At 43.4% G+C, this 72,089-nt stretch overlaps 1 long non-coding RNA gene across 1 annotated transcript; it reads left to right on the forward strand.

Annotated features, from left to right (window-relative positions):
* The first annotated feature begins 7,848 nt into the window (after positions 1-7,848).
* On the forward strand, positions 7,849-39,985 carry LOC124521889 (uncharacterized). Its single transcript, XR_006964618.1, has 4 exons — positions 7,849-8,774; positions 11,216-11,309; positions 13,674-13,768; positions 38,820-39,985. It is a non-coding gene; the product is annotated as an uncharacterized LOC124521889 (long non-coding RNA).
* Positions 39,986-72,089: the final 32,104 nt, after the last annotated feature.

Raw genomic sequence — 72,089 nt, forward strand, 5'->3', positions numbered from 1 at the left:
GATTTCTTTCTCCTTACGAATTCTGCAAAGTCACAATTTAACTTTGCATTGGCCACCTCAGTGGATGCCTTTGTACACTGGGGAACATGATATCTTCCTACTACCAGTATCCCTAAAAGTACAACACGTAGTTTTTCCTTTTTCTTCCCTTTTCAGTAGTGAAAAACAATTGTTTTCTCCTCACAAGTTTTTGGAAATGACGATTTAACTTGGTTGCTATTTTTCACCTCAGTGAAAGTCGTTGTGCAGCGGTGAACATATCTTTCTGTGAGCACTGTCCCAAAGACTACCACGTGGAGTGGTCCTTTTTCTTCACTTTCTAGATGTTGGTGAACAGGGAGGAGAAATATTTTGTGTTCCTAGTCGCTCTAGGAAATCACGATTTAATTTTGTTCACATTTGCCACCTGTATAGTGGTGAACACGGTATCTTCCTACTACCTGTATCTTTAAAAGTATGACATAGATGTGTTCTTTTTTTCCTTTTTCACTTTTCAGAAGTGGGTGTACAATAGGGAAATATTATAACTATGTCTTTCTTGTCACAAGTTTTGCAAAATCATGATTTGAGAGTTTGTCCTTGCATAGCAGTGAACAAGATATCTTTCTGCTAGCGATATCAGCATAAGCTTCTGACTCTTGATTTTGGCTCAGGTCCTGATATCACGGTTCATGAGATGGAGACCTATGGGCTGCATACAGACAGCAGGAGTCTGCTTGGAATTCTCTCTGTCTCTCTCTCTGCTCCTCCCTGCCTTCTCAAAATAATTGGGTCGGCTTTAGCTCCAGTGGTTACTTCGTGTGTGGTTGTCAAAATAAATAAATAAAGTTAAGAGAATAAAATTTTTAAATCAAATGTATTAAAGCCATAACTGCAACAATATGTTATTGGATATGCAATATAACATATGCAAACTATAATATCAATAACCTAAATGTGAGGGAAAGTAAACTGTAAAGTTAAAAATGCTATCAATATTAATTTGTTATCAGTTCAAAATAGGGTGTTACACGCACATAGTAGAATACGATTTGGCCATAAGGAAAGAATAAAATCTTACCATTTGCAACCAGATGGATGGCCCTAGAGGCCATTATGCTAAGTGAAATAAATTAGACAAATAAGGACAAATACCACATAGTATCCCTTGTATGTAGAATCTAAAATATGTATGTATTTTATATAGCAAATATATATTTTTAATATTGAAATAAATATAACTGAAACTAAGCTCGTACATACAGAGAACAGATGGATGGTTGCCAGAGGTGGGGGATTAGAGGTGGGAGAAATGGGTATTGTTTTTAGTTTAAATAAATTGAAAAATAATTTTTAAAAAATAGGGTGTTACACATTTAAACTGATAAGCACATGGTAACCACAAGGAGAAAATTTGTAGTGAATATACTAAAGAATATTATTACAATAGTATAATGTAGTCTTTAATCCATGTTGAATTAATTTTTGTGAGTGGTATAAGGTAGAGGTCTAATTTCATTGTTCTGTACTTGTTTACCCAGTTTTCCCAACACCATTTGTAGAAGAGACTATCCTTTACCAATTGGGTGCTCTTGGCTCCCTTGTCTAATATTAGTTGACTGTACATGTGGGGGGTTTAAATCTGAGCTCTCTGTTCTGTTCCATTGGTCTATGTGTCTGCACGTGTACTAGTATTATGTTATTTTTATTAATTTATTATTTTTTTTATTTTTATAGCTTCATACCACAGTTAGAATGAGGAAGTATGATGCTTCCAGCTTTGTTCTTTTTCCTCACAATGACTTGGATATTTGGTGTCTTTGTGGTTCATACACATTTAAATGGAGACCAGGGTTGAAAAACCCCTGGAGCAGATAAAACCATTTAAGCCACATAAGCAAAACTCAATCTAGCCTATTTCATGAACATAGCAAGTCTTAAGTTATTTCTTTAAATGCCTTTGATAATCATAAATGAAATTTATCATCTTTCCAAAATAGTGTAATATAATCACTTGTACCCAATCCCCTGCCATCAGGAAACTCCCCTTGTAATATTCAATCACTGTAAAGGTTAAACAAGTTTCTCCTTTTCACTTTATAAGCCACCCTGTAAGGTCATGCTTCTGAACTTCAGACTACTTCCAGGTCTATCCATGATCTCCAAAGTTCTAGGGGAAGGTATCAGATTATCCAAGGATCTCTCCTGGGATGCCTCCCCCTAGTGGCTATTCTGACGTAAGTCTACCCATTTCTGCCGAACAGGTAGCATTTTGTGGTTAGGTATTGTTCCTGAGTCTGTGTTCAGATATGACTGCAGAGTGGTTTTGTTTTTGTCTTAATCCACCCATGGCAGCGAGTAGTTTTCTCTGATTTGGTGTCCTGTGAAACTTTATATTAAAGAGGAGAACACCAGTGCCTACCCGGGAGTCCCAGGCCAGCTCCTGGCAACACTAAGGCATAGTACAGAGCACCACCTCACACTTTGTAATTTAAATTAAAAAAAGTTTATTTATTTTTTTTGAGAGAGAGAGAGAAACAGAGCGGAAGCGGGAGAGGTGCAGAGAGAGAGGGAGACAGAATCTGAAACAGGCTCCAAGCTCTGAGCTGTCCGCACAGATCCTGATGCGGGGCTCGAACTCACGAACCATGCCCGCTCTTTGATTTTGGAATTGATTTTACCTCTCTCAGGTAGTATATTCTCAGCCATAGCTATCAAATGGTAAGCCTATGTACAAATATGAGGAGGAATTCATTTTGAACTGAAATAGCAAAAATATCACCCTGTGGTCAGACTGTGGAATAAAGTAACACCTTTTCACTCTGCCTTGAACATTGAGGGCTTTAACTCTAAGAAAGGGCTGCAGCATATCAAGTGGGGGTGCTTCTTGCAGGTCAGGACCTCTCTACCACCTGCATTCTACTGGATCTGCTCAGATGTTCAGGCTCACTTTTTGAGGTAAGGTGGGGCAGCAACTTTTGTTAGTGGCCCTAAACCTGCTCCTCCAGAGGGAACGTTCAAAAAGTCAGGCAAGAGTCAGATGTCAAAGGTCTCAACACCTAGGGAAGCCAGGCCCTCAGTTTATCAGGGGACCCTTGCTTCCTCCTTACACTCTCCACACTGCCACCTTCAGCCAGCAGGGTGGTACTACAAGTCAAGCAGAAAAATAAACCAAAAACAGGCACCTAAATGCCTCCCCGCCTTTGATATTTCTCTGTAATTATACTAAGAAAGACAGGCAGCATTTTGCAAAGAAACATGAAGGCAAACTTTTTTTTTTTTGGAAACGAAGAGATGTTACTGTAAATAATATTCATTTTGGAGAGGAAAATGCAATAGAAGCCGTGAGCAGAAATCTCAAGGCTCCTAGACCTGGACCCCCGTGGACAATGCTGCGGTGAGAGCAGAGCTCTCACTGCTCTCCAGGTGGGAGGAGAAAGCCCCCTGCAGCATCCGAGGTCTGCCAAAGGTCCAACCTGCCAGGGTATCGCTGGGCACTGGTCTGCACATTTTGCCCAAGGGCCAGGCCGAGGAAAGCAGTGTGTGTGGGTGATCTGTCCCTCAGCTCTGAGACCCACATATAACGTGAAGGCATCATAGCGGTACTGGAACCCAGGAAGCCCAGCTACACTGGGCTAGTAAGAGCCTTAGGGCAAAGTGCAGATTCCACCTCCCAGCGTGTGGCTGGCAAGACCCAGTGGGCTTGGAGGAAAGGTACTGTTGTGACCGAGAAGCCAGTCCCAGGAATGAGCAGTGCTCACACCCAAAACACTGGGCAAGGCAGCGTGATGGTGCTGCTCCAGAGAAAAGGCCAACTCGGTGCCAAGAGGCCCAGTGACAGGAAAAATGGTGACCCTGCGCCACTAGGGAAAGTGCTAACAAACACTGGCACTGTGCAGACGCAGGGCTGCCGTTAGGAACCAGAAGGTGCCCTGGGACAGAGATGCCACCGAAGGAAGCACCAACCATCCCAGAGAGCTTGAAAACCAGGGCTCTGACTTGAGGGAGGAAGCCTCCTGAGCTGCTGGCGAAAGTGCTGCAGGAAACTCGGGCCTGTAGGGGAGGAGCACAGGGACTCTCCGGGTCTTTCTCGAGGAGGAAGGAGACCCAGCAGGGCGCTCCAGTTGCGCAGCCAACCCGGGTTAGAGCGCAGAGGGGTGAAAACTGAAATGCTCAAGCCCATCAAAAAGTGAAATAAGAAGAGGTAAAATAATAAATGAAACAAACACGTATTCACACAAGAAACCGCTATCCCCAGTATATCTGACAGTGTCCCTGGGGTTAACAAACATCAACAAACCCAAGTCCCAGTTGCACAAAACTGGCCTGGAGGAGGAGTTTCCCCGGTGAACACGGACTTCTAGGAAGACAGGAAACACAAACGTTAAGTCCTATGTTTTTTTAGACCTGGCGAGGAGGAAGATACTGTTTTCACCAGCAAACAATGACTTCCCCGGGTTAGCGAGCAAACAAAGTTGAATCCTGTTTTTCAAGAATTTGCTAGGATGAAGAAATTGTTTACAACAGTATATATTAACCTGAAAAAAGGAGGTGAGGAAACAGAGTTGCTGGCATTCCTCATCAGGGTCCATTTCTCCTGCAGATGCCTCTGGGTTCTTCTGTGTCCCTGGCCAAAGGCCCACAGTGGCTCTTGGCTCCGGGGTGCGCTGGGCTCTGGGCAAGACTTCCTTTTGCGGGTAGACCCAGCGAAGCCGCCAACAAGGACAGGAAAGCAGTTCTGAAACCGAACCACCACCATGGCCTGAGGATTCTCCCAGCACAGGATAGAAAGGGAGTGGGCAAAGCCCAGAATCTTCTGCGTACAGCAAAGATGGGGCCTGGGACTCTGGCATCACTGCTGTGAAATCCTAACCCCTTTCACACATCCAGAAAAACCCCGCTCCATCACGTGGGTCTCTGACCTGGATGATTGAAAATTTGCACAGATGAAGCTGGCAACGCCCTCAGCTGTACGGCAGCCTGGGTACTTATGCTGTCTCTGGGTGTGGGCAGAGGCAAGGCAGAAGTCTGGAGAAAGTCACGTGACTGAGTGGTAACAAATCAGTGGAGACTACAGGATAAAGGAGAACCTGGCAGAGAACGCATAAGCCAAAGCAACAGGCCCATTACTAAAACCAACCAACAGGCGCAAAGCAAACGGACAGGCGGAAAACAAACCGAAAGGAGGAAAACAAACCGAAATGAAACCGAAACAAAAGCAAACCATACGGAAACTAACCCAACAAATAAAACATTCACTATTATGGGCAAGAAGAGGATGCCTTTGGAGCACAATTTCTACACCGGCTGGCCTCACATGTCCATGCCCAACAAAGATCAGGCCAGCCCAGGGGAACCAGCTGTGCTGGGGTTGAGAAGGAGATGGCACAGAGAACCCTGGGGTCCTGAGTGGGAGAAACTATGTACTAGGAACGGTTCCCAGACCAAGAACTGTCCTTGGCGCTCCAGGCCATAAAGCAGGCAGTGTGTGCCTCCCGTCTGGCAGAAGGACTGGTGCAGCCTGCAGGAAACAGGGAGACCCAGCATCTGTGGGGCTGAGACTGAGCTTGCTCTCAGTAGGGGAAGGCAAGTCAGAGAGCATGCAGCTGAGTGGTGAAACACGCAAGGAAATAAGTAGGATACATAACAAAGTTAAATTCAGGAAATAACAAATAAAATGATCATAAACTGCCTAAATCTAAATAGAAATCAAAACACATGGATCCTGACCCTTGTGAACACAAAAGGAAACCAAAACACATCGATTTCCAAGGAAAATACACTGCAGGAGAATAGGAGACTAAGGGAGCAAATGCATTCATAGAACCCCTCCCCCTCAGAGAAAGAAAGAAATTGCAAACATGCTAAATGCTGCTTTCCCAGATGTTCCCATCAGCGTAATCGTGTGTTCCATAAACACAAACCCAGAGGAAGCAGGAGTAAGAAATAGCTGCCACTGCTAAGCAAATATTTATTACACCTAAAAAAAAAATCTCATTAGCCAGTCTGCAGGGACTCCACGGGATTTAAAGAGAAGGGGCCGACTTCAGTTGCAAATACAGCATTGTTGCAATTAAGAAATTGACTTCTACAGTGTCCTTAAAGTAAACCATAGCTAAATCAGAATTTCCTTGAACTCTCTGCAAACAAGAAATCTTTTCAGCTGGTGGACACTGACCTCTAGGGAACTTCATGATAAAAACCAATTAAGTTTGAACTTCCTATTGCAAAAACATACTTTGGAAGGACTAGGAAATCGACAAAATGAACAGCTAAGGCAGACTGTCACTTGCACAACCAAACCTGCCTACAGTGAAGAAATCGTTTTCAGCAGTATATACTGATTTTCACAGATTTCCTATTAACAAATGATTGGCAGACCTTGTGTTTCCAACCGCTAACTTCCAATTTTAAGAAACTGCTTTTGTCTCTATACGCACTGACTTTCACAGCATAATAAACAGGAACACAGCTAAATCTTGATTTACAGAAGTTGCTGGGATGAAGAAATTATTTTCCCCAATTTATATCAACACTGAGAGGACTTAGTAAATGGGGGGAAGGTACTTCCGGTGTGGAATCTAGCATTGCTGTGATTAAAAAATCGCTTTGCCAGTACACATCGGCTTCTAAGGGTTTAATGATGCAAACATAGTTAAAGTAGAACACCCCAGAACTGACTCCAAGTCAGAAATCTCTTTAGCAAATATACACCCACTTCTAGGAGACTAATAATCAAAAACAGTTAAGTCTGAATTTCCTAAAACTTCCACAAATAAGAAATTTTTGTATTCTGTTGATATTGACTTCTCCCAGATTTAGTAATAAAAAGCATAGCTAAGGTGGACTTCCTATTGCAAACAAAACAAAACAAAACAAAAAAACAACTAACGTAATAAGCACAAAGAAGAAATTGGTTTTGCCAATCTATTCCTACTTCTGTGGGACCTAATAACAAACATAAGTATGACAGGTCATGGCATTTCCAAACCACAACTTGCTACTATTAAGAAATGGCAGGCTGGGGTGCCTGGGTGGCTCAGTCAGTTAAGGTCTGACTTTGGCTCAGGTCATGATCTTGCAGTTTGTGAGTTTGAGCCCCTGGTCAGGATCTGTGCTGACAGCTCAGAGCCTGGAGCCTGCTTCAGATTCTGTGTCTCCCTCTCTATCTGCCCCTCCCCCATTCATGCTCTCTCCCACGTGCTCTCTCTCTCTCAAAAATAAACGTTAAATAAATTATTAAAGAAAGAAAAAAGAAATGGCAGGCCTGATGAACAGGTACAGATTCCTTGCAAATCTGGACACATTCGGTCTGACATTGAGCTCACCTGATCTCAGATATACCAGAGACATGGGTTTATTCAGACTTATTACAACCGGTAATCTTAGGCTGAACTGAAGCGCCCACCTCATGCTACGCTGGTAGGTCGCTAAACCGGGATCCGGTCAGACATAGAAATCTGCAAGGCAGGATCAAATACTCATTTGCCAGAATCAACATGGACTTCCTTTGACTAAGAAGTTCCAGGCCTGGCTAAACCCTTGATTCGCCTAAAGCGGGATCTGCTCCGCGGAGAAATCTCATTGGCCGCTGTTCTCGGACTCGGCCAAGACTGGAAATCGCAGGCGCGACTACACGGGACCTGCTACAACAAGGAAATCCCACGCACCGCTAATTCCAGGTGTGCTAGAAGGAAGACATGCATGATGACGGTGAAACCTGGAGAGTTGGAGACCGAGACCCGACCAGCACAGGCAGTGATTGTTCCAGTGTCCGGATGGAGGCGTTCTGACGTCGTTGTCGTCTCTGCGAAAGAGCGAGCGAGCCCGGGCGCATCTCCACTAGCAAAGGGCCAAAGAGCAGCGGCGGTCTGGACGCTAGCCGCCGAGCAGCCACCAAGACACAGAATGAATGCTCCGGGGAACTAGGGGAGCTGCACCTGTCAAATGGCCAGATCGGGACAATTAGAGAAATGCAAACTGGGGGAGACGAGCGGTGCTGCCTACGACAAACACCCGCACCGCGAAGTCACTGAGAAACAGTACAGGCCGGGTCGTGGGCGGTGCTGCCACAGAGCCTGTGCACAATCCGGGCTGTGACAGACAAACCGCCGGCTCCAAGCTACTGGCCAAAGTGCCAAGGGGACGGCCGGGAAGGGCGACCACCGGAAGGCCGACACAGGCCTTCCTGGGCAGAGGAAGGGACGGCACCCAACGACCCTGAACTTTGGGCGGAGTTCAAGTAGTGGCGCGGAAATCCCAGAGTTATCTGGTGGGCGCTGCTCTCGAAAGTGGTGATGAGAAACAGGCTGCTGGGTACCGGCGCGGAGCTGCCCCCCGAGGAACACCTGGCTGGGCTCATGCACAGGTGCTGCCCCTTGACCCCCCCCCACCCCGGTTTCCCGGCTGCCAGTGGGGCCGGGAACGGAACACCCCGCAAAGCGAAAGGATGGGCGACACCGGCGAAACACACCCAGCTCCATGCCAAGCAGAGCCGCCTCCACCAGGAAAGCGCCAGCCCGGCTCTGCCAGAAACTGTGACCGCACATCATGGGTCATGCACCTAGTGGAGGGGAGGCTGACACCTGCCAACGCCGGGCGCCCGACGATGCTGGAAGGAGCAAGAGCCAGCAGAGAGCACTGACTGGTGAATGTAGGGGCCGGAGAGCTGGTCTCAGGGAAGGGAGCTGTGCCTCCCCGATTCCACCGCTAGGCTCTGAGCTCCCACGGGAAGCGAAAAGTAATCCAGGGCTAAAATTTACTGAAGAATATCTCAATCATGTATACCTGAACAGGTATGTTTTTGTATACAAAAACGTCAAGGTTTGTTCCATATTTCTTAGACTTTAAGACATAATTCATACAAGCACATATTTTTCTTTATGCTAGTTAATCACAGGTCTTTGTTTGTTTGTTTGTTAAACATCACACTTATCCTGCCTGGGTGGCTCAGAGCATTGAGTGCCTGACTCTAGGTTTTGGCTCATGTCTTGGTCCCAGGGTGTGGGGATCAAGCCTTCGTGGGGCTCCGGGCTGGGCGGGGAGCCTGCTTAAGATCCTCTCTCTTACTCCCTCTGCCCTCCTCCTCCTTCTCTCCCTCTCTCTCAAAGAATATCACATATACATATTGTCAACTGAAAGAAAGCCAATATCAATCTTGGCTAGCAAATGCTTTATTCATTGTCTCACTGAGGACTATAGCCCAGGAAGCAGATATTCAGATTGCTCTGAAGAACTGTTCCGAAGCTTGTTAGCTACAATACATTTGATGTACAAAGTGGATAAAGGGGTTAGTACTTGCAAGCAGTTTTCCAAATATTTGCACATCACAAAGTATAATTTGTTTGGTTGTAAAAATTAAAGTTTACTGATTTCCACATAGACACGTGAAAGACCCGTAGATCATTTTAATACATTATGTGTCTTTCATCTCTGATTTTTCAAAAAGATTGATTGCATACCTCCACTTAACTGTCTTTCCAGTTTTTTCTGTTTTTGTTTTTTCTTTTTCTTCCCCCTGCCCACACCACCCTGCCCCAGTTCTTCCTGTTTCTGAGATCTCCTTGAGGTTGCTTGAAATGGCCCACTGAGGGCTAACATCAGTTCTCTACTGCAGTTTAGTGCATGATAATATATATCCCTGCATAGTTTTGCATAACTATACAGATATACATAAACACACAATTGCAAAAATTATAGCAATCGTTTAAAAATCTTAGCCATGTGTCAGGTACAATAACTCAAAAGAATAGTTGGGTCTAAACTGGTTTTGGCAGGTGGTATAAGTTAAGGTTACCTGCTTGGATGGGTACAGCTTTTCAGTAAAGCCTTTAATTTACTACTATAAGATTTTTTTGTTTTTGTTTTTTAAATTTATTTTCGAGAGCACGCAAGCAGGTGGGGGCAGAGAGAGGGGAAGAGGATCAGAAGCCTGCTCTGCACTGCACTGAGAGCAGCGAGCCCAATGTGGGGTTTGAACTCAGGAACCCTGAGATCATAACCTGAACAGAAGTCCAACCTACTCAGCCACCCAGGTGCCCTTAGCATAAGAATTTTTTTAGAGAACCTATTTTTGGAGTCATTTTGCTTTTTTAGAAACTTCTACATCCTAATAAAAGAATGCATTCCAGGGGCGTCTGGGTGGCGCAGTCGGTTAAGCGTCCGACTTCAGCCAGGTCACGATCTCGCGGTCCGGGAGTTCGAGCCCCGCGTCAGGCTCTGGGCTGATGGCTCAGAGCCTGGAGCCTGTTTCCGATTCTGTGTCTCCCTCTCTCTCTGCCCCTCCCCCGTTCATGCTCTGTCTCTCTCTGTCCCAAAAATAAATAAAAACATTGAAAAAAAAAAAAAAAGAATGCATTCCATTGTCTTAGAGAGGTTTGGGATTCTCTTTTTTTAAGGGCATCCTCCCTGAAATAGGCTTTCTTATGTAAGTTAAAGCTTCCCTAAAGTGGCCACTGCAAACTGTTTACCAGTTTTCCAAAAAGGAACAAGATCCAGCTCCCAGTATGGGACCAGGTGGAACCCATCTCTGCCTTTAGATTCCCGAAGACAAAAAATCTGCCCGGAACTCACTAATTTACCACTGCCCCCAAACCCGAGAAGCATGGGTATTCTGGCCTTACAGATGAGAGTGTGACTTACCAAAAAGCTTTAACGAAGTTGCTCAATTAATTGGAAAGGTCAACATAAAGGGAGTGGAGCTTGGATTTGGGAGACAGTACCTGGAACTCCATGATCAGCAAGAAAGCAGTGACCGCAGGGGACTCCGTGGGTGCAGCACTCATTACTCACTGGACTCAGGGTTCTTCAGGGGTCTTTTTCAAGTCTCACTTCTGATGCTAGTCACTGTACAAAAAAATTATACCATAAAATCAATATAAGTACTTCTGTGAGTGAGAAGCAAACTGTTCACAAAGAGGGAAAACTGAAATGCAAAAGTGGTCTGAACTTCGGGGCCTTAATGTTATAGGGTGGCTTATAAAATGAAAGAGAGGAATCTGATCTTTACAATGATTGGTTATCACAATTGTGGTTTCCAGATGGCTGGCGATTGGTTAAGTGATTTTTATACATCTTGGGAAGGTATGCATCATCTATGAAAACCAGAGGCATTTACAAGAAATAACCTACCTTTCGCTTATGTTCATGATATCAGTTGACTTACATTGTTTATGTGACTAACCCTATGTCTGCTTGGAAGATTTTTGAGACTAGTCTCTATTTTATTATATTTTAGCACCTAAAAGGAAACAGGAGTCCTGACATCCAAGAGTTGGATGGTGCTATGTACTGTGACTTACTATTTCCATGAGCTAGCCTGGCACTCACAGGTAGGCATTGATGTTCTTCAGTTGAATATAAACAGTTTCATATGACAATACCATCACATGTGGCCACCCAGTGCCAATATATGGATCAGGACAAAAAACAAGACCACCCTATAATCGTACCTGATCAGAGGCAAAATCATGAACTTTTTCCTAACCACAAAAATAAGCAAACACACCTGTCCTCGACGATATTAGTGGATTGCTGCATCTTTACCAATTTTAGCTGTCCTCTCTGTCCGAACTTCCATCCTTCCAGAGAGATAGTGAATCATAGAATTACCCCTGTCTGCTCACAGTATGTAATGCAGAGCAAAAGCTGCTTGCTGAGATCCTCCACAGGGTCAGCAAACAAGCCCACTCACATCCTCTAAGTCTCACCCTTCCTCTTGAGATGCCTCATGGTTCCTCCCAGGCATAAGTTGATCTTGTACGAAGAGTAATAAACTTATTCAACTGCAAGTGTATTCCTGGTGTTCTTTGCTCAGAGCACATTGACACACCTAAGAAATGAAAGAAATCAATAGATACTAAGGACATTAGTGGTTCTTTAAGTACTGTGATCTTTCCGATTGGCCTTTATTTCAAATGAATGCCTGTAAGAAAGGTAAGGCACAAAGCTGAAGTGGAAGAGTTGCTAGGAATTTATTTTCATCTTTTCCCTTAGATTTAAGAATAAGACGCATTTCACGGGCTGCATCGGTCTTCCCAAATTCCTATGTTGAAGGCCTGTTGCCCATACCTCAGAATGTGAGTGTATTTGGATATAAAAATCATTAAGTGGTGATTAAGTTAAAATGAGTCCATTAGGGTGGGCCCTACTCCAATCAGACTGCTGTCCTACAGGGAGAGGAAATGTGGTCAAACACAAAGACAGCAGGCATGGGGACACCCAGAGGAAAGAGTGCACGAGGACCATGCAGAAGGTAGCCATCTGCCAGCCAAGGAGAGAGGTCTCAGGAGAAAACACCTGCAGATACCTTGATCTTGGATTTCTACTCTCCATAACTGTGAGATCATAAACTTCTGTTGTTTAAGTCACCTCGTCTGTGGTGTTGTGTTATAGCAGCCCCAGCAAAGGGTACCAACTTCATCACTGGGGGGAATGACGTGAGGTGAGGGGATGCCAAATATTCCCGTATGGACTTAAAACTGAAGTCTGACAGAGTATGCAGTATAGGTCTGCATTCCCTTATTAGCTCTTGACAATCCCTCATTTTTTAAAGCTTCTGGTTTTGCTTTTGTTCTTTGGGGAGTATACACAATGTATTTAGACTCTTTGGTAAAGAAATCCTGGCCTGATTTGTGATGAGGGTAAGTATGGTGTTTATCAATTTTTAAAATTGCTTGATATTCCCCACTCTATATTATCGCTGTTCTCAACATGTTGGAATACTTTTGTAGGAGAGAGTTCTAGAAGATTTAATTCATAAGACTCTTCATGTTACTTGACTAACATAATGTTGATTGGCATTTCTATGTTGTTCTTCAAAATGTTGTACTAAAGTAAACAATCACTTGCTCAACATGACAGATGAGTCTCTCCACTCCCAAGTGCCCTCCTTGCTGCCTGCCTTTCGCCTGGCTGTGCCACAGTGCTCCCTGGTGCCTCAAAATCTAATTTATCAGATCTACCACCATATCTGTGATTATCACTGTAGATTTTAATATGGGTTTGAATCATATGATCTACCGGAACCTCAAATGTACACACATAATGATAATATACACGTGATAATGGTGTATCGGGTCCAGTGCCTGGGAAAATTAGCCATTATGCTGGCAATGTGCTGAGCCTAACACTTGAAACACAGCTGAGTTCTCTAATGGATCAAATTCCTTAGAACTACCCAGAATGGTCTCTCGTGCAGTCCTTCCACTTCTCCATCCACGCACTACTTTAAACTATTCAATTAGAAAGCATCATATTCCTGTCAATTTTCACTCTTAGCCATTTCAAATTCCATTTTGGTCCAAACTAGGTCAGCCATATTTCAGTGTGCCTGAGATAGTCCCGGTTTCTTGTCCTGGTAAAATCATTAATATTCCCCCTCTCCCTTGATTCTCAAGTGTCCTGGTCCGGATGACACATTATATGCTTTTCCTGGCTTTTGCACTCCTACCTTTCCTTGTCTCTTTAAAAATTTCATAGCAAACATTATCTTTAACAAGTTACTATTCCCTCTGCTCAAGTTCCTGACATAGTTAAGTCCTAGGAGAGTTTACATCCCATGGAATTAATTTTTCTTATTATGACAGAAGCTCTCAAAATGAAATCAATGTGTAACAGGCACTATAGATTCGAGAAACATCCCCACAGAATTAACAGGAAGTAACTCAAAATACTGTGATCCTTTTCCTCTACAGACGATATACATAAACTCAACAAATTGAAGAGTCACAGAGGGAATTCCTAGGAGTAGAGAAATTTGTGGCATTCACATCAATATCCCATCCAACAGGTAACCAAGATGTATCTCTCAGAAGGCAAATGATGTTGTATAGTCCTAGGAATAATGTTCAGAACACTTAGGAGGCACTTGTAAGAAAGTAAGACATTTTGCTGCTTGACTGGATGCTGCCTGATTGGCAGAAAAGGACAGAATTACCTCAGAATGGCCACTGTTGTGAGGCACTTTCAGAGAGACTGTAGACCTCTTGCCTGCTCTTTGCCCAGATAAGCAAAGACTAAAAGGTCAAGGCTAAAAGATGGCTGAAACAAACTGTCAACAGGGCTGACAGTGCAGCACTGTGGTCAAAGTAAATTTCCACCACAGAAGGAGCTTCCCTTTCACACTGTGTCTGATGTAGAGGAAGAATAAAGAAGGTTAGCTGTAGGTGGTGAATTTCAAAGAAAGTTTTTCTTTAAAGGTGTTCTGTTTAAGACCAAACCCTCTTTGTATTACATCTCCTTTCCCCAACTTAAAGGGAAAATATACCCCCTGTCCTTTATCAAGAATTTCTCCTTAACTATGCATTTATTCCCCTTGGGACATAAACACACATGTATGGAACACATTTTTTAAAAAGCTAGAAAATCCTCACTTTTCTTCAGCTACTTTATTTCTCCATTTCACCACAAAAGCACTTAAGAATTTGAAGATGAAAATAGGAAGAGAATGGGTTATACTTAAGATAGAAATCCATTAGTCTCTACTAATTTTTTTAAAAAAAATTTTTTAACGTTTATTTATTTTTGAGACAGAGAGAGACAGAGCATGAACAGGGGAGGGGCAGAGAGAGAGGGAGACACAAAATCTGAAACAGGCTCCAGGCTCTGAGCTGTCAGCACAGAGCCCAACGCGGGGCTCCAACTCACGGACGTGAGGTCATGACCTGAGCCAAAGTCGGACGCTTAACCGACCAAGCCACCCAGGCGCCCCTCTACTAATTTTAAAATAGGCAAGAATGAAGGATTCTTTCTTACGGCAGAATTCCAGTAGACAAATGTGCAGAGAGTGTTAGCACTGGAAAATCATTTGCAACCAATATATTAAAAGTTTACTTGGGCAGCAGTTGCCAATGGATGCTTAATATGCAAAGGGGACTTTAATGAGATGCAGAATATTTGCATTATCTCAACTTCTCTTCCTTTAGATTGCTTATTAGCTCTGGGGTGGGGGTGTCACATACGACCTACTGGCATTATCAAAGTTAACATCACCAGTGGGGAGCACGACATTATATACTTCCAAGGGTGATGCCTTGAAATTACACAACATCACTTATGCAGCATTCCAGCCAGAGGCACATAATCTCAATCAAATCATGAGGAAACATCAAACAAACCCAAATTGAGGACTGTTCAGTAGAATGATTGGCCCCTATTGTTTAAAATGTCAAGGCCGGAGAGAGTGAGGAACTCTTCCATCTTAAGCAAGACTGAAGAGGCAGGGTAACTAAATTTAACATTTGATTCTGGACCGGATCATGAACTGGAGGAGTGAAAGTGCTGTTAACATGAGTAGGGAAATTGGCCAAGTGGAACTATAGAGTTTAGATTCCATAGAAGTATAGTGTACAGGTTAAATGTCCTCAGTCCAATAACTGTACTGTGCTTAATTAGGTAAGAGCCTTAGGTGAGAATACACACTGAAATGTTTAGCTATAGGTGGAGATAATATATGCAATCTAGTTTCAAGTTGTGTGGATGTGTGTCTGAGAGACTGAGAAAGAGACAGAGATAGAGAGAGAGACGAAACGTGGCATCCTGAACCTTGAGCCATATGGGTAAAAGGTCTGCTGGATTTCTATAGGCTATTCCTGCATCTTTCCTGTGAAGTTCAACTTATTTCCAAGTGAAAACCACTTATTTATTTATTTATTTATTTATTTATTTATTTATTTATTTTAGAGAAAGAAAGAGAGTTCAAGTTGGGGAGGGGGGAGAGAAGGAGGGAGGGAGAGAGAGAGAGAGAGAGAGAGAGAGAGAGAGAGAGAATCTTAAGCAGGCTGCACACTCAGGGCAGAGCCTCATGCAGGGCCTTGATCCCACCACCTGGGATCATGACCTGAGCCAAAATTAAGAGTCCCATACTCAACCCAGGAAGCCACCCAGGCCCCCCTCCCCCCCAAGTGAAAATCTTTAAAAAGTCACCCTAAGGGCACACATTCACCATCTCCATCTTTCCCTTCCCAGCCTCTCCTAACCTCTACAAGAACACTGTCATTTCCACAAGGGGACTCTTATCCTCGCCATCCTCATAGTCCTTGGCTGCCTCGATGTCCCAGTCTCCTTGTTTCTATTGTACTTCAGGCGGCGCTCCTTCTCAGCTGGGTCGATGGGCGTCTCTTCCGTGCCCGGCTTCTGCAATGCCCCCAGGACTAAATATTTTGGTTTCCTAAATATCTTGGAGTGATTGTGCAGTTGGAAAAGAGGCCTGTAGGCATCAACGTTGCCACAAAACAAATGCACACTCCACAGGGATAACTGAGAAGCCTTTGACAGAGTGACTCCCCGCAAAGGGCGGGTGGGGGCAGGTTAAAGGAAATGGACGGGGAAGCACTCCAGGCCAGGGCTGGCACCAGAAGGAAACAGTCGCCCCCTAGGTCACGGGAGAAAGGAGAACGAGTGGTGTGGTACCAAGGAAGTGCCGGAAGGGATGGCCACCTCACAACAGTTTTGGCCTTCGGTTAAGTAACTTACCCCCCTGAGGCGTAGCTGGGAGACGCCAGGGGAAGAAGCCACCCACCTCCTGCTTCCACAGGGAACGCCCAGACCCGCTGCTCACGCACGCGGTCGGCGAGGTGGAGAAAAGGGCTCACCGGTGCCACGGAAGGAGACGGAAGGTCGGCTGTGATGCCGTCCAAGAGCAGGGACTGTGACCTTACAGGGCCTTAAAAAACAAAAAACAACGAGAAAACAAACCCAAACCACACAACCACCCCCCCAGCCCCCGCCCCGGGACTCTCAAAGTCTGGGGAAGGCGAAGGGGGCGGAGCGGGTCCGGGAGCGCATGCGGGGCGCCCCACTCGGGTACTTTGGGGGCGCAAAGGGCGCGCAAGCTGGGCAATTTCGCCCGAATCAGATCACCTGTTTTTTGTTTTTTTCTTTTTCTTTTTTTCTCCCTGTTAAAATTCTAGACCATCATGGGGTCATTTATGGTTCCCACCCCTGCCAGATCCCTCTTCAGCCCCGCTGGGCGCTGCGCCTCAGCCCAGTCCCGCCGTCGCTTCCCCCCCCCGGGCGGCAGAGACGCCTAGGGAACCCCTCCCCTGGCGGCTCCGGGTCCCTCAGGCCCAGGGAGACCCCTTTCATCCCGAGCTCAGTGGCCTTTCCCGCGCTTCCCCGCCTTCCGCGTCTCCCGCAGTGGGGAAGCGCCCCCGCCCCCCCCCGTCCACCCCCCCCCCCCGTCCCCCGCACCTTTGCGGGCAAATGCGCTTTTACGTTGGGAAGAATAATTTTTAAAGTTTGATATTTTGCAAAAGGAACAGAAACAGTTCCCCAGTTCCCTGAATGTCCATTCACTGTAAAGGTGAAGCCTGTAAAATTCTCTTCGCGCAAACGAAGGTGATTTCGCGTGGAAACACAAAAACCTAACATGGATCCAGAATGCACGCCGGTTTGAGCTCCCTCAGTGTCCCTGACGACTCAAGGCCCGGGAGGACCCCCCCTCCAAGGTCCCGCTGGGCTGGCTCTGGCGACGCAGGGTCCGCCCGCGCCACGCTCTTTGGACACAGCCGGGGCCGCCGGGCCGCGCGGGGCGTACGCGGGGTGGGCTCTGCGGCTCCCACCCGCCCGCGGGCCAAACCCGCCCTCTCCTGGTGCCGCCTCCGGCTCCAGCCCCGGGTGGACTCGAATCCGGGCGGGTCCGGGCAGGGGGCGCGGCTCCTTCCCGCCCGGGCTCACTCCCGGGGCCCCAGCGCGCGGGGACTTTGTGTCGCGTCCGGCCGGGCTCCAGGCGTGGGTTCCCCCCCACCCGCCGCAGGTCAGGGAGCAGAGCGCACGCCCGCCCCCGACCCATCCTACTCAGTGCAGATCGCTCTGGGCCTTCACTCCGACCCGCAGAACTACAAGTCCCCGAGGCCACCGGCACCGTGGGGAGCTCTTGTGGGGAGTGTGATAGGGCAAAGGGTTCGGTTATCGCGCAGCCTTCAGTTTTCCTCTCCCTGTCCTATTCCACCCCAAAGGGTGCAGGTTGTGAAGTTTTCACGCTAAAAAATTTTCTTCTGAATGAAACAGATGGACAGCATCCAGTAAACAATTCTTCCTAAGCATTTTTGTGCAAGCTGGGATTAGCAAAAGAATAAACTCGTGCAGGTTGGGTCTGATGCCAAACGAGTTCCGCAGTCCTGCCTCTATCTTGCACTGTAGGCTGGCAGAACAGTTTGGATTTGGGCATTGCTAATAAAGAACTGTGGAACTCTCCTCCGAATCCCCTCAGTTACGGACAAGAGGGTTTTTAAGGGCCTGTCATTCTCTCAGTGAATTGAAAGCATGTTTCATTTATTACCTCCTTCCTCTTAAGTGTTACTATTGAAATCACTCCCCAGAAAAGCTGAGGATGAAATAAAGAAACAATTCAATTCTGGACAATAATTTATCTCCCATCCTCACTCATCTTCTCTCTTAAACAAACCTCCCAAGGGGTGGGGGTGGGGGGAGGCCAAAAAAGAAAATGAGAGATGGTCAAGTAATTAATGTCACCAAAACACATCTATGATAACAGTTCCTAGGGTGGTAGGCTAGCTCATATGGAAAAAAAATCCCTCCCTTAGATACTTTTGTTTTGTTTTGTCTTTTTGAGACTGCAAAGGGAAAATCCCCTTGTGGTCCAAGACATGGAGGAACAAGTACTTTGCAATTCACCGAGGACATGGTGTTCACAGTGGTCCAGCAACAGCATCCACACCAGCAGAGGTGGCCCAGAAAATCCTGAAGGAGAGGAGGGAGAGAGTGGGGCATGGGTGGGATCTTGGAACAGAAGAGGTGAGGATATATATTTTACCTGTAATCGGTATTTTAAGTTGATGATACCCAATGTTATTAAGAGCATTAAGAGTGTAGGGCAGTGCCATATATTCTAAGTCAAATTTGTTGCTGCTGAATTTTGATTAGCAGTAAAACTATAATATTTAAATTTATAAAATGTATAACACAAGAACTTTATACAACATATAAACTTAATTTCCAGCAATGTATTCCACCATTCCATAGGATTAAGATAATTTAAGCCAAAAGGGAGAAACTGGGAAATGTCTAAAAATACGAAATTGGAAATAAAAATTTCTGGCACCCCTCAAAATGACATATACAGTTGGTAAAAGAAAGAGAGCAGTTTCACTAGTAGGCATAATAAAAGTTGGCTGGGTATTAAACATGTTAAGAGGTAAAAGAGTGTCACAATGGTGTCTATATCATGATTACATATTTATATATAACTAGAACACATACAGGACATGATAGCTTTTAAGAATTACTTAGGGCACGTTTGGTTTAAAATTCAGAAGGTAGAAAATTCTAGACAGGCAAGAGAGTGCCCATCCTGATAGAACATAACCCTGAGTATCTTGACCTGTGGTTGGTACCACTCTGTTACATGATGTCTCCATTGTGGAAAGTATCACTATCTCTGTTACCTGGGAGAAACAAAGAGTGTGATATACCTTCTCTTCACTTCAGATCTGCTTTGATGCAAAAGAGTTTTGGAGCCAATTGTGTGTGTGGAGAGAGTCCAGGCTTTAAGAAGTTTGGGACTGTAGAATCTCTAGTAAGACATTCTAGAACTGTATTCCACACTCTACCAGTGGTTATTGGCAAGCAGGATTGTAGAATCCTTTCTTTTCTTGTCTACACAGGAGCAATTTATCCCTTCTCCCTAACCCCCATTGATTAGTTATTGCTTTGGAAACAAGAAAAGGAAAGGTAGAGAAAAAAGAAACAGTGTAATTTCTGGTCAATTTTATCTTCAATGATTGTGTCTTTTCTTACATACACTCACTCAGAACCAACAAATTACTGTGTTTAAATAAAGGCACACTAGCATCTATAACATACGTCAATGTCTTCAATTCTTCAGGGGGTAGAATGTATGTTCACAAGCCAACTATGACCGGAGAAATCAGCATTGAGTTTGAAACAGCAGGAATATCATCCTGTTGCCAAACAGGTGGACTAGACAATGGTTTTCAATTCTCCAAGAAAGGCCAACACTTGTTTACTGGATAAGCTCCATACAGCCTCAGACCAGTGAGGGTGATAACTCAGAAAATAAAGTGGGGTGAAGGGAGTTTAGGAAATAGCTTTTGGGGATGAAAGCCTAGGGCATTCAAGTACCACAAATTGGTGAAATTTGTCCTCCCAAAGTTGCTGGAAAAGAGCAAATGGCATAAAATCCCAGTTAATATTTATCGACATTACGTGGTGCTGGATGTGTGCTTAAGGGAGTACACCGTCTAAACACATTGATGTGGCGGCATGTATAATTGAACGTTGTTTTCCTGAATGAGGAAAATGAAGCAGAAGGGATAAACTAACGTTTGAACGTCAAGAGGTGAGAGATTTGAATAACAGAATGACCACAGCAGAATCCTAACACTGAAACCTTCAGCCTACATGGGCCAGGTGTCTAATTTCACCATGTCTGGGCCACCATTCTCAGTGGACTCCCTCCTATCTCCCATCCCCTCACCGGGAACCCCAGACGACAGAGGCCTCTCTTCCTTGGACTTCCTCTGAGTTCCCAGGGTGACACCGAACAAGCGAACAAGTGTATGTGTTTCTGGCGGGAGAAGGGAAGTTCAAGAAACACTGGTGCAATCCAAAGGTACTAGGAGGCACCTCAAGATAGACTCTAATGGACAATGTCCTAGGCCTCCCAGGGGAACACTGGTCTCTTAATTGTATTTTTTTACCCACCTGTTCTCCCCCCCGACGCTGTCCTATCTCTTAGATTTTGGTGAGAAGGTCTTGCTGAGTGACTGCCTTCTTACAGCTAATCTTTTGGTTTTTGAGAAAGAAATCAGATAAAAAGCAGGTTTCATCCCAGGAAAACCACAGTGGTGTTTCTCACTCTGGTAATGCAAGTAGGTGGCATCTGTGGCCCACGACTTACAGGAAGGCTGTGATGTGGAGCTTATGGGAAATAATCTGGTGAGCACTGGTTATTGCACAGAACCAGTAGTATTCTGATTCTGATTTGAACCATTATTGTGCCCTATAAGTAGAGTAATTCCAAAGAGGTGTATTTTCTCTAGATAAGTTTACATCTAAGAACTTATGTTAGAGGGTAGTCTATAAATTGGATTACCATGCTGCTTTAAGTAGAAGACACTATTTTTGAGTAAAAAAGGAAAGATGTCCAAAATATGAATAAGTGACAAGTTGTTGATTCCTGTACGTAATGAGATTTCCTTGGAGGGAAATACAATTTGTATGTTTGCATTTGTATAACGTTATAGAAATACTCCAAAATATATCAATAGTGGTTACTTAACCTTTGGGAGGTAGGAAAAAGGAAGGTATAACTTCTGTTTTTACTTTGTATCTTACTGTTTTATTTCACTTGGAAAGAAATATGTATCATTTTGGTGGTAAAATGTTTAGGGATAACTCAAAAGTAATAAAATAATTCTATTCACTTTCCTTTAAAAAATTATCCTGAGGGACACCTCAGTGGCTCAGTCAGTTAAGTGTCTAACTTCAGCTCAGGTCATGATCTCACAGTTTGTGAGTTGGAGCCCATGTCAGGCTCTGTGCTGACAACTTAGAGCTTGGAGTCTGCTTTGATTTTGTGTCTCCCTCTCTCTCTCCCCCTCCCCAACTCATATTCTGTCTCTCTCTATCTCAAAAATAAATAAACATTAGAAAAAAATTATGCTGATATTTTTGAAGAACTTACTATATATTATGTACTATTCTATATGTTTTATTTTTATTGTGTTATTTATTTAACATTTATTTAGATGTTATTATGTCTATTCTATTCTATAGGTAAGGAAATGCAGCTTTCCAGAATCTAAGTATTTGTTGGCATGAGGGGCTGCTTAGCAAGTGGTTAGTCTGGTAATGTGGCTCTCCATTGGGAGACCCCACACCTCTGTTATAGTCAGCAGGGCCCCCATCTAAAGCCATCACCTTTGTTTTCCTACCTGGAGAGACATTATCTAAAGTCATGTGGCTGCTGAATGGCTATAGAACCTATTCAATTTGCTTTTAAGGAAGATAAAAATGATGTACGTTCCTTGTAAGATGGGGGGGGGGAAATAATGTGGCTTCCAAAGAGTCCCCCCTGCTCCAATGCGAAATCCAGAGAAATGAGCCCCCACTCCACTGCTGTGTCAAGTCTAGAGAAAGAAGAGGCAAATAATATTTACGTTATTAACAAATATGAATCCTTCTTTATTTTTATTTATTTATTTTTTTTGGAGAGAGAGACAGAGAGAGAGAGAGCACAAAGTGGGGAGGGGCAGAGAGAGAGGGAGAGAATCTTAAGCAGGCTCCATGCTCAGGACAGGGAATGGGGGGCCAATTGCAGGGCTTGATCTTAGGACTGAACTGTGAGATCATGACCTAAATCAAGACTCTAAATCAAGAGTCAGACACTTAACTGACTGAGCCACACAAGCACCCTGTGAAGCCTTCTTTAAAAACAAGAATGGGAACTCTCTTGAGAAATGTGAATTCCTGGAGGTGGACTCCAGCTGTCTGGAGGATGGACCCTGAAAGCAAGAGCAGGCCCAACTGGCAAGTGGTTGTTGGGGATTGTAGTGGTGACCCCAGGAAGGTGGCTTCAGCATTTCCTGGGCTAAGGAGCAGGGATATGTCTCCCGAGGGTGAAGAGCCAGTAGACATTTGCATTGTAGAGAGTGGATGGGATGGGGCAGTAACACACAGAGGAGAGGGTCTCCCAGTGGGAACCTACATTACCCAGGCGGAGACCTGCTGAGCAGCCTTAGTTCCATGTCAGTCGCGTGGAAACAGAAACCACCCACTGCAGCAGGAGATGCTCTATTAGGGAATCTTGATTTACACAATCTAAAAGTACACTCTTCTTTTTAAATCAAATGGTACTGGTTTCCTGGTCTCCAGTGACCATGAAAGTTTCCTTGAAGGATCACTTAATAATGTTTTATTCTTACACATTTTTTATTTTCTATTCTATTCTGGAAAATGTCTGTGTGTCTTAATGTAGAAACTAAACAGCTCAAATGAAATGGGGTAATATAATCTGACACACTTAGGAAGAAAATGTAACAACACATCTCCAAAGACATTTGGTTGGATCTCCCTTGCCAATCTCTTGGGTACATGTCTGGTCAATCTTATAATTGATTGGGTCACTGTCATATATTTGAGTGGTCTTATTGTCAGCAATCAATTGAAAGTGAACCAAAACTTCCATCTTTCATCTAAATCATTTCTTAGGTCTGCCTGGAGGCCAGCAGGCCCTCTTTGGACAGGATCATTCCAGTCCAGATACCTCCCACCTGGGCCACCATTTGCCTTCTGTCTGTCCGTGATTGTATGAAACTTGTTCTAGACTCAGAGCCTTTGCAGTTTAATGTTCTCTCTTGATGATAACTCCTCTCTCAGGCTCTGCATGGTTCCCTCTATCGCATTATTCATATATAAGTTGAAAGGATACTGGCACATCTCTGACAATTCTATCCTGACTACCCTAGCTAAGACAGCACCCTCCCAGCTACATTCCTTTCTAATTAACTTGCATAACATTTTTGATAGCACTGTCACTCACACATAGTCTTCTTTCTTTAATTTGTGAGCATGTGTCTTGCTTGTTTCCTTCCATGCAAGTGTCAGATACTTTACAGCAGAACTCATGTCTGCCTTGTCAGTCGCTGTATTTCCAGGGCCTTGATTACCATGTAGCCCAATATAGGCACTTAGAAGGTATTCATGAATGAAGAAGGAATGAATGCATACAAAATACTCTCCAGCCCTTGGCTCAACAGAGGAAGGGCAGATGTAAATATCTTCCTTGGAAGCTTTGTTTGTTTGTTTCATTTGGCTTCTGGGAAGATGCAAGTAAGCTTGTCACCACCATCTAATGCTGGCGTGACCCAATCAATTAGACTTGCAAAGCTATGCTGAACTTCCTTTGATTAAAATCATGCAGAAAGAGCATGTTTATGTGCTTCATCTCACCAGCCCAGGCTTTCTGAAGCAAATTGCACTGAAGGTTAACATCAACATCCAGTTTTCAGCACTTTGTGTCTGACAACTATTAGTCCTAGGCTGGAAGCCTGCTGCTTCTTTCTCCTCTCTCTTGGCCCAGACATATGATTAACCATCTAGGAGCCTGAAGGATTGGAGCTTCATCTCTCTTGCTCAGTGGGTTTGATTGTTGCCTGCAAAAGTTGAGAGCCCGGGTTATTACCCCCTCACACGTGATACCAGCCTGGGTCTGGGACGGATCCAGGTACTGAGAGGAAGCTCAGTTGAATGCCCCAGACTACTGGGAATAAGGAGAATGTGGAGGCTGTGTCTCTGTCCCCAACTCTTTAAAAAACTGCCTAGATGGGCTTACCTGGGTACTGATACTGAGGTTCTGACTGGGCCATAGTAGACCCAGGGGAGGTGAGTCCTATAGACCATATGGCTGAGTGGGACCCAGAAAAGCTGGGCCATGCCATTGCTGGTGGAAGCTGAGAGATCTGAGACCTGGTGTCCATGCAGGCAGAGGTCCTGGGACTCTGCCACCTCTAACCCTAACCTGGTGGTTTAGCCATAGCGCTTTCCTCTCTAACTTGGGTTTGTCCACTCCTTCCAAGCCTTGGTGTGGCCACCGCTAGTCCACGCAGTGCTGGGTTTGTGGTTCTGTAGGACAGCCTTTCAAAATAATTTATTTCATTTTACTTCTAAGGACTGCATGGTTTTTGATTTTCAGATGTACCATTGCTTCCCCCAACTCTTTCCTGAAAAACACATTTATTTGTTTGTTCTAATAGACTTTCTCTTCTAGAGCAGTTGTAGGGCACAGCAAAACTGAGCAGTAAAGAGGGAGAGTTCCATGTATCCCTTCCTCTACACTGGCATCGCTTCCTCCACAATCAGTCAACATCCTTCACCAGGGTGGTAGAGTTATTCCAATCTATGAACCTGCAGTGAAATTGTTACAGTTTCATGCTTGTAGAAGCAGAGCAATTTCTAGATAAAAAGAGTATTCACCTTTAAATACTTAATGCATATTGCCCTATTGAATTTACAAAAATCCTCTCAAATTTATTCCTACTGGTGTGTATTAATCACGTTTTCTGTTTTCTGTGTCTTGTGACGTTTTGACATCTTAGAAAACCTCTCTGTCTGTGGACAGACCGCCCCTCCCAGAGCAAGCCCATTTAGAAGTAGCAAAGGACCTAGCCAGGAGCCTGCCGTTGCTGGGCAAACAAACCAATCCACAGCCATACTTCCTATGGCTCAGCCAGTACATTCCTGGAGGCAATATTCCTGTGTCTAATCATTGCAGGGCCAGGTGCCAGGCAACTGGGGACCACCCCTGTAGCCCAAAGCTGGCCCTAAATATTCGAACTCGCCAATCCTAAACTATTTACTCCGCATGCCTGGTCTTCTCCAAGGAAACTCCAATAAAGGCTCTGGCCTAACTGACTGTTTACTCCTGCTTCTGCTTCCTGACTACAACCGGGTAGAATCCACTGGCCCTGAGTGGTGAACTGCGCCTCTCACTTCTAGAGGCACTGGGAGTAACAGTACACTTCTCTTTCAATGGTGTTGACCTCTCCTTGGTGTTAATCAGTCACTTTTAGCAATTAAGACATGGGGACAGAACACAGCGGTGTTTGGGAGTTACTAATTTCCAAGCTGTCACCAATATGGGGTATAATAACAAAAGTGTAATATGTACTAATGCCCTAGGCAAAATTATAGTCATTGTTTTAAATTGCATTTCTTTGATTTTAGTGAGATTAAACTTACCTTTGGAGGTAAGGTTTGAAGGACGCTTTTCTGAAAATTAAGTTTATGGAAATTAAATTTTTGTCAGCAATTATTTTCTCCAATTTTTCTTTGGCTTTCCAAAAATTTTTTTTTAAAGTTTATTTATTTATTTTGAGAAAGGGAGCGAGCACAGGTGGGGGAGGGCAGAGAGCAGGAGAGAGAGAGAGTCCCAAGCAGGCTCCACAATGTCAGCCTAGAGCCTGACATGGGGCTCGAACCCACAAACCGTGACCATGACCTGAGCCAAAACCAAGAGTCGGACGCTTAACTGACCGAGCCACCCAGGTGCCCCTTGAAAAATTTTTTAAGAGGAGAGAACAAAGAATATTTAGCATTTATATATTCAATTGTGTCAGTCTCTTTCTTTTTAGTTCTGAGTCTACACTCATTTTTTTCCATTAAATTTTTTTTAACGTGGTGAGGGCGCACATGTAGACTTTACCATTGACATGTTTTCAAATGTGTGGTCAGTGGCATTAACTACATGCACGTTGCTGTGCAACCAGCAACACTGAATTCCATGCTCAAAAAAAGTATTTCCACATTGGCCCCTCCCCCAGCCCTTGGCAATCCACATTCCTCCTTGTGTCTCTGTAACTTTGACAATTCCAGGTGCCTCATAGAGGTGGAATCACACAGAATTTGCCTTTTTTGTATTTATTATTTTTTTTTTAATGTTTATTTTTGAGACAGAGAGAGACAGAGCGTGAATGGGGGAGGGTCAGAGAGAGGGAGACACAGAATCTGAAGCAGGCTCCAGCCTCTGAGCTATCAGCACAGAGCCTGATGCGGGGCTCGAACTCTCAGAGTGTGAGATCTGACCTGAGCCGAAGTCGGATGCTTAACCGAGGAGCCACCCAGGCGCCCCAAGAATTTGCCTTTTTTGAATGGCTTATTTCACTTAGCATAGTGTCCTCTTCCTTCATCAGTATTGTAGCAGGTGTCAGAATTTCCTTTTAAGGCCAAATAATACTTCATTGTATGCATATTCCTTATTTTACTTATCCATTCATCTACTGATGGGTGCTGGGTTGCTTCCACTTTTTTTTTTTTTTTGAGAGGCTGAGACAGAGAGAGAGAGAGAGAGAGAGAGAGAGAGAGAACAAGAGGGGGAGGGGGCAGAGGGGCAGAGGGAGACAAAGAGAATCCACCACCAGAGTAGCTTGGTGACGGTTCAATCCCATGATCCTGGGATCACGACCTCAGCCAAAATCAAGAGTCGCTTAGAGGACTGAGCCACCCAGATGCCCCTGCCTCCACCTTCTGACTGCTGTGAACAGTGCTGCTGTGAACATGGCGGTAAAGATACCTGTTTGAGTTCCTGCATTCCCTTCTTCTGTCTTTACCCCAAAGGGGAATTTAGCTGGATTGTGTGCTAATCGTATTTGTAATTTCTGAGGAACTGCAGTACTGTTTATCAATGCGGTGGTTCCATTTTTTACATTCCAGCAGGAGTGCACAAGAGTTCCAATTCCTCCATGTCCTTGCTAAGGTATCTGCTCTCTTCTTCTTCTTTTTCGATAGTAGCCATAGTTATATTTACTTTTGTATTTTGGAAAACTGGGGGACAAAAGCCTAGGGCACAGTCAATGTGTGTTAAAATGTGGTTCAAAATAAAAAAACAAAAATCCTGTACTTTGAATTTAGCAGCTGTTTGGGCCAGACCTGTCCCCAGTACCTCACTGCCTTTCCTGAAAACTGTGGCTCAGAGAGTCACGTCATCTATTTTTACAAGATTGCACAGGAAGTAACACATGGTGAGAAGAAATATAACACCCAGAGGTCTGTGATGTTTATATTTTGGCTTTGAATCAATACATTGTATTATGCCAAGCACACAATTACTAAATTCCTTACACCCTCCATTCTATTATTTTTTCCTGATCCATAAGTGTTTTCAGTATAAAAATATTACAAAACATTTATTATAAGCTTTCCTTTAAGAAATTGGTCATTAGAAGAATGGCATTGAGTAATAGAGTAATCATAGTCCTTATTTGAAGACATATGTGCTTGCATTTGTATTTACTTATTCTTTTTTTTAAATATTTATTCTTGAGAGAGAGAGAGAGAGAGAGAGAGAGAGAGAGAGAATCTGAAGTAGGCTCCAGGCTCTGAGCTGTCAGCACAGAGCTAGATGTGTGGCTTGAACTCATGAACTGCAAGATCATGACCTGAGCTGAACTCAGACACTTAACTGACTGAGTCACCCAGGCGCCCCACGTATTTACTTATTCATTGATAATCCTATATTAAAAATCAATAAAGCCCCACTGGAGGGAGGTTCCCATTCCTTGCACACCATGCCTCTGCCAGCCCTTGTCTGCAGAGACTTACAGAGTATCTGACTTACAGATATGAAATCCCCCCCATAACAATGGGGGAACAAAATCCCCCTCCCCCCCTCAACTCACCTGCTTTATGGTAGATCAAGTGCACTAAAAGGAAAAAAACCATGGGATTGATTGGTTGTACCTCATACCAGAAACAGGTGTCCTCATAGAACAATTTAATGCCTATTGAAGACTCAGCTGTTGTGCTATCTTGGAACAATACCCTGTGGAGTTGAGACACGGTTCTCCAGGATGTGCTTTGTGTATTGAAATAATGATGGACACATAATGTGATGTCACGAATAGCTATAGCGTGCAGATCTGGAAACTAAGGAGTGAAAGGAGAATTGGCTTCCCTCATGTCATTACCCATGACCTACACGTCCAGAATTTGTGATTTGCATTTCTATATCTCTCCATTCTGCTGGGTTGGAGGAGTTCTTGGTTTTTGTGATGAAGAGGATGGGGCCCCTTTTACCTGGGGACATAACATGGGTTCCACTAAACTTGACGCTATGCTATTGCCTAGGCACTTTGAGTCTCTATAATGGTGAACTGATAGGCAAAAGAGGAAAATGTTATACTGATGATCAACCTGATTATTGTGATAAGTTTTATAAAGAGGCACGGGGGAATATCTCTGTAATTTGGGGGACTCACCCAGGTGGTAACGATAATCAGTCAATTGTAGAGGCCATGAACTAGAGCTTATAAAGAGTGAGATCTCTCGGAGATAGATTGAACATTTCCCACTACATCAGTAGCATCACAATGCTGGTGTGCTTAGAGGTGAGGAAAATCTAGAATGAGTAGTAGAGTGGGGAGAAGGTGAATATCAGTGATGGTTTTTAAAGCTGCTGCTTCCATGAATATAGTGGGTCTTGTTCTGTGTTCCACTCACCCTATATTCATAAGTCTTTTAATAGAATTGCTATTGGCTACCACCTTGAAAATTAGTCCATGTTTCACCAACTCTATGGGTATAGAGGAACTTGTTCTGTGTTCCACTAATCCTATGGGCACAAATCTTTTCATACAGCTGCTATAAGTGCCACCTTGAAAATTTGGTGGCAGAATGGACTTAATATGACACACGGGAATATTTGTGGTACAAAGAAAGGACTGTAATATATGCTTGTGATGTGTGGGAACAACTGATTTTAGAAAACTGTGCTGGAGATTTCTATCCCAGCGAAATATCCCATCGAATACGTGTCTTGGTGGGTTTTCTTCTGCTTTTTCTGAAGCTATGGAAGACCACTTAGCCATGTGCAGTGTTCGTTCAGGAGTTAATATCCCTGGTTATAAGCCTCAGACATTTATGGAGCAGGAAAAATTAAGCGACTGGAGGGTGTATAGGAATCTGACAACTGTATGCTTGGCATAATACAATGTGTTGATTCAAGGCAAGCATGTAAATATCACAGGCATTAGTGTTATATTTCTTCTCACCATTTGTTACTTCCTGTGCAACCTTGTAATTCTCTGAGACACAGTTTCCAGGGGAAGGCAGTGAGGTACTGGCCCAAACAGCTGCTACAGTGTTTAACCATTATCAACCTTTGGCAATCTTGTTTGATGTATGTGTCTCAGATTTCAGATAGAATGTTTTAAAGAAGATCAGAGGCATCATATTGTTGCAACTCTCAATACTGGAGTCTCTACACAGAACAGATCACACCTTGTTCATAGTGCCATCATCATATCTTATAATTTTAACAAGAATTAACACCATCCAGTAGTCAGTACTCATGACCTTCTCCCCACTTGTCTCAAAAATACCCTTTTAGACTTGAGTTCTTTACATGAGGATTCAGAGAAGTTCCATGCATTCCATATGGTTAATATGTCTCTGAAAACTCTTGATTTACAATGATTCCAGTCCACTCTTTTTTCTTGCTTTTCATTTCTGAAAAAGCAGGGTAATAAATCCTGTAGAATAATCCACATTCTAGATTTGGCTGATTGATTGCTATGTGTTGCTTGTACTTCTATTCCTCGTAACTCTTTGTGCTGTCAGATTTAGAGGAGTGGTTAGATTTAGCCTGAATTTGGGGGGACGAGAATACTTCATAGGTGATGCTGTGTTTCCTTTCAATTAGGGGCCACATAGCCTGAGTTATGCCCCTGTTAGTGGGTCCCACTGTGAGCGAAATTCAAACATTATTAGGGAAGCTTCTGGGTAAGAACCATGTTTCAGTATAAGCTTCAGTATAAGGACTGCCTACAACTAGGACTAAACGAGGAGGAGGAGGAGGAGGTTGCTAGTGCAATGTGGAAATCCTGATGTGGTTCACTAGCAACAACGTCTGGGAAGAGGGACAGCATACGAAATAAGAAAAACTTCCATTCATTTGAAGAATACACACAAAAAAGTGAGAGATGACAATAAATAGAAGATTACTGTAGCATGGCTGAATTGTATGTGAAGAGAAGCTCAAAATCATTCTTGATAAGATAACACGCTAATTAAACTATGCAACTGTCAAAAGGACACAAATTAGAAATGTGGGTAATTCATTGCTTTGTTGCTCAGGCTTCGAAGTGAACAGACCTCTCAAAAGGCTGGTATTCCTGTGAATTCTGAAAAGCATTATGGAAGTATTGGTGGAAAGCTTTGTCCTTTGTTTGTCTAAACAGTACTCCTGGACCCATCTCACAGAAAACATCTCATACAGGTCCCCAGGGATACATACATGAGACATTGATCACAATATTTTTTTGTGATAGAGGGAAGTTGGAGGCAATTGTGCTGTTTATGGAAAATGTCCTGTATTCATTCTATAAAATGCTCTGTAGCAGTTAGCTATAACAAACAAGTTGTATATAGAGCTCAATTAATCTTAAAATCCTAGTGAGGAGTAATTAATTAAATAGAAAGAGATATATACCAGAATCACGTTTATATACGTGAAGAATATTTACATGCCCAAAGCTACAGATTCCATGGGATACATGCATGATTCCATGTAAGATCCAAGCAGGTGAGCTATCTCCTGCTGTGTAACCAACTATCTCACATGTAAGGAACTTGAAACAGCAAACATTCTAAGATGAAGAGAGTTCTAGAGATAGGTGGGGATGATGGTTGGCAACATGAGTGCATTTAACACCGCTGGCCTGTGCACCTGAAAATGGTTAAGGTAGTAAATTTATGTGATGTGTATTTTACCACAATTTGAAAAATTAGGGGATAGGAAAATCCTCAGCAAGCATGTACTATCTTACACAGCTTGTATTAACCAAGGAGGAACTTTGCGGGGTGATCATCTCACACAATTTCTGGAGATCAGGGAGGAGCTTAGCTGGGGTGTCTTGTGGAGGGTCTCTCAGGAGGGTGCCGTCATCTGAAGTATTGTCTGGGGCTGAGGGATCACTTTCCAAACTCACTCATCTCCTTGCTGACAAGAGGTCTTAGTTCTTTACCACAAGGGACTTTCCTAGGGATGTTCATACTGTAGAAGCTGGCTGCCGCACATGTAATGATCCAAGAGGGAGGAGAGATCATGATAGAGTAACCAAAATAGACCTGCAGTGTCTTTTGCAACCTAGTCTCAGAAAAGACACATCATCCCTTCCTACATATTCTGTGGGTCCCACCAACCAACCCAGAACAATGTGGAAGGGGACTGCAAAGGGATGTGAATGCCAGGCTGCAGGGATCATTGGTGGCCATCCTGGGAGCTGGCTACCAAGTCACTTTAATGTTTAGTTTCCCCCAACAATAAAGTTTAGTCCAAAGGGAGAAAATGTAGGAGCACCAGGTTGGCTCAGTTTGTTAAGTGTCTGACATAGCCTGGGGTCTTGATCTCGTGGTTTGTAAGTTTGAGCCCTTCACTGGGCTCTACATTGATGGTGTGGAGCCTGCTTGGGGTTCTCTCTCTTTCTCTCTGCCCCTCCCCCACTCATGCTTTCTTTCTCTCAAATGAGTAAATACACTTAAAAAAATAGAAAATATAGTTACATAATAATTCTTAATGGCAATCAAATCATCAATGCTTCAAAAGTACTTACAAAGAAATAATAAAATCATGCTCAAACTCTCCAAAATAAAACTGGGAGATATATATATATATATTCAAATCACTTGTATATAATATATATATATATATATATATATATATATATATATATAGCCTATTATAGATATTTTAAGTTGATACCCAATGTTATTGAGAATAGGGCAGTATCTTCTCATATAATTCATGTAGGAAATTAGTGCCGCCATATTTTAAAGAACACTAATTTATATAAATTATATTTATTATGCAAAGATCTTTCTACAACATAGAAATTTCACTTTTATCAATGTATTCATCCAAAAAAGTTCCATACAATGGAGATTATATGAACCACAAAGTAGAAATGGGGAAATTTGAAATGGAATATTTTTACTCCCCTCAAAAAAGTGTAAGTAGGGTGAAAGAGAAGACTCCACAATGTGGTCTTTTAAAAGAAAATACCAGGATATTAAGAGGAAAAAATAATTATAAAGTGGAGCGTTTATCATGATTTCATATTTATATGTAACTAGGAGAAATATAGGACCTCGATAGCTTTTATGAGATATTAGGGGCAGATGTGCTTTAGGATTCAGGTTGTGGAGGGTTTTAGATGGACTCGAAAGTGCATATTTTGAGACATGGTAACTGTGACCATCCCGGTCTGGGGCAGCATTTTGTAACATATCATTGCTATTATGGTGTTTATGGCATGAAAAAAATGAGTAGTCATGTTAATTGGAATAAATAAAGAGCATAATACATATTTACCTCAGTTCAGATCTGTTGTGATGTCTCATACTTTGGGGACCAACTTGTGAAATAAAAAGAGGAGGTTTTAAGAAGCTTTGGACTTTAGAACTGCTAATAAGAAATTGTGCTCCGATCTGAATCTGTGGTTATCGGCAAGGAGCTTTGTAGAATACTTTCCTTAATCCATTCGGGGACTGTTTATCCACTTTTCATTCCCCTCCCCCCAGTGATTAGTTACTAATTTGGATAGAAGAAAATAAACAGTAAAATTAGAAGTAAAGATGGAATTTCTGGCAATCTGTTATCTTTGATGCTTCCCTCTCTATTTTCCTTGCTCGTCTTAGAAATAAAGATTAATCCAGGGAAATTGAAGTATTTTAGTAAAGGCACGCACACCAGTGTCTCTGGCATATATCAACCTCTCTGGTGGTATGATTTATGTTTTATGGGCTAACTTTAACTGAAGTACTCAGAATTGATTGAAATAAAGAGATTATCATCCCATGGTTTCAATTTTTCAATTCCCCATGGAAAGGACAATGTTTACGTCCTGGATAAGTTACAGTCTCAGCTCCAGTGAGGGAGGCCCAGAGAATCTTGTAACAGGAAATATGGAAAGAGGGGTGTGGTATCTTAAAAAATAAAGAAGGGGTGCCTGGCTGGTTCAGTCAGTAGAGTAGGCAATTCTTGATCTCAGGATTGTGAGTTTGAGTCCCATGTTCATTGTAAGGATTACTTAAAAAATAAAATCTTAAAAAAAAAAGAAAAAGAGGTGAGTAGAAAAATGTTTAGGAAGTAATTCACAGGGAGGAAGGCACATTAAAACCTTGGTTTGCAAGCATAATTGTTCAGACAACATGCTTGTAATTCAAATCACTTGTACATCAAAGTGGATTTCCCCATAATAAAGAATGGAAACTGAGATGATTCATTCCACAACCCAAAAATATGCATGTAAAAATGATTACAATACTGTAATATAATACAAAATAATAATGACAACACAAAATATAAAGAAAAGTAAACAAATTAATCTGCACTTACCTTTGAAAACCTTCATTTTCAAACAGAGATGAGAGAGGACAGTTACTGTGTAGGATGGCTTTCACTGTCACTAATGGAATCACGGCTATCTATTGGCTCAACGGAATCTTTTTCTTGCCATGGAACTTTAACAAGGAACCTATCCAATGACATTTGGTTTGGCCTCCTTTTGAGGATTTCGTGGAAATGGGACATTGCACTGTGGTTAAACAGATTCATCGCTCGCACTGCTACTGCCTTCTTTGGGTGGTTTCTACAACATTTTGCACTGTTTTCCACATTTTATACATTTCCCTAATCTCATTTGAAGTGAGGGATTCTCCACCTTTTTCTCCTCCTCCTCTGCAAAGGAGAGGCAGACTTAGACTTCTAATAAAATCCTACAATTTTGGCCACTCTCATCATACTTCTCAATGATTTTCTTCTTAACTTCCACTGTAATCATCTCCTTCTCCTTACTGCCTTTCTTTTCAACATTTTCCTGCATGGGGGCCATTGTATATGCTCACAGGGATGTTGACTATAGCACAGTATTAATAAACTCTTGCCATATACTATATTTACGGTAACTGGCAATAAGACAGCAGAGGAAAAGGTCTATATCTGCAGGCAGCCTGACCTAGAATGAAGCAAAGCATTCCTAAGCTTACTCTTGTATGGAAAAGAAAAGGACTGTCCATAGGTGCTTTGAAGTGACAAAAAATACACTAATGCCAGTTGTGGGCACCTTCCAACGTTCTGAAATATCACTGATTTCTGTCAAACACCACGGCCTGAGACCTAGCATCTGAGCATGGGAGCCAATCACCCACAATCTTGCAGTGAGAGAGAGAGAGAGAGAGAAGAAGAACCATTGGCTCAGCTGTGATCATGTGATGTCTGGCATCACTTACTACTGGTATTATAAGATTTTGCTTGTTTATCAAGTAAAAATTTATTAGAAATATTTCCTCCTCTTTTGGAACACTTGCAGGGCAAGTTAATCACAAGGTTTTACTGTATGAGTTTTCAAGAGCTCCAAAAGCTGGTACCGGTGAAATTTCTAGGAAGGAGGAATTAGAATAAACTCCTAGTTAACATTTTTTTGAGTTTACATTGTGCTAGATGTATGACTAAGGGAGAGTATCCATTAAAGACAGTGATATGGTAGGAATTACAATTAAATTCTGTTTTCTGTTTTTTTAAGTACTATTTTTTTTTTTAACTGAAATATAGGGGCACCTGGTTGGCTAAGTTGTTTAAGGTCAGACTCTTGATTTTGGCTCAGGTCATGATCTGAGGGGTGTGGGATTGAGATCTGTGATAGGCCCGCACTGAGCGTGGAACCTGCTTAAGATGCTCTCTCGCTCCCTCTGCCCTTGTCCCCCACTTGTGCGTGCACACACACTCTCTAAAATAAAAAAAAAATTAAATAAAAAATAAATTGAAATATAGTTCACCTAAACTCTATTTTCTTAATGAGTAAAATGAATCAGAAAGGATCAACTAACTTCTGAAAGTCAAAGCTGCAAAAAACTCAAACAGAGAAACCACACCAGAATCCTAGTGCTTAATCTTCCAGGCTATAGTGGCCCCATGGCTGGTGTCACCATGCCTCAGCCATCATTGCCCCCAGACTCACTTCTCCATCTTCCAGAACTGCGATTCCCTGATGCCATGGGCATCTCTTCCTTGGGCTTCACCTGAGATCCAGGGAGAGGTGCACAAGGAGGCCTAAATTGTATGTCATTTGGGGGTGTAGGGGTGTTCAGTAAATGTTGGTAGAGACGGCAAAGCAACGTGAAGATGCTTGGAGAGCTCCCAAGGTGGACTTGGAGAAAACTATCTCAGGGCTGCCCCAAGGGGACTTCAGCAATTACACTCTCAGAGACACATGAGATCCAGTTCCTGTTGTGCAATTTCTTTCATCCCAGCCCCTTTTACTTGCTACTTTTTCTCATCTTCTCCCCCTTCTATTCTGTTTTCTGTCAACCTTTCTCCCTCATATTCTGAAACTGTTCTGTACCTGAACCATTTCCTCTGATCTCCATTTTTTTTCTTATCTTTTCCTGGGATTTACTTTTCTTTGCAATTTCTAGTTCTTGCTGCTGGATTCCAAGGTTTCACTGACCTCGATGTCGTGTTCTCTTGGTTCTTATCCATCTTTGTTCACAACCTGATTCTGTTGGGCCCTCAAATCCGGCAGCCCTAGGGCTGATATGAGGTGAGAGCGCAGTCCCAGGGGCCACCTGGCCGCCCCTTCCCTGTGGGTATGGAACCGAGACCCTCCCCTGTGGGACCCACGTCTTTCCTCACTGTGGAGGCCAAACTGCCTGGCATTCTTGTGGTTCAAAAGAATCCCTGAGGAGAGGGAGGGGAAGAGGAGCAGACTGACTTTCGGACAGGAAGTAAATCTGATCAGGTTGGGAAGCCAACTCCACATCCAGACCACAAAACCACTCCAACTCCTCTTTGACCACCTATGTCCATTCTCAAACACAACTGACATCTGTTTAATCAGTTCTGCAAGATGTGCAAGGCAAATGCAGCTTTGTCCCAGTTTCCAGAGATCGCAGTACCTCAACTCTTCCACACAGATGTCCCTGGTCTCCAACAGTTTGACTTACCTGACTTTATGGTGGTGCTAAAGAGATACACATGCCACAGAAATTGTACTTTGAGTTTTGAAGTTGGGTTTTTCCCCGGGCTGTGATATGTGGGATGATTCCTTCTTGCCATGCTGGGCAATGAATCTGCAGCTCCCATGATCATAGGGGTCAAGAACCTATAGGCTTCCAACCATTCTGTTCTCATACAAGCATTCTGTCTTTCACCTTCAGGACAGTATTCAATAAATTACATGAGATATTTGACACTTTATTATGAAATAAGCTTTGTGTTAGATGATTTTGCCCAACTGTGGCTAATGGAAGTGTTCTGAGCACATTTAAGGTAGGCTGGGCTAAGCCGTGATGTGATGTTCAGTAGGTGAGGTGTATTAAATGCATTTTCAACTTAGGATATTTTCAACTTATGATGGGTTCATTGGGACATAACCCCATTCTAAGTCAAGGATGATTTGTATTGAAATGTGGAACAGTCTGTGTAAAAGGAGAAATGTCTTCATAGGGAGATTCAATAATGCCAGCACCTAGTTTCTGAATCTTGAATTCTAACTTCTCAGGGGACAGAAACGTTTAAAAGCCCAAAGTGTCTTTACGACATGCTTTTTCACTCCTTGTAGCCCAGCCATTTTCATGTGGTATGCAGACTGCAGGGCTGAGGACTAGAAAGCTTCCTCCTAGGACACCAGGAGAGTAACTCTCAGATGCTGCAGGCCCCGAGCTGGGCAGAGACTCTGAGGGCACAGGCCTCACTGCGCCAAATGGCTGCATGTATGAGCCTTCACTGTTGCTGGATCTTGAAGTACAGTCCCTGTGAGTCCTGGTACAAGGTGGGTGCCAACAGAAGTCAGGGGAGTTGGATTCTGTAGCTGCCTGGAATTGTCTGACCTGGGGCAGATGCCCTGGAACTCCATGGCTGTCAGTTCAGATAGCACAAGGCTTAAGATCTTCCTCTTGTCCTTCTTAAACTTAACCTCTCCCCCCCACCCCCAGCCCTTGCTAATGTATCCTTCAAAGCATTCAAGGAACACTGATGCCTGCTCTCTGCACTCAGCTGGAGGGCCACATTCAGCTTCAAGACAACCCTCCTCCCAGGAGGTGTCATCTGCTCCCCCTTCTCTCCCTAATAACCATGACATCTGAAAGGGCACTCTAGCTGAGCCCAGCTCTTCCTGCCCCAAAGCCACCCATATCTCTTCCCATCCCATCTCGATGCCACGTTCTGAGAATCGGGTCCACAGTGGAGAATAGGAAAAAGGGTTTAAACCTTGTATACATATTCAATTAGAGAACCATGAAAATTATAAGTAGATCTGAAAGTTTCTTAGCACATTATTGATTACATTAAGACCGGCTTTTTTTTTTTCCAACTAAAAAAATCTGCAAGTCATTGAAGGGAGGGAAGATAAGATAAGGCATGCTCTCTATAGCAGTGTAAGAACTCCTACTGTTGTGTCTCGGGCTCCTTCCAGCGCATCGGTTGAAGGGGCGCTGTGGGCCCCGACGACGATGCTGGAATTCTTTCCCTCTCCGGCTTCCACCTTGCTTTGAGCCACGGTTTTCAGCAGCTTCCGGGGACGGCCCGGGCTCCTGGAGGCGGTCTGGCCGTGGGTCTGTCCACCTCCGCTGGCGCTGGCATCTCCTGGCCGGTTCAGGGTCCATCGGGCAACACGGTCTGTCGCATGTGTCTCTCGTGGAGGTGACTGTAGCTCCATCGCGGTCTCAGCCGGGACGTGAGGGTCTCGACAGCGTTTCTGGCCCCTCTCAAGCCGGGGACCATCTCCGTGCCAGGGGTCAGCGTGGCGCAGCCTCCCGCACGCACCGGGGTTCCAGTCCCCGCACAACTGGGGGCGTTGGCGGGAGGGGCGGCTCAGCGCCGGGAAGTTATCCAGCGCCCAGGCCCAGGCCTGTTCTCGGTTCAGGCCCGGGGGCATGAGGGGTTCCGGACGTGCCCACCTGCAAGACGGCCCTTCCAGCGTGGGCAGATGGGGGTCCATGGCTTCAACCTCTGACCAGGCCGAGACGTGCAGCCAGCCTGGGAGAAAGAAGATGCATCCAGCGCTGGGTGTGCCCTTTTATAGAGCTCTGTCGTGATCCATACCCTGTAGGATCTCAGAAAGGACTGTCCTGATACTTGGGCTGATCCTCATTAGCCTTGCAAATTACCTCGGAGCCGGATAAGATTAAGGAGAAAATTGCATCATTCCAGGAGGCACTATGGAAACTCCAAAGTGTGATGATTGGGGGATGAGAGGAAGGGTCCAGTTATTGACAGCTCCCTTACATATAGAAAGGCTCCACATGTTTCAGATAAGCCTAGACAAATTGCACTTCTTATATCCAATTCTCTTCCCATATCACAGAGGCACTGCCCGGTGGTGGAGCTGAGACTCTGGTGAGGTTGGATCGTCACAGATCACAAAGCTAGTTCATGCTGGCACTGGACTGAGAACCTTAAGCATGGGTATGAGGTAAGGGAATGAGCAAAGGAATAATTAGGTTGGGCAGGAAAAAGGAGAGTCTCAGACCTACTTAGAGTTGTAATTTTTCTCTTTCTTTCTACACTTAATTGCCTGAATGAAAGGGATGTTCAAAAGTGCTATGATTTTCATACCCTGTAGGCAGATGACTTAAGGTCACATTTTCAAGAGTGTTTTTGCTGAACCTTTTCCTTTTCAATGCAATTATGTGCATTCTTAGTTATTTCCCTTATTTGCTTTCCCTTCTTCCACTGCAACACTATTTACTTTAAATGTGTATTTTTCTATTAACCAGTCTTGTAATAAGTGATTTATTTTGTGTGTGCTTTTATTTTCAATTCATGTAGAAACTATTAGATTGCATGCTATTTTATTTATTATTTTGCACTCGTTTGCAAATTTCTAAGATGTTTACATGGACATTTGATCTATTGCTTCCAAGTCTGGCATATTAGCCTCTGATGAGTCTCTGCCAGTCTTTACCTGTCTGCTGTCCCCAGGGGATACTCAGATTGCCACTTAGTCACCATCACCATATATGACAGTCCCTTACAACCTGTAAAGAGAATTTCTCTAGGCTATGAACTCATAGCAGAATCGTACCATGGAAAATGTCTAAACCCAATTTTACCGGGCTCCCCCAGCTTAGGGTAGAAAGGTTCCAGATTGTTTTTTTAGCATGAATGCAGCACTTACCTGGCACATGAGGATTACTTGGTGCACACATTCCCCCCAAGCCCTTGGAAGACCCAGCATTGGAACACTTGCCGGGGTGGCATGGTTCTGAAGAGACCAGCTGTGGTGGTGACCACCCGATTCAGTGTGTTCTGATTTCTGACGGCATCTCTCTTGGTGTGTCAGTTTGCACGGCTACACTTGAGACCTTTTCTCTGATGTTCAGTTAAAATGTGTGTTTACCTTCCTGTTGGACTTGAAGTTATTCTTTATCTGCTAAAATCCTTAAACTACTGGGCTTAAACTACTGTTTCTGTTGCAAAAAAAAAAAAAAAAAGAAAAGAAAAAAAGAAAAAACACAAAAAGAAACAACAGTGACCGCACATTCAACTTTATGTATATATATTTTTAGCTTATTACAATCTATTTTTTTCTTTTTGTATTTTTTTATTTAAAAAAAATTTTTTTTAACCTTTATTTATTTTTGAGACAGAGAGAGACAGAGCATGAACGGGGGAGGGTCAGAGAGAGGGAGACACAGAATCTGAAACAGGCTCCAGGCTCTGAGCTGTCAGCACAGAGCCCGATGGCTCAATGTGGAGTTCGAACTCACGGACCACGAGATCATGACCTGAGCCCAAGTTGGACGCTTAACCGACTGAGCCACCCAGGCGCCCCTATTTTCTTTTTAACAACCTTGGTAGAATGAATGTAGTTTTTCCTCATAAACTATTTAAATATTTAAAGTATTTTTTTTTCTATTTTCAGGATATTTCAAGAATTGTTTTTGTTTTCAGATTTTATTTTCGAGTAATTTCTACACCCAGCCTAGGGCTTGAACTTACAACCAAGAGATCAAGAGTTGTATGTTCTACTGACTGAACCAGCCAGGCACCCCTATTCGAGAATGTTTGTTTGACATTGCACATGATTTTTAGATGAGAAAAAGGTAAATAAGAAGAAGAAAGAAATTCCCCTCATTGTTGCATCTGGAAACCTTACATTTTTCCTTTCTTATAAGCCCTTCCATCAAGAATTAAGTAAATTATTTAAATAAAGACATTTTGATCCTTTCTGTATATGTTAATTTCATTCACACAGGGATCTTGGGGCAGGAGCCACAAGGGCTGCTTTCCAGGACCTACTGTGATACTGGTGGGGTTGTTGATCTAGATCATACATTGGAGCCTGACTCTATGGCTGGGGGGCAGAGAGGGCAGAGAAACTCAAGATGCAGGAACTACTCCTTGGCTGAACTCAGAAGAAAAATTGTCCAAGCAGAAATATATCCTCCTTAACCAGATTCCCAGATTCCTGTCTCATTGCATATCCACTCCCAGACCTGCCCAGATTTTAAGACTGGCTTTGAGTGAGGCTGAAATTAGCACTCCTTTGCCACTGGCTGCATTGAATACTTCTTACCCATCCTCCCAGGACCAAAAGGAGAGGAGAACTCTAAGTTCCCACTGCTAGTAGGTCTCAAGGATAGCTCAGGATCAGAGCTTTGTCCCCTACCCTTCACCCTTCTGTAGCTTACTACCTTTATTCCAAGTACTAAAAGGAGAGAAAAAGTACTTCCTCACAGGTGTACCCTCCCTCTCCTCTTTTTCCTCTTTTCTTTTAATTCTGTTTACTATGGAGAAAGATAACAAAACATTTACAAAGTTCTATAAAAACAACATTTATTGTCTTACTAGTGAGTATATGAAGAGACTTTTATAAGTGAAACATCTCTCTAGAAGAGGATAAACAAATACAAGTTCCCAGGCTAACACCTCAGTTTTCCTAAGACCATATAGTCATGGCTCAGAGGCTCAAAAGTAGCATGTATCTGGGGAGCATCATTCTGGAAGTCCCCACTGCCAGAGATCTCAGTCTCCAGGGGTCTCTCCAGAGCTCGATGGATCTGGCTAAGAGAGCCTGCCATGGCAGGTACCTGTCCCAGTGTTCTGAGGCACCTGCTCTCCTGGGGCTGACTTGCACTCCTTCTGGCTCATGGGTGATGGCTCCTAGGCAGACAGGTCTAAGTCTTGTTCCAAAGTGTTCTGGGCTCTAGACAGGTGTTGGTGTTGAGGGCAGACCCAGCTCAGGAGTCCGCACAGACTGGAAAGCAGTTCCCAGTTGAAACTGGGCTCCCCCAGCTTAGGGTAGAAAGGCAGTGGCCATGGCCCCAAATCTTTTGAACTCAGAGACAAAGGCAGCTGGGGTTCCAGTGTCACCTCTGCAGAATCCCAAGCCAGCTTCACCCAGGGGCAAAAAGCTGGTCCATGACTTCAGCTTCTAGATCTGGAGGAATGGAGTATCTGGACCAAGGGAGGAGGCCAAAGATGGACCCCAGCATGGGAATTTGCACCGTTTGGTCTCTTGTCCGGTCCCAAATGACAGTGCATTAGGTAGGCTGGTGACATTACTTTTGGAGACAAATTGCTTCAGAAGGCCGAAGGCTGTTAAGTCGGAAGTGTAAATGAATTGACTGCAATTTTATTGAACTGGCATCAGTGTGTAATTGGATTAAGGTTAAAAACCAGAAAGGCCACAAATCGGGTTAGTGATTATGAAAAACCAGATACATTCTGTGTCCCTTATATATGTGATGTCTGATGTTCTCATCACCTGAAATCAAAGCACAGGCTCTGGTGGAGCCCAGATGAAAACCTGGGTCTCCAGAGAGAAGATTTCTGTAGTGGGGAACGGCTTGGAGAGGGGATGGGGGCCAAGGTAACTGATCAATTCTCCAGTCTTGACTTGGACTCTCAACTTTCTGTTTTGGTCCTCTTCTTTGCAACTCCTAAATTATAAGAACTGAGACAAGAGAGCCAAAGGAGCTTTCGATACCAAAAGGTTACATATTTTGGGTTCCAAATCTGGTTTCGACCTTTACTAAACGTATGTAATTATTATTTAAACTCTCTAAACCACAGGTTTTGTTTTTTAATCTCTGAAGGGAGGACAAAAATTACTAATTTCAAAAAGTAGCTTTGAGGATTTAATAAAGTAATATAGGTAAGGTGACAGTTCCTGACACAGAATATTGTTAATAACCTTTGCAAAGGTATAATCATTATTTGATCAATGCTAGTATGGTAGAGGTCCGCGCTTCTATTACGGCTCTTTATCCCCAGAGGAACAAATGGAAAATGCAGCTTTCAAGAAATGTCTCTAATGTAAGTAGATTTTTACATTCTTTTTATTGGATCCACAAATTGTAGCTAGTGTACCTATTTTCTGTTTAGCATTTTGCATGACCCAAGTTTTCCTCTTCAGTGTCATCGACATTGCGTATTCATTCAATTAACAGGCGTATATTGAGAGCCTGCCTTTTGCCAGGTGCTGTGAAAGGAGCCACACATACAAAGGCAATGAAGGCTCATCTCTCCTCTCCTGCTTGAAGCAGGTGCAGGATTCTGCAGCCCCACAACTTGAGCCTGAAAGGGACCAGACGCTGTGGAATTTGCCCACCGGGAACGGCTCTCTGAAAAGCACTGGGCAGGCAGGAACCCCAGCCAGCCTCCCTGCGAGCTGCTTGGCTCCGTGGTTAAAGACACGGACAAGGTCTGGACACCAAGCGTACGTGGCCTCTGCCAGGCCATTTGGGGCCCAAGCTCCGGTCCTGGGTCCAAAAGCCCAAAGCAGCGCCAGGGGAAGTTGGCCCACCTTGGCCAGCCAGCGGGGGAAGCGTCGCAGGGAGGCCGGGCCCTGCACGGGGCCTGTCGTGCTTACAGAGCGATTCCCGCGGTTTACTGGAGTCTTCGCTACATCCCACACCCATCCACCCATCGCTCTTTCACATCCACCCCCCACCCGCACCCTTACACTGCCGCCTGCCCCCGAGCCCTGCTGCGGCCCTCTCCGCTCCCCCTTCTCTTCTGTTGGGTGGAGAATAAGAGCGCAGCGCGGACCCAGGTCGCGAGCCCTGGATGCATAGCCTTCCCAGGGCCTCAGCCTCCCGGGGCCCGCTTCCTTTCCGTGCCCTTCGTTTTGTGCACATTTAAAAAGTCTTCCGAATTGAATCATCCGCTTATGATCAATAAAAACGTACCGAGATTTGTCTTTACGGGTTTTAGAGATTTCGAGGGGATGTTTTTCAAAGAAATTTTACCCCCCGCCCCCCAAGTCACAGTCATTTCGCTAATTCACTCGTTCAGAGGTGAAACAGGAGAGCAAAAAACTCCGTTAACGTTAACGGGAAAATGCAAGTCTTTTTTTGCACCCGCCTTTCGTCTTCCAGGTTGAGCCCTGACACGCTTTTAAAAGCCTTAGCTAGTGTTTCAAATCTAAGTTTGCTTAAAATTAGACTAGTCGCCCAAGGGCACAGCATTATTAGCTAATGAGAAGAAACAAAAGGCATTCACGTTAAAAACCAGCCCGCAGCTACTAGGCATTAAAGAAACAAAGTTTAAGCCGAACGCCAGAAGGGGGAGCACAAGAAGAGTGGATTCCTAAGTGTTTCCAACACACACACACACACACACACACACACACACACCACACACACACACAAAGGTAACGCTGTGAAGCGATGGATGTGTTAACTAACTTGATTGTGGTACACTTCGCAATGTATACAGTATATTAAATCATTACGTTGTACAGCTCAAAAAAAAAATTAGAGAAAATAGAAGAATGGGGGACCTAGAAGCTCGAACCAGAGAGAAGCTTCCTCCAGATGAGAGAAACAAGTTTCCACTCTGTTCTCTTCCCTCCTATCACCCAGTACTTTCCAGAAACACAGTTAATTACATGGGTTATCTCAAATGCACCCACAGGCATGCCAGAATAACAATTCCGACTCCAATAATACGGTTATAAAAAATCATTATAATTTTGAGGCACTTAAAAGAGTCTTTGGTCTATTCTACTAGAGAGAAATAGTAAAATTACGGTCTTTTAAAGTCACTTGAAATAGTTCCTCCTGGTGTGGTATGACACAAACTTGTTACACATTTAGGACCTTTGTTTTTCATTTTGTTTTCAATTTTTAAGAATTATTTTATATAATTATAAAACAAATTTTTTTAAGTATTAAAAATTTTCCCAAACCAAATCTACAAATTACATCCAGAGGTGTTCAGATTCTGTTCAAACGTCTTCCACTCTGTTCTTCTATATTTATATATATATGGAGAGAGAGAAGGAGAGACTATATTCTCATCTCCTTGCTTTTTTCCACTTACTAGGTTTCCAACAAGCTTCTCCCTTGGGTTCAATCCTTCCCCCATCTTTCAGGATTCCATAAGGCAGTTCTCACTATGTCTGTCTTCTTGTTGGTAAAGGACATAATTTATGATGGAAAATTGAGATTTCTCCCCCCTCTCCCAACTCCCCACCTGTCTTACTGATTTAGAATGAGAAAATTAGAGGGAGAAAGGCAGAGGGTGGAACATGAGAAAAGGGATTCCCATTCAAGAATGAAGAAACTTAATTTTGATCAATAATTAAAAGCATTCAGATAAATGGATTCTACTTTTCTGGTTTCCTATCATTTCATGTGAAAAGATAAAGACTCTCTTGATCTCTCATTGCTTATTATTGTTTCGAGGTGAAAAGGTGTTTTAGAACACAGGGAAAAATATTTAAGATTTTAAAATGTTTATTTACTTTTGGCGGGGGGGGGGGGGAAGGAGCAGAGAGAGCCAGGGAGACACAGAATCTGAAGCAGGCTCCAGGCAGCTCAGAGCCTGATGCGAGGCTTGAACTCACAAACTGTGAGATCATGACCTGAGCCAAAATTGGACACTTAACCGACTGAGCCACTCAGGCACCCCTGGGGAAAAATATTTAAAACATGGCTAGGGTGGAAGGTAGTGATAATCATTCATAAGTGTATTATTTATCATTAATCACTCTACAGATCATTGAGCATAAAATGTCTTTATTGAGGTTTAAATATAGTTCCCACCGCCAAAAAAGACTCCCTATTCTCCAACATTATTAAAACCTTGGAGTGCCTTCAGCAATTTCAGACTGTAGTCTGACTGCTGTCTCTGCACTCTTGCCCTGAAGACAAGTGTTTCTGACTGATTTCCAGCAGAAACCATGCAGAGCTTTGCTTATACTTAGATATCATCCACCTCTCTGTGCCCAATGGCCCCTCAAGACAAATTTTTATACGTCCCCTGGTAAAGACCTTTCCTTCTCTCCTTTGTGCTGGCAAATTGGTGCCGCTGCAACCCCCAATGGGAAGGTTCGATTTGTAAATAGAAAGCAGAAGAGGCTTTTTCCCCTTCCCATTCTTCCCTCCCAGTGGGGCCAAAAGTAAGCTAGGATTTGTAGTCTAAGTTGCTACCCAGCGTGTGGTTAGCAGATAGCATGGGCATCACCTGGGAGCTTGTTAGAGATGCAGTATCCCAGGCTCCACCCCAGACCTACCGAATCTGAATCTCATCGGTGGCGGGTGATTTGTGTTCGCATTAGAGTTGAGACATACTCTGCAGGATTGGGGTCTGGGAGTTTGGGAACCAGCTCCTTGTAATAGGCCGAGAGGACACAGACGCCCAATGCGGTTGTAAGATCCTTGGGCACAGGCTTTGGAACACAGGTGGCACTCTAGCTGCTCAGTGCAGAACTGTTCTTGGGAGACATGCTGCTTCCTGCAGAATAGCTGCCAAACTGGCCCCGTGATTTTGACTCAGATGAAGCCAGCGTCACCTCCCAGTAATCTCCAGGAGGCAACCTCGAGGCAGCCATGGCCCCGTGTTGAGGACAGTTACTTTTGTTATTTGGAAGTTTTGTGGGACTGCTAGTCCATGATATTTTACACACAAATTAAAATTGTTCAATCCTGGTCAGATTGAACTAGAGGTTGAATCCAGAGACAAATGGCAAGATCCTTACGAGTGGATAAAAATGTTTTTTCTAAGTGTGAATGTTGAACTTTCATCAATGATTTTTCTGTATTTTTCTTTTGTTCTTTTAATGCATGGAGTTGCATTCATCAATTTACCCTTAGATACATCCAATTTGGTATCTATCTATCCATATCTATCTATCTATCTATCTTGGCTGGTTTCAATTTCCTAAAGAGAAAGGGAAGCTGAAGGGATTCCATAAAAATATGCTTTTTGCTCCTTTTCTTGCTAAGACTGGCACCCCCACCTTACACATGCCGTTTTCAGAAAACATTTTTTATTTATTGTTATTTTTTTATTTTGGGGAGAGAGAGTGGGGGAGAGGGGCATAGAGAGAGAGAGAGAGAAAGAGAGAGAGAGTGAGAGTGTGTCCAGGAGGGGCAGAGAGAAAGGGGGATATAGGATCTGAAGCCAGCTCTGTGCTGACAGCAGAGAGCCCAATGTAGGTCTCAAACTCACAAACATGGAGCCTACCTAAGATTCTTCCTCTGGGGTGCCTGGGTGGCTCAGTCGGTTGAGCATTTGACTTCAGCTCTGGTCATGATTTCAGTGAACTCAATTTTTTTCTACCAACAAGAATGAGTCACAATAGAATTTTACTGATATAAAGAAACAAACTCGGGGTGCCTGGGTGGCTTAGTTGGTTGAGCATCCGACTTCGGCTCAGGTCATGATCTCACAGTTCGTGAGTTCGAGCCCTGTGTCGGGCTCTGTGCTGACAGCTCAGAGCGTGGAGCCTGCTTCCGATTCTGTGCCTCCCTCTCTGCCCCTCCCCTGCTCATGCTCTGTCTCTCTGTCTCAAAAATAAATAAAACAGTAACAAAATTAAAAAAAAAAAGAAACTCAAATCTATCATAGAACTTTGAAACTATTGTACCTAGAAATTTTAAACAAATTAAATATTTACTGTTTTCCTGAATAGCTTGTGTTTTTTTTATCATAACCGTATAAAAAAGTAATGATTTTTAAAATCAGGCCTCATAAACCTCTCCCCAATCATCTTCACTTTATCTTAGGTGCCAAATATTTTCATCATATTCTTTTTTTTTTTTAAGTTTGTTTATTTTGAGAGAGAAAGAGACAATGTGAGTGGGGGGGGAGGGGCAGAGAGAGAGAGAGAGAGAGAGAGAGGGAGACAGAGAATCCCAAGCACTGACACTGCAGAGCCCAAAGAGGGGCTTGAACTCATGAAACCGTGAGATCATGACCTGAGCCGAAACCAAGTCAGATGCTTAACCGACTGAGCCCCCCAGATGCCCCAAATATTTTCATCTTCTATGTGTGCCAGGATATGAAAACATTGAGAAGAGTTGTTTGAGATTATAGCACAACTTAATTACAAACTATATTTATATTACATATTTTTTAAAACTGGCCATGTAAATATAACTTATCTGACTTAGGAAAACAAATATTTGATAGTTTAAAGGTCTCATCCATTTCCAGTTTATGAAAAAATGGAATCTTTGCAAGGATGAATGCATGCTTGCAATCTGATAATGCTTTCTGTGTTAACTGCACTATTACTAAGTGCAAACTATAAGGTCCTGTTAGACTCTAGAAGCATTTAAAAAGTACTGGAGTTAGTAATTTTTTTTTTAATTTTTTTTTTAACGTTTATTTACTTTTGGGACAGAGAGAGACAGAGCATGAACGGGGGAGGGGCAGAGAGAGAGGGAGACACAGAATCGGAAGCAGGCTCCAGGCTCCGAGCCATCAGCCCAGAGCCCGACGCGGGGCTTGAACTCACGGACCTTGAGATCGTGACCTGAGCTGAAGTCGGACGCCCAACCAACTGAGCCACCCAGGTGCCCCCGGAATTAGTAATTTTAAGAGACCTTACTGTTGGCCAGAATCCCAGTTAACATTTAGCTCTCCTCCCACACCTCTTGTGGTTCCAGGTGCTGAGATATTCAGCCCTACAAGAACAGTTGAAATAAGACAAATTTGAAACATTTCCCCCTGAGATCAGATAAAGTCGGAAGGAACATGTGAGTCCTAACTGGGCCACAGTTTCGTTAGAACATTTCCTTCCTCTTTCTCATTCCTCTCCTTGGTCCCATATTTACCCTCTCTAGTACATCTTCCATCTACCCTTTGCCAGATGACTCCTTTTCTCAACACAATTTCTTCTTATCAAGCAAAGACTGGTCAATATTTGTTTAGTCAATAACATAAACAAGCATTAACAGGCTGAATTTCAAAAGGGAGTTTCCACCACAGCACAGATATTATTTGCTCACAGCTCGGAGTCCAGGGATGTGGTTAGGAGGCATCCCAGGAATGGGATCAGTCAGAACTATGAGTCTTATTACCACTAAGGACAAAGGTCTGGAGGTCTCCGCTTCAGGTCCTCTGGGACTGCAAGTGAAATAGCCCAGGCAGACAGTTAATCTAGTGAGTCAGGCAGAAAAAGGTGGTGGAGTCACGAGGGAGTGAAGTGGTACAATTGTCCCTTTTGGAGGCTGGTTTCCCATTGTCCTTAAGCTCTGGAGTAACATCTTAAAGAATTAAAAAAAAACAACAAAACCTTCTTTCCCCAATAGCACCTTTCTATATGGAGAATTAGCCCTGCCCTTCTCTTTCAAATCCTCAGCCCTCTCCCGTTTCCTCCCTCCAGTATTCACTGTGTTCCAGTGTTTCGTGCTGGCCAAAAGCCAGGTCATCCTGCAAAGAGGGCATCATAGGATTCTGGTGGGAGAAAAAGGTAGAGAAAGGGAGAGAAGAGGTTAGAGCGTCTTTTGGAAAACTATAAAATTTGTTCTATACTTATGAAAGCACTTTATTCACGGGTAACCACAATATTTTTATAGCATGTCCAGTGAATGTCAGCACTGAAGGGATATAATTTATTTCTCTATATTTTCCACTCAAGCCCAAGCAAGGAATTTCTGTTTCTGAGCTCATATACATATTATCTTCATTTGTATCTGACAACTTCTGCTAATAAATAAGTCAAAAACACATGTTTAGCATCATTTGTCTTCTATTTTTCTTAAAAAAAATTTTTTTTTAACATGTATTTATTTTTGAGAGAGAGAGAGACAGAGCACGAGTAGGGGAGGGGCAGAGAAAGAGAGGGAGACACAGAATCCAAAGCAGGCTCCAGGCCGGATCTGTCAGCACAGAGCCCGATGCGGGGCTTGAACTCATGAACCGCGAGGTCATGACCTGAGCCGAAGGCAGACACTTAACCCACTGAGCCACACAGGTGTCCCTACTATTTTTCAATCAACTGGGGGTCAGAGATGAAAAATTCTGTCCTCTAGTTATGAATATTTATATCTGTTCAGACACACATACTTACACATCATATACCAGGCACTGTGCTATGTCGTGGGAAACAATGAAGAACAATACAGATGTGGTTCTATACTGTTTTGTCCACAACCATCCCTTGTAATTCACCTGAGTCTGGAAAGGGACCAGAATGCTTTCTCAACGTATTTCTTCTGGCTGCTCCATTGGCAGCAGATGTTGTTTCATAACTTCTTGGTGTATACTACACGACTTGGCTCACCCTTCATTATCCTCTTCTTTGAGCACCAAATCAAGTCTTGGAAGGAACCTAGGAATACATGAGGAACTGGAGTAAGATTAGGTCATTAGGGCTACAGTTCAAGTGATTAGGAACTTACCTGCGGCAGCTTGTTATCCTCCATCGAGCAGGTGGGAGATTGAACCAAGAAGCAAGACCAAATTGAGAGCTGGGATCAGCACTGGATACTCATCCCTGGTCATCCTGACAGATCAGGGGAGGCTTATTTAAGCCCATTTAAGTTGGGTGGGGCTGGAGTGGGAGAGGCTATAAGGGACTGGGGCTATCTTGGCTCCCAGCCTGTCTCCAATCTTAGATGACTTGACAACAGAGGGAGAGAAGCTAATCTTGCAGGGGAGAGGTGAGGGGCTTCTAGGAGAACTAGCACAGAAGGCAATGACAGAGACAGAAAAATGTGGTTGGGGAGCATTTATACTGGAAGTAATGAGACTTGGGAATCATTACATTTCCCTAGAGTGGTGATTCTCAGCCCTTGCTGGAGCTATGGTCATCTGGGGAAGCTTCTAGAAATACTAATGCCCAGGTACCATGCTTCCAGACTCAATCATTGGTTAGTGTGATGCTTGAGCACTGATGTCTTTAAAGCTCTAGAGGTGGTTCTAACATGTAGCCAAAGTTGAGGACAAACAGCATCACCATAACCTGGAACTCGATAGAAATGCAAAATCTTCAACCACCGATCTACTGAGTCACAATCTGCATTTTAGAGAGATGCCCAGCGTTCTGGGGTGGCTCTGTGGTTGAGCGCTTGACTCTTGATTATGGCTCAGGTCATGATTCCATGATCCCAGGGTGGTAGGGTAGAGCCACTCTTCTGGCCCTCATGGGGCCTGCCTAAGAATCTCTGTCTTCCTCTGCTCTTCTCCCCCACTCATGCTCTCTCTCTCTCTCAAATTAAAAACATAAAAGAGGTCCCTAAGTGATTTGTATGCCCATTAAGTTTGATAAACATTGTTCAAAAGGAAAATGGACTGTGGGCAAATAGGAATTGGCTAGAGATGGGGCTGGGTGTGCTTCAGCCTCAGGCTTAGCCTGTCCTCCCTTTTTCATTAATGATGGACCCCTTTTAGCTCCCCCTTCATCATCTTCTCTCTTATTGCTCCTCTTCTGTATTCTTTGAACCATTTGCTGTCACCTTGCTCTGTTTACAGCCATCCCTTCTGAGCCCCAGGCTTCGTCCTGCCCTTGAATTCATACCAGTGATACGCCAGCACTGGGATATGCTCCATCCTTTGGTGTCCACGTCTACCCAGGCTGTGTCATCAGGGCTACATCATTCTGTTCATGAGTCTCCCTGAGCCATTCCCAGACCAGAGTTGTGCCATCATTAATCTGTCATCCTCAGCCTCCACTCAGCAGTATGACTGGCCCGTGTTCCCATTTCTCTGTGTCCACCTTCTGCTGCCCATTGCTCAAGTTTCTAATTGCTGCCATTTTGTGGGGTCTCAACTGCCTTCTCTGATTCCCTCTGTTTTCTAAATTCTTGGGTTTAAGAAATGTCTTTTAGTATTTCACTATACCCTCATAAAATATGAGCCATTCTAGAAGATATCATGAGCATTCAGCATGATCTTTCTGGTGTTCAAGCCAACCTTGTGGGGTCCTGGTGTTTCTTGTCTGGCTCTCAATCTAGACTAAGAGTGTAAGGAGGATGGGAACCAGGCCTCATTCATTCATTCATTTTTTGTGTGCCCAGCATTCAACACGGTGCCTAGCATGAAGCAGATGCTCAGTGTCTGTGAATTAGACTGTGTTTAATGGACAGAATTGGTTGTTTAATGGACAGAACTACTCCATTAAACATAGAAACAAAGGTACGATCAATCTATATGCTAGATGGAGGAAAACTGTATTTGTTTCCACCAGTGTTTCTGAAAACAGAGACTCAAGAATTAACTGTAGGTATAAGAAGTATAAAGAGATTTCACAGTGTATATGATTTAAAGAGTCAAAATTATCTTCTCATAGAAAGAACAACCTAAAACTCTGTTCCTATTTTGGTGTTTATTCTTCATTAATGGCTAGTTGTTACCTTAAAGAATAGCAATAGAAGCAATAGACATTGACTGAGCACTTTCTTTGTACTAAACACTTTGGAAAGCATTTTACCTGTTGTACCATTATTAACTCTCTGAGGCAGGTACTCTTACTGGCCCCACTTTGCAGGTGGAGAACTGCCGGAGTCAGGGGTTCCCGAAGGATGAATGGCGTTGGCGAAAAATTGAAAACAAAACAGAACTAAAATAAAAAACTAAAATAAAAACAAAAAACAAAAATGGACACAGACAAACGCAGTATGTTGATCTGACCGATTTATTGTAGCAAACGTGGCATTATATTTGCTAGTGATTTCCTTGTAGCATATACGTCATCTATGTTTTTCTAACGTTACCTAATTTTAAAAATGTTCCTATGTGTGATCAACCTTTAAGAAATAACATGGCGATTTTCTCCTAATGTTCCCACATACCCTTTGATTATTGATTAATTTCTTACATTATTCCATTATGCATCTGCGTTTATCTATAATCTACAAAGCATTTGCTTTGCTGTTCTCGTGAAAGGCCCTCCATTTCTCAACACCTCAAGTGGAACAGTTACAGGGACATGACCTCCTAACCACATGAGGCCAGAAGAACAATGTGTTTGCCTCGGTCCGAGGTGCCAGGAAGGGGCTGAAAAAGCCTTAGAAACACACGCCCCATACGTTCTCAGAGAGACAATGCACCTAGGAACCGATGAACCATCCTGTACCTTAACCGACTAGGTTCAGTCATCATCTGGAATGCCTCCGGGGGCCAGGCGGGCCTAGGGGTTGAAGTCACCTGTGCCCAGAGATACACTCCTTAGTTGCCGAGTGGGGCTTTCAAATCCATATACCTCTTCTTTACAGTCCCTCTTTGCTGGCAAAGGTATGAGGCTCTCCTTCCTGTAAGTAGAGGAGTCTCCATGGGGAATGGCAAGGGCTAAACGTAAGGCCGCACAATTTCTTGCTGAACCTTACTTTCTTCCCTAATGGTTCTTTTCCCAGGGGGCCTGCCGAGGGCAATTCCCCAACAGACAATACCCCAGGTAGTTTTAAGGCCAAATTACCTAAAAGCGGGAGTACAAGAAGCTTCTCTGTCGGGCTGCCCTGCAGTCACCAATCCGTCCATAGCCCAGGCCCTGCCACTCAGGCTGGGAGAGCTTGGCTTCCAGCAGAAAACCTAAGGTTTTAGAGGTGATACTGACACAAAGTTACTAAATATTGAGGCCCATATAGTCTGAATCCCAGAGCCAATGATCTTGTACTTTATTTGCTCACGTGCACATAAACATATTCGTGTTCTTAGATTGGAATGTTCAAAAGTAGAAAATGAAAATAGGGAGATGTAAATCAATCTCGAGAGGGATTAGTGTAGATCTGAATTCGACTCCTGCCCCAGAACTAACTAGTGCTGTAAACTGAACCTCGTCCATAAAACCAGACTAGTCTTACCTGGAAGAGACGCCTTAAGGAATAGACCATGAACATTCTAGAGCAGACTTTCTATGATGGTTGGAAGCTATACCGGCCCCCAAAGGACCTTTCTTTACTAGGTCCTCTGCTGAAGTTTGTCCAACTCTGCTTCTGCTCCAACCCATATGACAATCAATTCACATTGAAAAATATCATCCAGATGGTCCCAGTTACCCCCTCAATTCTATCAGTTCTGGCATTTGGAATCAATGTCACCAAAGATTAATGCCAGCACCCTCCATTCTGCCCTTTATTGATTTCTGATATGCTTAGAGGTTTCGAACAAACTTCACCTTATGCCTCTGTCCAGACACACTGCTTCTTTAGGTCTGGAGACTGACTATGGCAAACCTACATGTTACCTGTGGAAAGTGGGCTTGGAATTCTGCAGTGGAGGAGACAGCACCTCAGCTGTTATTAGCCTGACTCTAGGAATGTTTTGGGCTGTAGGAGCTACCTTACTACCCCAAGTTGGGTTATCCCTTTCAGCAGAGCCCCAAACTGTCCTTGGATTTTCTTGGACAATTTCTGTGTTCTGTCATCCTGGAATTGCTCACGATGTGGATGTTTGCTCGAAGAAAACTACAAACCCTGCCCAGAGTGTCCTGAGCCCCAGCCTGCAGCTGGGGATATGAATCCCAGGGCAATCAGAGCAACTGAGCCTTGGGAAGCTCTCAGGAGGCCAAGGCCCACCTCTGGGGTGACAAGCCTGCCGTCCTCCCCATAGGGCCTTCCTGGGGCGACCACTAGAAAGAGTGCAGCCTGTAAGGCAAGTGCCACTGGCCACGGTGCTCCAGTCCAGATGCTAGCAGTTCATTCGGGTTGTACAAGGCCTGGTGATTTCCAGGCGAGAAAGAAAGGAAGGAAAGGGGGAGACTCTAAGCAACATGATGGATGTTATTGTGCTGCCCTGGCCTTTACTGAGAACTGGGAAGCAGATAAGTCAGCAGAGTGGTGACTTGGCTCAGGATTTACAAGGAAAAACCATGCCTTGGATGGTTCGGTGAAGAAAGAAAGAAGAGGTAGCTTATTTGCCTGATTCCCTGATGTCTCCATTTTTCGTTGGTTTAATTTTATCCTTAGGGGACCTGACTGTATTGCACTTTGGATTGTTTCATCCTGGATTCCAGGCTTTTCAGGATGTTAGATCCCATACCTGGTGGGCCAGTGTTTCATCTAAGACCCAAGGTGGCATGGCACCAACTAGGAGAAAAATGGGGTAGTTGAAGGTGTCTAAGAAGATGTGTAAGTTTGTGTCTTAAAACTTTACCCCTTAAGGGAAACAAAAATAATATAAAAACAGGGAGGGGGACAAAACATAAGAGACTGTTAAATATGGAGAACACACAGAGGGTTACTGGAGCGGTTGTGGGAGAGGGGATGGGCTAAATGGGTAAGGGGCATTAAGGAATCTACTCCTGAAATCATTGTTGCACTATATCCTTACTACTTTGGATATAAATTAAAAAAAATAAAATAAAAAACAAAACAAAACAAAAAACTTTACCCCTTTTCCCACTTAGATCCACTCATACCTTCCTAATATATGCAGCTCCCAAACCACAATAAAGGGCTTCCCTTTCTTCTTTGGGAACAAAAATGTCCTCACTCTTTGCCTGTAAGGAGTTCAGGTCCAACCAGCCATAGATTCTTCTTCAAGGCAGGTAATCATGATCTCCTGGAAGAGGAAGGCGAGAGTAAAAACAAGGAACATTCTCCACTTCTTGGTTGGTCTCAATGCAATCAAACAGCTCCCCAGTTCTACCACCAGGTGGAGCCATTGCACCCTCTTATTTTTTCCAGAAAGCAGCCTATTTGGCAAATTTTCATTTTGTGATGTCTTCCTTAAGTTAATGGGCGGCACTGAAACTTTTAAGCAGAAAAAGGGCATGCTCAAAATCAAATAAAAAAGTATGGTGGCATTTCTATGGAGGATGGATTGAAGGAGGCCATGACATAAATAAGGAAAATTGTTAGGAATTTATTGAAATAGTCTGGGTGATAGGTTATTGCAGGTTTGAATTTGGACCATAGTAGTGGGTATAGAGAACAGGCCACAGGAGTCTATAGCACATAAAATAGTTAGGTCTCGGTGATGAACTGACATAACTTGATATAATTGGATTTATATCTACCATCTTAATATTTGTTTTCTATTTGGCCCATAAATTTAGTTCCATTTCTCCTTCTTTTTTTTTTTTTTATCTTTTGGAATATCCAGACATTTTTATCCTTCCAATGTTTTCTTCTATTCACTTATTGGTTATACATTATTTTACTATTCTTTTTTTTTAATTTTTTTTTAACGTTTATTTATTTTTGAGACAGAGAGAGACAGAGCATGAATGGGGGAGGGTCAGAGAGAGAGGGAGACACAGAATCTGAAACAGGCTCCAGGCTCTGAGCTGTCAGCACAGAGCCCCACGCGGGGCTGGAACCCACAGACTGTGAGATCATGACCTGAGCCGAAGTCAGACGCTCAACCGACTGAGCCACCCAGGCGCCCCAACTATTCTTTTAATGATTATGCAAGGGATAAAAATATTCAAACTAGACTTATTTAGTCTAATAGATATTATTGATTTTGTGGTTTTCCTTTTTTTTTTTTTTTTTTAGTAACATCAATATCTGGATCATCTGTGGGTTTAGTTCTATTATCTGGTTTTTTTCCACTTAGTTATGGATTTGCCTTATTACCTATCATTTTGTTGTATGCCAAAAGCATGAAAAAGAGATAGATGGAGCCTCCATATAATGTGATCTTCCACCAGAGAGGGCTCCCTCTCTGCTCCTTAGGCAGATAGAATGAAGGCTTATCAGTGTTTGAGGAAAGATGAGACTGGTCTCAAGACTTTGCTGCACTTTCAAAGAAGGTCCTTTTCATTGAGAGCCATGCTAATCTCCAACTTCAGCCCTAAAAGACTGAAGGAGATCTGGCTCTCTTCTTCAGAAGTTCTCATCCCAGCTCTAGAGTCTCCTGCTCTATGCAGCTCTTATCAGGTATCTGGAGGGAGAGAGTGGCCATGGGCTTGAGACAGGCCTTCCCTGCTCATGGGTCATGTTTCCTGAAAGGGACAAAACACTCTGCCTTCTAGAAGCTTTCTGGATAGTTTCTCAGCCTCTCATACAGCCCCAGAATTTAGCAAATGTCACTTAGGGAGAAAAGGCTAGGTATTTGAGGCACATCAAGTTTTACATTTGCCATTTTAATATTTCTATTTGCCTGCAGAATTGGCCTGTGCCATGGTAGAGCCTGTTGTCTCCACTCAGAATTGATAAATCCTCTGTGGTGTGTGTGTGTGTGTGTGTGTGTGTGTGTGTTGAGGGGCGGTGGCTGACACTGTCAACATATCTCAGAACAGTTCTGTTTTCCCTGGAATGTTAGCTCATCTACTTTTCTTTGATTTGACAGATCTCCAAGTCCCTTTTCCAGTGTGCCCTTGTTACTGAGCTGTTCTGACACTGGTCGCCTGACTGCTTCTTCCACTTCCTGTTTTCCTCTGAAAATCATGTGTGAAGTCTTGGCTTTTGGCCACGATTCAGAGACTGGTTTGAAGCACATTTCACTGGAAATCCACAAGTGACATTTCAGTAAAAAAGCAACATTTTTGAACATCAGAGGGGGAGGTCAGTTCCTGACTTGTTGCCTGGGAGTTCATTTCTCTCTGGGACCTACCTTCCAAGTCCCCACCTGCACGTTGGTAGTCTCTCAGTCACCTGCACTAATATTCGTTGGGCACATACTAGGTGCCAGGCCCAGTTATAGGTGTTGGGGATGTAGAATTTAACAGTTCAAAATCTCCTTGTCTGTATGGAGCTTATGTTCTAGCAGAGGAGAAAGAGCAATGAACAAATGTGTGTATCCTATGTCAGGATAAGTAAGAAGGAATATAAAAATATATGAGTAGGATGGAAAGGAAGAAGAATAAGGGTGGTGATTTAAGATAGAGGAGTCAGGAAAAGTCTCTCTGGGAAGGTGACATATGAGCAGAGATTGAACTATGGGAGACTGTGAATCCTGTGAATATCTAGGGAGAAGAATGTTCTAGACAAACAGGACAACAAACACAAGGGTGAGTTTGGCCCATCCTAGGAAAAGCAAGGAGGTCATTCTGGCCAGACTGAAGGGAAAAAGGCAAAGAGTGAAAGGAGGGGTGCCTGGGTGGTTCAGTCAGTTAAGCATCTGGCTCTTGATTTCAGCTCAGGTCATGATCTCACGTTTCATGGGATTGAGCCCCACGTTGAGCTCTGTGCTGAGCATGGAGCCTCCTTGGGATTCTCTCTCCCTCTGTCTCTGCCCCTCCTCTGCTCATGTGTTCTCTCTCTCAAAATAAATAAATAAACATTAAAAAAAGAGTAAAAGGAGATAAAGCTGGAGAAATAAGCAAGATCCACATTGGTGATCTTCTAGGACATGGTGAGGAATTATGAGAAGCCATTGAAGCAGGGATGAGATAAGATGTAACTTATGCTTTGGAAAGAGCATTTTTCTTTTCAGATATTTATATAAATTCCAGTTAGTTAACATATAGTGCAATACTGGTTTCAGAAGTAGAGTTTAGTGATTCATCACTTACGTGTAACACCCAGTGCACATCATAACAAGTGCCCTCTCTAATATCCATCTAGCCCATTCCCCACCCACCTCCCCTCCAGCAACCCCCAGTTTGTTTTTTATCTTTGTTTTATTTATTATTTTTAAAGGTTTAATGTTTTATTATTTATTTTTTAGAGAGAGCGAGAGAGCAGGGGAGGAGCAGAGAGAGAGGGAGACACAGAATCTGAAGCAGGCTCCAGGACCTGAGCTGTCAGCACAGAGCCCAACGCGGGGCTCGAACTCACAAACCACGAGATCATGACTAGAGCTGAAGTTGGACGCTTAACTGACTGAGCCACTCAGGCGCCCCTGTTCTTTACCTTTAAGAGTTGAGAGAACATTCTTTCTATCTGAAGATCTGATCAGTGAGGAGTGAAAAAGGAACCAGGGAGTACAGGTGAAGGGCTACTGTCACAATGTAGGTGGACAAGGATGGTTTCTTCAGTCTAGATGGTAGCAGTGGAAGTGGTAAAATGGGGTGAATTTGAAATAAAATTTGAAGGTAGAGTGAACAGAAATTTCTGATGAATTGAATGTGGGATATGAAGAAAAGAGTTAAAAAAAAGTATCCTATATTTTGATTCTGAACAACTGGGTGAATATTTGGGCCATTTATTGAAAGGAGGAAGGCTGGAGGGAGGGCTAGGGTGAGGGTTTCACTAAACACCGACAGTTGGAGACATGAGGCGGGAGTTCAGGGGACAGATCAGGGTAAAGATGTGTGTTTGAGATTCTCCAGTATCTAGATGTATGTAAAGCTCTGGTTCTGAGTGAGACCGTCTAAGGGGAGGAAAGAAGATAGACGAGAGGGTTGAAGACTGAGCCCCAAGATGTTGGAAGAAGGAAGAGGTACCTGAACGAGATCAAGTTTAGGGGAGTGGTAGGAGTGACCACTTAATCGTTGTGTGTTGAAACCACAATCAGTAAGAAAGTGGAGGTCTAAGTATAGACAACTCTATTTAGAAGTTTTGCTCTAAAGGAAAGCTGAGAAATGAAGCAGCGGTTGGAGGGAGATGAGGGGCCTAAGGAGCGATCTTTGGAGCTTATCGGGAGAGATATTGCAACATGGTTCCCTTTTCAGAGCTCAGGTTTAAGGGCAAATGTACAGGACTTGTTGGACAGAGCTCTGCTCCTGGCAGAGGCACAAAGAGCAGACTTTTGCCTGAGAACTTAGATTTGCCAGAAGGGATGGAGCCTATTGGCTGCAGCAGCGTAAACAACACCACTGGGCAAATTGAGCTGAGCAGATCTCCATTTTGTCCTGAAGTTTCACGGTGAACATTTTTTTTTTAAGTTTTTTGTTTGTTTGTTTATTTTTAGTAATCTCTACACCCAACATGGGGCTGGAACTCATGACCCTGAGATCAAGTCACATGCTCCTCCAACTGAACCAGCCAGGGTACCCCTGATAGTGAACTTCTAATTGGGTGGTCCAATCATGTAGCCTTCAGCAACCCCACATGTGTTATCCCCCCGTTATTGGTGAAATTGGGTCTAAGCAGCTGATGGGTGGGTTTGAGGTCTATGGACTATGCTAGGGCAGCGGGGGCTGTGTGCCGGGTGAGTGCAAGGACAAAGGGCACATCCACGGGCCTCTTTCTCAAGAGGAGATAACAAGGGGGGACCTACTGGTGCTATTCTCTCCATCTCTTCACCTTCTCTTACACTTCTTTGCCTTGTTTTTGGAGAAGATGTAGAAGCAGCCCTTTATATCCCTGTCACACGAGAAAAGTAAATTAAAATGCACTGACATCATCTGAGGCCATAAGAATCCCATTAGAGAGTGTGATTAAAGCATCCAAATGAGAATAGAATATCCCAGTTATCTTATGTTGTTGTGGAAATTGCACTAAACTAAAATCACGGTGTGACCTTGATTGAGCATGTTATCTTTGGGCCTAAGTTTCTTCACTTACAAAATGAAAGTTTCGGTAGGACAAGACAATGTCTAAAGTCCTAGCTGCTTAACAGTTTCTGGCTCTATGATGTATACAATTTTGAAGTTGTGGTGTGAATAGAGCTGGGGTTCTTAACGTTGGCTACACATTAGAATCATCCAGAGGAGTTTTAAAAGTTCTTGACCCCAGGATGCAGGCATCGTATCCTTTGTTCATAAAGCCTGTCCATCACCTGGTCCATGCAAGACCTGAGGCTGAGCAGCAGGGCTTGGGAGCCTGGCTATGCCCAGCGTGCTTCATGAACCCAGAGAGGCGTCCCTTGACTGCTAATTAGACACACGGACCTACCGAATTAGAATTTGCCTTAAAAAAATTGTCAAGGTAGCTAACATACAGTGTAGTCTTGCCTTCAGGAGTAGATCCCGTGATTCATCACTTACATACAACACCCAGTGCTCATCCTAACAAGTACCCTCTTCAATGCCCATCACCCATTTTCCCCATGTCCCAACCCGCATCAACCCTCGGTTTGTTCTCGGTATTTAAGAATCTTTATGGTTTCCCTCCATCTCTGTTTGTATCTTACTTTTCCTTACTTTCCCCTATGGTCATCTGTTAAGTTGCTCAAGATTTCAAGGAGATTCACCTGCGCAGGAAAGTTGGGGAGGCTGTTTTAAGAGCTTTGCTGACATCTACTGGAGACAGCAAATTTTGAGTTCCCCCAAATCCCATTGCAATACCAAATGTCGCTGTAGTAAGTCAAATTTGTGAAAAACCAGTTTTGTGAATCCTGAGAACAATGTCTAAAGGAATGACCGTGCCCTTCTTAAGAGTAAATAGTGAATACAAGAAACATGACAAACGCATTCCCTTTACTAGAAAAGAAAAATGAAAATTGCTGGTGAAAGCACCCGCCTTCTGTAAATATATGCCAAGATTTAGCTTTTTGCATGCAGATTTTTTTTTCAGTTTAATTTCTGGTATTACAAAAAGCACCAGAATTAGAAATAATTCAAGTGTTTTCTAAGAGGGGGAATGGTTAAATAATTACTACATCCACTCAATGATTTTCAAGCAGATACAGTGAGGTTTTGGAAACATGAAAAAAGATAGCAGTCAAGATTTAGTAAAAAAAAAAAAAGATAGGTACACATTTGTACACAATGTGATGTACAATGTGAAAAATAAACAACGCAAAACAAGCCCAAGGGCACCTTGGTGGCTCATCAGGAGAGGACGCAACCCTGTGGGCTCAAGAGGAACTTTTGCTTCTCTCTTAACTACACAGAAGAATCTAAATTGGGGGTCTTTCCCAGAATAAGGGTTATTAGCAGAGACAACTTTTATCTGAGTGACCCGCCTGTATGACAGGACAAACATCTAATTCCCAAACATCAGCTCTTCTTATGGCTCCGTGAGGTGCATTCCTTTCCTCTGGAGTCCCAGACCCCACATCCTTCTCCTTAGTTCAAGATGACATATAGATCTCATTCTCCCAACTGTCTTTGGAATTTTCATGTCACTGTGGATTCCTTGTACATACACTCTTAAATTTGATCATTTCCTGTTGCTCTGCCTCATGTCTTTTGGATTCTTAGTCCAGCTAGAAGAACCTTTGAGAGGACGGGAATTCTTGCTCCCTGACACTAGAAAACCTCTCCACAAAAGTAGGAGAAAAAGAAAACAGTTTTACTATTGAATAAACATTAAATCAGTGAGTATCATGAGCAACCCATCGAGAGATCGCAAAGACAGAGGAAATCTCACCTTTCACATAGCCCAGCAGAAACGGCCCATCACGTACATGTAGTGTACTTAATAATAGTTCTCAAGTAAGAGGATTTAGCTCCATTTGTCATACACAGTGCACCATAAATTCACCTGGTTATTGGGATACCTATTTGCATTAATTAGCTCAGTGGCTTTATCCAAAGGAGAAACAAATTTCTATCTTCACGACAGGAGTTTTAAAATTTAAAGTAAGACACACACCCTGAAGTTGGACTCCCACTTTCCTGGAAACTGTGGCTCAACTTCCCTCATGTTTACATTTCAAAGAGATAGCTCCCAGGTCCTGGAGAAAGACATTCAGGGTCCTAAAGCCAGCGGTGGGAGCTGGGATCCAGCCTTGGCTTGACCTAGCGACCAGGAATTCCCTGAGGGAATTTGCTCCTTTTGATTCGTGGAATTAGCGTGACCTTAAATGTTGGCTCTAGATACAGGGGAGGCAAATTGTAAGATTTCTGTTCCTCCCCTAGTGCTGGAGCTTAAGAGGAGATACACATTTCGGAGGGGCTGGGGAAGCTGTTTGTCAGCTGCTTGGGTGGACTCAATTAAAAACGTGCAGATGCAGGTCGTTTCCTGTATTACACATACCTTAACATGGCCTTAGGAGTTAATGGCCTTCACAGTTGAAGAGGCCTCACCTCAATCCAGAAACTTCCATTGCTGCTGCAGCAGAGACCATCAAAGGCCTCAGGGTTGTTGTTGAGAGGCCCCCTCTATCTAGTTATGTCTCTGAGCCCAATTCTCCATATATCCCATTTGAGTAACCAGAAGCTGCTAATTTCTTATTCACTTGAACCCCAGCTGAATCCCTCCTTCACTAAAGCTGTGCTGATTGGATCTGTCCAGTGCCCACCCCCCAGAATCCTTCAGTCTCTGATGATGTAAACTCACTTGGCTCCTACTGTGCATTCATGCTTACCAGAGGCAATCCAAAACATCCCCAGGAATTTTAGGATTCTTAGGCCAGGGCACAGTGGCTGAGCACCATTTTGACATGGCCTCTGGTCCTGCTTGGACATCATTCCCTGTTCCTCTTACCAGGCTTCTGTTTGGTTCCTGAATCTAAGCCCCTATCTCATACCACGCCAGTGTCTTGTCCAACTAAGCCCCTCTGCCCGAATGATGACACTTATAATCTACCCAGGACTCTACTTGCTCTAAAACCTAGGCTCCCACTTGATAGTTACGTGCTTGCCCTTGAACCACCATGCAGACTCTGGGCTCTTTCCCTGGTGCTGCAGAACCCCAATGCTCCTCCCAGGTCCTCTGCAGAAGCATTTTCCCAAACGTCTTCTCCTCCTAGGGCCTTTAGGACACAGCCAGGCATCAGGCTTGTGTTCTTACTAAGTGTTTCGATGCCTTCTGGACACTACACCCCCTGGATTGGATCTGTCCTCCAACCTCTAGGCACTCAACATCTGCTTCACCCTGAAGAGCTGCTCTAGCCGTTCTAGTAGTCAGGAATCCACTTCTCCTTTGGCCACCCTATATCTTTTCCATTCCAATGCCCCTTGTGTCTATCCCTTCCCAGTGTGGACACTGACTGAACTGGGCAATAGGAATAGAGGTGTTGATTAAAGGTTAATGGTCTCTTTCAGGAAGAAATGTGACTCTGAAACCCTGGATGCAGCTTGGGTAATATCTTCCTTTAGAATCAATACGATAACTAGTGTTCTAAATTACTAATGACTGTACTTTTAAGAAACGTACTCATTACCCAAATAATACCCATTCATTATAAAATTAGAAATTATGCATAGAGGAAAAGAAATAGTCACTTATAAACTACTCAGCTAGGCTCAGCAATTTCCAGTGCTGTTTGTTCATCATTACTATATGGAGATAATGTTAGGAATACATATTTCTGGTCTCTAACCCAGAACTACCGAGTCAAAGTTTCCAAGGGTAAGGCCTGAGAATCTGTGTTTGCTGTTTTTTTTTTTTTTTTAACGTTTATTTATTTTTGAGACAGAGAGAGACAGAGCATGAATGGGGGAGGGTCAGAGAGAGAGGGAGACACAGAATCTGAAACAGGCTCCAGGCTCTGAGCTGTCAGCGCAGAGCCCGACGTGGGGCTCGAACTCACGGAACGCGAGATCACGACCTGAGCCGAAGTCGGCTGCTTAACCGACTGAGCCACCCAGGCGCCCCGAGAATCTGTGTTTTAAAAAAATTTCTGATGTAACAAGTTCACTAATCTGAAGCCACAAGTCTAGATAGAATCACTGTTAATATTTGGTGGAGTCTACCATTTTTTCTGTTCACAGATAATTTAATTTATTTATTTTAATAAAATTTTGGGATAATATTGTGTATTACTCATGATGGCACCCAAGCCCTAATTACCTTCAGCAAAAAGAATTTATTGACTCATAACTTAGAAGTCCAGGGCTGGCTCTCACTTTAAGAATACTCAGTCCGGGGGCGCCTGGGTGGCTCGGCGGGCTCAGTGTCTGACTTTGGCTCAGCTCATGATCTTGTGGTTTGAGTTTGAGCCCTGTGTCTGGCTCACTGCTGTCAGCCTGTCAGTGCAGAGTCCACTTCGGGTCCTCCGTCCCCTCTCTCTGCCCTTCCCCCACTTGTGTTCTCCCCCAAATACATAAATATTAAAAAAAAAAAAGAATACTAAGTCCAGGGTGTCTGATATCTTTACCACCTTTAACTTTATTTGGAAGTCAAGGCCCTCCTCTCCTTTGACAACTGGAAGAAAAGTTCCAGGAATTGTCCTCATGAGCCTGTCTTTCGTGTTGTGCTAAGGGGATTCTGGTACTTAGGTTTAATCAGATTCACTTCTTTGACCTGTATGGGTTGAGTCAGTACCACCTGAAACACACAGCTTGTTCCTTTATGAGAAGGGGAAGTTCTATCACCAGGGGAAGGGGAAGGACATTTGCTGACCAGACGGAAACAATAGATACACAACAGATTGCACAGATGGGCCTGCTTCCCATTATTTTCACTTAATATTGTCTGCTCTTCACATTTCATGGCATCATGCATTCTTTGAAAATCTGATAGTTTATTGCTGCACAATGCTCTCCTTTATGTGGACGCTGTATTAGTTCTCTATTGCTGCATTTCAAATTACTTCAAAATTTAGCAGCTTAAAACAAAACAAAAAAAAACTTCTTGTCTCACACAATTGCTGAGTGTCGGTAGTCTCAGAGTGCTTGGCTAGGTAGTTCTGGCCCAGGTCTGTCATAAGGTTGCATGCTAGCTGTCCCCCAGAGCTAGTCCTTGAGGGCTTGGCAGGGTGGAGGGTCCTCTTCCAAGCTCACTCACGTGGCTGTTGGCTAGAGGCTTTGGTTCCTCTTCATGTGGGTTTCTCCACAGGGCTGCTGATGACGTGGCTTGCTTCAAGGGAGACATCCATGAGAGAAGGCAAGGGAGGTATGGGCAGGGAGAAAAGAAAGCTGCAAGTTTTTATCTTATATTTTAATCTTGGAAATGCAATATCATCACTTTTGCTTTATTATATTGGTCCCACAGACCTACGCTGGGGCAATGTGGAGGGGCTGCACAAAGGTATGAATACCAGGAGGTAGAGATCACAGGGGGCCATCTTGGAGGCTGCCAATCACAGATACCATTTCTTTCTCGTCAGATAATTAGGTTGTTTCCAGTTTGTCAAGAGTTTAAAGCATCTTGTATAGCAAGTATTATGTTTAAAATTGGGAAAAATATATAATTTTAAAAAAAGAATTAAGAGCAGGGAGCCTGGGTGGCTCAGTCAGTTAAGCATCTGGCTCTTGGTTTTGGCTTGGGTCACGGTCTCACAGTTTGTGAGTTTGAGCCTTTCATCAGGCTCTTTGCTGGCAGTGCAGAGCCTGCTTGGGATTCTCTCTCTTCTCTCTCTGCTCATCCCCCGCTCTCTCTCAAAATAAATACATAAACTTTTTTTAAAAATTTAAAAAATAAATAAAAGAACTAAGATCAATTGTTGAGAACTTTGATGATCAAGACCAAAAAAATTCTATCTTGGCCAAAAGAGGAGTTTCCTATTGATCCAAAGAGAACTTGTAACTCTCTTGAGCTTACATAGCGCAAATGACAGGTATATAAGTGGTTCATTCTGTGGTAAAGCCTCTGGGGCACCATCAGATCCTCTGAGCCCACCTCTGATTTCGGGGGCAGCTGTGATGGGCAGGAGTGACTGACTCACATTTGGCTCTTGCCTTGTGTCTTTCCATATTCTTCCCCAGGCCTTTCCTTTGCCCTCGGAGCTTGTCTGGTTCCTGCTAAGGGCAGTTCAGAAGTGCTAAAGAGTTAAAGCCCATGGGACACCCCTTGGGGACCGACATCATAGTATTTATTCCACCTTCCATCTTTCAGGAGAACCACTGAAGAGAAAATTCTGCACGCCACTCAGAAGTCCCAGCAGAATTGACTGGTAACTGTCTATGGCAGGGACCATAAAAACACACCCACCTTTCCTATCTCACTAAGTTGGCTTGCTCCTGCTTCCTGGGATAACCTCTCCAATAAACTCCCCGCACAATAAACCCAGTGCTTACCTCTGGGTCTGATTTCAAGGGAATACTCAATAAGTCAGCATGGTTTTATAATTACATAGTAATCATCCTGTTGAATTAAACTGTGAAGTCCCAGAAAAGACCAAGGATTCTTTGCTTTCCTATGAAGTACCACAGGACATGGTATATATACCATGTCTTTTGTGCTTTTGGGTTAAAGAAACATCATTTCCCTATTTCCTTTACTGAACATATTACAACAAGCTACATTAATAGATGTTAATAGAAAACACTGCTGGGGAGCCTGGGTGGCTCAATGGTTAAACATCCTACTCGATTTTGGCTCCTTTCATGATCTCACAGTTCGTGAGTTCAAGCCTGCTTGGGATTCTCTGTCGCCTTCTCTGCCCCTCCCTGCTCGTGCTCTCTCTCTTTCTCTCTCTAAATAAATAAATAAATAAATAAATAACTGAATAAACTTAAAAAAAAAAAACCCAACATTGCTTCCCAAATAGTTTTCGAAGCTATATATTTCAAATGATCACAATAGTTTCTCCTCCAGAAAAAAGAGAGTAGTTAAGATCCACCTTTGGCAAGTCAAGGCCATTAAGGAGTGGGATGTTTCCATTTAAGCAGGAAGGACTTATACCAACTGCACCATCACTGGGCCAGATGTGGAACACACCAAAGCTACTATTCAGGACAATTTCCAATTTTGTGATGTGTCAATCCTAATAAAAAGAGTACAAAAGACAGTCCAAAGTCCTATGAGTTGGCCATGTACTAAGCCCCATGACTTTATGCAGAATCCAATTGCTAGGGACGTGGCTTCAAGTCAAGTCTAAATTACCCTGGGTTAATGGGAGGAGGAGAAGAAAGGCATCTGCTCTATCAATGTCCTTTATCCTTTCTGTACATATTTTTGCAAGTTATGGGTATGCCTTACTTTATGCAATAGAAATTTATATGAGAAAGTTCTGAGCAAATCATATCATTGTTTAAAATCGCTATACTTATCTCTAAACTCATCAAGTTATATATACTAATTATGTACAGCTTTTTGTACGTAAATTTTTTAAAAATAAAATCACTATAAAAATGGAGGAGGAAGATGTTTATTTACTCCTGATGACATGGGATAATTTTAGATTTAGATTTTATTCTCATTAAAATTTTCAACATTCAAAAAGGATTCTGGCCAGTCTTTCAGTCCAGCAGCCTTTTTTAAAACATTTGTGTCCGAACTTAACTGAAAACACAATGCCCAAAGGACTTGGTAGAACTATATCTAAAAATAAAAAAAAAAAGAACTATATCTATAAACTTGCTGTGATTCAATGTATATTAAAAAGTTAAGATGAAATGTGTAAGAAAACTCTAATATTTAAACCCTGTGAATATTTTGGTGAAGTAACTATCAGGAACCAGTCTAATTTATGTTTGGGTTTTTCACATATTAGATTTTCTGCTGAATCACAAATTATCTGTAATAATCATTAAAATGAATTGACATAATTTTAGCTAAAGCAAAAACAAAAATGAACCCCCAAAAACACCAAACAAAACAACTTGAGAGTCTAGTAAGTATTTGTACCATCAGGGCAGGCAAATGAAGATAGAGTTTTTTTGAAATACAATTTTTTTAGAGTCCTCATGAACAATTTTTTTATATTTTCAATTACAAATATAAATTTATAGACGTAATCCAATCTCTGGATTTGATATATTTTCCCTTGCAAAAATACAAGTAATTTGAACATACTGGACCCTTGTACCACAGCACTGAAAAAAATCAAAGGGATGTAATTGGAATACCAAGAAACGGCACGTTTGTATAAGTGTAGTAAGATTCATATAAGCTGTAATCAGTTTAGCTTAGTTTATATTCTAAATATTTATATATATTTTATTGAAGTATAGTTGACATTGAAATACAATCTTAGGGGCGCCTGGGTGGCGCAGTCGGTTAAGCGTCCGACTTCAGCCAGGTCACGATCTCGCGGTCCGGGAGTTCGAGCCCCGTGTCGGGCTCTGGGCTGATGGCTCAGAGCCTGGAGCCTGTTTCCAATTCTGTGTCTCCCTCTCTCTCTGCCCCTCCCCCGTTCATGCTTTGTCTCTCTGTGTCCCAAAAATAAATAAAAATGTTGAAAGAAGAAAAAAAGAAATACAATCTTAAAGAAACTTCTCAGACCCCATTACTACTTTCAAAGAACGTTGGGTATGTGAAGTCCCCAATTTAAGAGTCCCTGGTTTAGGTCATTCTATTTCTTGGAAGTCTGTCTGGGTCACTTGATGCAAATCAAGCTGAGGCCCTGGTAATCTAGAATTATCTCCCTTCTAATGCCTGACTGTCTGGTAACCTAAAGATCATAAAACCATGTCAGAGAGAGGACCTTGATCACTGGGAGATGAGTTCATAGCCAAGTCCACACTGGAGGTTACTCTTTTACCAGTAGATTCTGCAGGGAAAATGTTTGATTAGCATTTCTAGATCAAAGTTCCCATTTGTGAGGTCAGAGCTTTCCTGTGGTCTTACTACCCTGTGCTGGAGAGCAACAAGCTTGTGTATGTGTGTGTGTGTGTGTGTGTGTGTGTGTGGTGTGTGTGTGTGTGTGTGTTTGGGGTGTCCTTCTCAGCATCTTTTTCTCTACACACACACACACACACACACACACACACACACACACTTTGTGCTGCTTTGGAGCAGGAAAATGGACCCGAACACACAGTTCATTGTGCTTTTCCATGTTTGACATCTAATGACTCCAGATGTGGGTTATACTGGAGAAGAGCTGAATATCAGGACAAATATTCTATAAATATTCTCTCTTCTCTCCTCATGGTCTTTTCTTTCTCATTGAATGGGCTAAACACTGAATTCACAATTTTTATAGTGAAACCATGTTATCTTTTTCTCGATCGAACACTCAGATTTTTAAGTAGTTGGCTTTGATCCTTAAAATTTATGAATTTTTTCCCCTTCCAGCCCTCCCTTTAGAAAAAATCCAAAAGAGAGCTCATTTTGCATTTTGGGTAGTATATTTATGATGAGAATCATTCAAAAACAATGTGTGGCTCTGTATCTTGACCAGCAGAGCAGCACTGGAATGCTGGCATAAAATCTATCAATGGGGCAGGGACCATTTCAGCAGCTTTTGTTTTGTTTTGTTTTGTTTTGTGTTTTGTGTTTTGTTTTGTTTTGTGAACTCCCTGGCTGTTGACCAAAGGGCGGTTGCTGTAATCGGATAGGGGATAATTTTTCACGATTAATTTGCTTCCTCTTGTCTCCTTTTTTCTGAACATTTATTTATTTTCAAGAGACAGAGAGAGACAGAGTGCAAGTGGGGGAGGGGCAGAGAGAGAGGGAGATACAGAACCAGAAGCAGGCTCCAGGCTCTGAGATGTCATCTCACAGCCTGACGCGGGGCTTGAACCCAACAGTGAGATCATGACCCGAGCTGAAGTCAGACGCTTAACTGACTGAGCCACCCAGGCGCCCCTTGTCTCATTTGTTTTTAAGTTTGTAGTCATCGCATGAGGATTATCAGCCCTGTACTCTCCCAGCAAGGATGCTGCTTCCCAAGGCTGCTGCTTCCATCCCAAGGACAGTTCTGCTGCACTGTGCCCGTCACTTTCTATACTCCTTCTACTCACTCTGAATCCCTGTTTGAGAGAGAACTTGATAAAACAGCCAAGAGGGAAGTGAAGGTCTGAGCTCTCTGGTCTCCTCTGGCCTTTGACCTGGCTCCCCATGTGTTCTTGAGTTTAGCAGGCCTCAGATAGAATTACCACAGATGAGAAGCTAACCAGCCTTTGCCTTCTTCTCAGAAAGGTCCTCTTTTCCCAAGGTCTCTGGACGCTCAAGCTTTCTCCAGCGATCCAAAGTGCAGGGACGGAGCACAGTGTAATTGATGACAGCAAGCAGTCCTGAGTACCTATGGTGTTGGGGGTCACGCACTAGCTGTTTACATGCTATCTCATTTCATCCTCAAGGTAAACTTTGCAGACTGTCACTTTCATTTAGGGGTGATGAGATCATTTACACACTCCCCTGGTAGAACTTTTTCCTACAGCCTATGTCCCAGGCCTGCAAGCTGCTCTCTGAATGCCCAACTAAAAGCTACCGTTTATTGAAGGTCTGTCACAGTCCCAGGCATTTTAACGGCAGCCTTAGATAAGTTCTCTAACTCAGTTTATTCCTCACCACCCTATTAGTCAGCTAGCATTACACCATTTGCTATTTCTCATTTCTCATTGCTCGTGAGAAAATTGTAGCTCAGAGAGTTTGAGTTGCCCAGTCACCCAGCTAGTAAAAGAGAAAATATTCAGGCCCAGTTTTCCTGATTGAAAGAAAAATGTTGTCTTTCCAAGGCATTAATTATGACTTTGCTTTCTTAACTGAAAAGTAATGCATGAATTCATATCAGATTCAGCATGTAATAGGGCCCCCTAATAGAATATTTGAAGTTATGATTGTCCTAAATGAACGGGGAGACAAGTTGACTAAACCCTATTTCATGGTCACCTCTTGTCCTGTCTCCCACATGCCCCAAACTGGTAGATATCAAGTAGCTTTTAGGAAGGAAGCAACGTGATGAAATGAGTCATCCAGATCAGGCTGGTGTGCTTGTTGTGTTGTGTTTTGTTTTCTTCAATGGTGTGAACAATGGATAGCTTCAAATTATGGAGTGCTTTGAGGATTTTCCTGTTTTTATGTGGAATTTTAACATATGTGATTGCTAACTTGACAAGAACTCTCTCTTTTCCTTTCTTCTTTCTTCTTGAACAATGTACAAAAGGCCCAAGTTTCCTATTGGCCTCACCCAGCAGATTCAAAGCCTTCCTTTGTCTGCCCTCTAGACAATGCAGGACCATGTGATCTCTTATCAATGTCTTTTTTTTCCTTTTAATAATCAGCTTTGTACAGGAAGGTAATTAACCCCAAAAGGAACGTCTAATTGGTGAGTTTCTTGCTGGAAGGGGTTTCTGATCCCTCTGAAATCACATACTGGGTGGACATGCATGCGCCCCAGGAGTGAAGTGAGTACCGGGTGAAAGAAAGAAGAGGAGAGTCCATGAGCTCCCCAGCAGGGGGAGGAGGTGACAAATCCAGGGGTGCTGAGACTTCCCCACTCCCACTCAGTTATCTCCTGGACTATGCATGAGGCAGGTGACCCAGGCCCCGAGGGGTCTTAAAGTAACGGCTTGGTGGTCTGCTCATCAAGATTGCTTTCCCTGCGCTGACTCCTGTCGGTCGGACTGCAACCTGTGCCCATTCACTTCCTGTTTTCATCTTGACCCTGGGCTCTGCTTCCTCTTTCATCTCTGTGTCCTGAGGAAGAGGAAGCACCGGAAGAGGAAGGTGACTCCCCAGAGGAAACAGAAGCTGTGCTGAGTCCAGAGGCTTAAGTGATTGACTCAGCACTTCTCACTAGAGCAGGGAGTGGACATCCTGAGGGTACATTCTGGATCTTAAATGTTTGGAAATCTGGGGGCAGAGGAAAGGGCACCGGAGAAAAGGGGAAATTCATCAGACCAATAGGTTCTGGTAAAAGATGTTGTAGCATTATGATTAGGGGACTTGAGACCCAGATTCAGCGAAGCCAGTGAAGAGGGTCACGTTGCTTCCCACACACTGGTCCATGAGGGTGCCCTCAGGTCAGTGAGAGGTTTTTATTAAAATTTTACAAGTTACCTGAGATTTGCTGATCTTCTAGTTCACAAAATACTCAAATACTCTAAGTTGTTTTTGCTGCTTATTCATTTCTGGGCACCTTTTCATACATGTAGGGAGAAAGGGCATGAACACATCATAGC

Source organism: Lynx rufus, unplaced genomic scaffold (genome assembly GCF_022079265.1).
Source record: "Lynx rufus isolate CCGP_SWC_20201006 ecotype Redwood Valley unplaced genomic scaffold, mLynRuf1.p SCAF_1, whole genome shotgun sequence".
Lineage (NCBI taxonomy): Eukaryota > Metazoa > Chordata > Mammalia > Carnivora > Felidae > Lynx > Lynx rufus.